The 71,479-nt window shown below is 44.6% G+C and overlaps 3 protein-coding genes across 6 annotated transcripts; 1 reads left to right on the top strand and 2 right to left on the bottom strand.

Moving 5' to 3' along the window:
- Positions 1–38,964: 38,964 nt before the first annotated feature.
- On the top strand, positions 38,965–42,722 carry LOC123072114 (wall-associated receptor kinase-like 20). Of its 4 annotated transcripts, none has more exons than XM_044495673.1 (9): positions 38,965–39,128; positions 39,392–39,506; positions 40,654–40,785; positions 40,890–41,071; positions 41,184–41,313; positions 41,412–41,483; positions 41,631–41,814; positions 41,892–42,006; positions 42,127–42,722. In XM_044495673.1, exons 4-9 carry the CDS (start codon positions 40,910–40,912, stop codon positions 42,388–42,390), a joined length of 927 nt encoding a protein of 308 aa, XP_044351608.1. In that variant the 5' UTR covers positions 38,965–39,128; positions 39,392–39,506; positions 40,654–40,785; positions 40,890–40,909; the 3' UTR covers positions 42,391–42,722. The 4 variants fall into 4 exon arrangements, with proteins under 4 accessions (XP_044351608.1, XP_044351605.1, XP_044351606.1 ...); XM_044495670.1 differs by having other exon boundaries at positions 40,568–40,785; XM_044495671.1 differs by having other exon boundaries at positions 39,028–39,128; positions 39,204–39,506; positions 40,568–40,785.
- Positions 42,669–44,183, bottom strand: LOC123072115 (photosynthetic NDH subunit of subcomplex B 5, chloroplastic). The gene is made up of 5 exons (XM_044495674.1): positions 43,724–44,183; positions 43,580–43,634; positions 43,396–43,464; positions 43,247–43,305; positions 42,669–43,140 (listed from the first exon to the last, which is right to left on the bottom strand). Exons 1-5 carry the CDS (start codon positions 43,967–43,969, stop codon positions 42,910–42,912), a joined length of 660 nt encoding a protein of 219 aa, XP_044351609.1. The 5' UTR covers positions 43,970–44,183; the 3' UTR covers positions 42,669–42,909.
- Positions 44,184–44,302: 119 nt separating this feature from the next.
- LOC123072113 (uncharacterized) lies at positions 44,303–48,675 on the bottom strand. Its single transcript, XM_044495669.1, has 16 exons — positions 48,291–48,675; positions 47,728–47,822; positions 47,452–47,565; positions 47,270–47,374; positions 47,110–47,181; positions 46,722–46,834; positions 46,502–46,636; positions 46,337–46,405; positions 46,114–46,201; positions 45,911–45,982; positions 45,725–45,825; positions 45,379–45,496; positions 45,227–45,286; positions 44,953–45,063; positions 44,643–44,760; positions 44,303–44,541 (listed from the first exon to the last, which is right to left on the bottom strand). Exons 1-15 carry the CDS (start codon positions 48,427–48,429, stop codon positions 44,662–44,664), a joined length of 1,491 nt encoding a protein of 496 aa, XP_044351604.1. The 5' UTR covers positions 48,430–48,675; the 3' UTR covers positions 44,303–44,541; positions 44,643–44,661.
- Between the last annotated feature and the right edge of the window lie 22,804 nt (positions 48,676–71,479).

Genomic DNA, 71,479 nt, shown 5'->3' with positions numbered 1-71,479 from the left:
TAATTCAGACTTGTGTTTCATCAAGTAAATATACTCAGCATCTACTCAAATCATCTGTGAAGTAAGAACATAATGATATCCACTGCGTGCCTCGGCACTCATTGGACTGCACACATCAAAATGCATTACTTCCAACAAGTTTCTTTCTTGTTCCATCTTACTGAAAACGAGGCTTTTCAGTCATCTTGCCCATGTGGTATGATTTGCATGTCTCAAGTGATTCAAAATCAAGTGAGTCCAAATGATCCATCTGCATGGAGTTTCTCCATGCGTACATACCAATAGACACGGTTTGCATGTCTCAAACTTTTCAAAAACGAGTGAGTCCAAAGATTCATCACCATGGAGCTTCTTCATGTGTTTTATACCAATATGACTTACATGGTAGTGCCACAAGCAGGTGGTACTATCATTACTATCTTAAATCTTTTGGCATGAACATGTGTATCACTACGGTCGAGATTCAATAAACCATTCATTTTAGGTGCAAGACCATTGAAGGTATTATTCAAATAAATAGAGTAACCATTATTCTTCTTAAATGAATAACCGTATTGCGGTAGACATAATCCAATCATGTCTATGCTCAACGCAAACACCAAATAACAATTATTTAGGTTTAACACCAATCTTGATGGTAGAGGGAGCAGGCGATGCCTGATCACATCAACCTTTGGAAACACTTCCAACACACATCGTTATCTCACCTTTAGCTAGTCTCCGTTTATTCCATAGCTCTTTTATTTCGAGTTACTAACACTTAGCAACCGAACCGGTATCTTAATACCCTGGTGCTACTAGGAGTACTAGTAAAGTACACATTTAATACAATGTATATCCAATATACTTCTGTCAAACTTGCCAGCCTTCTCATCTACCAAGTATCTAGGGTAGTTCTGGTTCAGTGACCGTTCCCTCATTATAGAAGCACTTAGTCTCGGATTTGGGTTCAACCCTGGGTTTCTTCACTGGAGCAGCAATTGATTTGCCGTTTCATGAAGTATTCCTTCTTGCCCTTCCCTTTCTTGAAACTAGTGGTTTCACTAACCATCAACAATTGATGCTCCTTCTCGATTTCTACTTTCGCGGCGTCAAACATCGTGAATATTTCAAGGATCATCATATCTATCCCTGATATGTTATAGTTCATCACGAAGCTCTAGCAGCTTGGTGGCAACGACTTTGGAGAAACATCACTATCTCATCTGGAAGATTAACTCCCACTCGATTCAAGTGATTGTTGTACTCAGACAATCTGAGCACAAGCTCAACGATTGAGCTTTTCTCCCTTAGTTTGCAGGCTAAGAAACTCGTCGGAGGTCTTATACCTCTTGACGTGGGCACGAGCCTGAAATCCCAATTTCAGCCCTCGAAACATCTCATATGTTCCGCGGCATTTCGAAATTGTCTTCGGTGCCTCAATTCTAAACCGTTTAACATTACTGAACTATCATGTAGTTATCAAAACGTGTATGTCAGATGTTCGCAACATCCACAGACGACGTTTGAGGTTCAGCACACCCAGCTGTGCATTAAGGACATAAGCCTTCTATGCAACAATGAGGACAATCCTCAGTTTACGGACCCAGCCCGCATAATTGCTACTATCAACTTTCAACTAAATTTTCTCTAGGAACATATCTGAAACAATAGATCTAAAGCACGAGCTACGACATAATTTGCAAAAACCTTTTGACTATGTTCAGGATAATTAAGTTCATCTAATGAACTCCCACTCAGATAGACATCCCTCTAGTCATCTTAAGTGATACATGATCCGAGTCAACTAGGCCGTGTTCGATCATCACGTGAGACGGACTAGTCATCATCGGTGAACATATCCATGTTGATCGTATCCACTATATGACTCATGTTCGACCTCTTGGTCTCTTGTGTTCCAAGGCCATGTCTGTACATGCTAGGCTCGTCAAGTCAACCTAAGTGTTTCGCGTGTGTAAATCTGGCTTACACCCATTGTATGTGAACGTTAGAATCTATCACACCCAATCATCACGTGGTGCTTCGAAACAACGAACTTTCGCAACGGTGCACAGTTAGGGGGAACACTTTCTTGAAATTATTATGAGGGATCATCTTATTTACTACCGTCGTTCTAAGCAAATAAGATGCATAAACATGATAAACATCACATGCAATCAAAAAGTGACATGATATGGCAAATATCATTTTGCTCCTTTTGATCTCCATCTTCGGGGCTCCATGATCATCATCGTCACCGGCATGACACCGTGATCTCCATCATCATGATCTCCATCATCGTGTCTCCATGAAGTTGTCTCGCCAAATATTACTTCTACTACTATGGCTAACAGTTTAGCAATGAAGTAAAGTAATTACATGGCATTATTCAGTGACACGCAGGTCATACAATAAATAAAGACAACTCCTATGGCTCCTGCCGGTTGTCATACTCATCGACATGCAAGTCGTGATTCCTATTACAAGAAAATGATCAATCTCATACATCACATATCATTCATCACATTCTTTTGGCCATATCACATCACATAGCATACCCTGCAAAAACAAGTTAGACGTCCTCTAATTGTTGTTTGCATGTTTTATGTCGCTGCTATGGGTTTCTAGCAAGAATGTTTCTTACCTACGCAAAAGCCACAACGTGATATGCCAATTGCTATTTACCCTTCATAAGGACCCTTCTCGTCGAATCCGATCTGACTAAAGTGGGAGAGACAGGCACCCGCTAGCCACCTTATGCAACAAGTGCATGTCAGTCGGTGGAACCTGTCTCACGTAAGCGTACGTGTAAGGTCGGTCTGGGCCGCTTCATCCCACAATACCGTCGAAACAAGATAGGACTAGTAACGGTAAGCATACTGAACAAAATCAACGCCCACAACAACTTGTCTTCTACTCGTGTATAGAATCTACGCAATAGAACTAGCTCATGATGCCACTGTTGGGGAACGTAGCAGAAATTCAAAATTTTCTACGCATCACCAAGATCAATCTATGGAGATTCTAGCAACGATGGGAAGGGGAGTGCATCTACATACCCTTGTAGATCGCTAAGCGGAAGCGTTACAAGAACGCGGATGAAGGAGTCATACTCGTAGCGATTCAGATCGCGGTTGATTCCGATCTAAGCGCCAGACAACGGCGCCTCCGTGTTCAACACACGTGCAGCCCGATGACGTCTCCCATGCCTTGATCCAGCAAGGGGAGAGGGAGAGGTTGAGGAAGACTCCGTCCAACAGCAGCACGACGGCGTGGTGGTGGTGGAGGAGCATGGCACTCCAACAGGGCTTCGCCAAGCACCGCAAGAGACGAGGAGGGAGAGGGGTAGGGCTGCGCCAAGAGGGGGGTGTTCTCATGTGTTGGGCAGCCCCAAAACCTCCACTATATATAGGGGGAAGGGAGAGGGGGAGGCACCCTAGGGTTTCCCCTAGGGGGGGCGGCGGCCAAGGCAGATGGGATCTCCCCTTTGGGTGACTTGGCCCACAAGCCAGGAGGTGGGAACCCTAGATGGGGCGCCCCAAACCCCCTGGTCACGTGGGAATAGGTGAGGGGGCGCACAGCCCCTTAGTGGGCTGGTTTGCCCCCTCCCCTTGGCCCATGAAGCCCCCCCAACACTTGCCGGGGCTCCCGAAACACCTTTCGGTCATGCTGGTCATCACCCGGTACCTCCGAAACACTTTCGGACTCCAAAACCCTTCGTCCAATATATTAATCTTCACCTCCGGACCATTCCAGGACTCCTTGTGACGTCCGGGATCTCATCCGGGACTCCAAACAACATTCGGTAACCGCGTACATACCTCCCTATAACCCTAGCGTCATCGAACCTTAAGTGTGTAGACCCTATGGGTTCGGGAACCATGCAGACATGACCGAGACAACTCTCTGGCCAATAACCAACAGCGGGATCTGGATACCCATGTTGACTCCCACATGTTCCACGATGATCTCATCGGATGAACCACGATGTCAAGGATTCAATCAATCTCGTATACAATTCCCTTGGTCTACCGGTATAGTACTTGCCCGAGATTCGATCGTCGGTATGCCGATACCTTGTTCAATCTCGTTACCGGCAAGTCTCTTTACTCGTTCCATAACACGTCATCCCATGATCAACTCCTTGATCACATTGTGCACATTATGATGATGTCCTACCAAGTGGGCCCAGAGATACCTCTCCGTCACACGGAGTGACAAATCCCAGTCTTGATTCATGCCAACCCAAAAGACACTTTCGAAGATACCCGTAGTGCACCTTTATAGCCACCCAGTTACATTGTGACGTTTGGTACACCCAAAGCATTCCTACGGTATCCGGGAGTTGCACAATCTCATGGTCTAAGGAAAATATACTTGACATTTAGAAAAGCTTTAGCATACGAACTACACGATCTTGTGCTAGGCTTAGTATTGGGTCTTGTCCATCACATCATTCTCCTAATGATGTGATCCCGTTATCAATGAGATCCAATGTCCATGGTCAGGAAACCATGACCATCTATTGATCAACGAGCTAGTCAACTAGAGGCTCACTAGGGACATGTTGTGGTCTATGTATTCACACATGTATTGCGGTTTCCGGTCAATACAATTATAGCATGAATAATAGACAATTATCATGAACAAGGAAATACAATAATAACCATTTTATTATTGCCTCTAGGGAATATTTCCAACAATATACTTCATTAGTGAAGAATATGACATCAATATCATCAGATCAATTTCGTCAAGCAATGGAACCGATAGAACAGTATGAGGACGTGAGAAATGAAGGTTCATTTCTTCATGATTAGCCCGCGTCCTTTCAGGAAATGTTCAGGTCTCTAGTAAATTCTTCAGATGTTTTGAGCACGTCTGGAGACCTGACCCTGCATAAGAGATTAGTTCTTTTTCTTCACCACCCACATCTGAAGGGGTGGTGTAGGACCTTGAAGTATGTCTAGAGGGGGTGATTAGACTACTTGACCAATTAAAAACTTAACCTTTTCCCAATTTTAGAGTTTCGCAGATTTTAGCAACCTTTGGACAAGTCAAGCAATCATCACACAAATCAAGCAAGCATGCAAAGAGTATATAGGCAGCGGAAATTAAAGCATGCAACTTGCAAGAAAGTAAAGGGAAGGGTTTGGAGGATTCAAACGCAATTGGAGACACGGATGTTTTTGTCATGGTTCCGATAGGTGGTGCTATCATACATCCACGTTGACGGAGACTTCAACCCATGGAGGGTAACGGTTGTGCGAGTCCACAGAGGGCTCCACCCACGAAGGGTCCACAAAGAAGCAACCTTGTCTATCCCACCATGGCCGTCGCCCACGAAGGACTTGCCTCACTAGCGGTAGATCTTCACGAAGTAGGCGATCTCCTTGCCCTTACAAACTCCTTGGTTCAACTCCACAATCTTGTGGGAGGCTCCCAAGTGACACCTAGCCAATCTAGGAGACACCACTCTCCAAGAAGTAACAAATGGTGCGTTGATGATGAACTCCTTGCTCTTGTGCTTCAAATGATAGTCTCCCCAACACTCAACTCTCTCTCATAGGATTGGGATTTGGTGGAAAGAAGATTTGAGTGGAAAGCAACTTGGGGAAGGCTAAAGATCAAGATTCATATGGTAGGAATGGAATATCTTGGCCTCAACACATGAGTAGGTGGTTCTCTCTGATAAATGGTAAGTTGGAAGTGTAGGTTTGTTCTGATGGCTCTCTCCACGAATGAAGAGGAGGTGGAGGGGTATATATAGCCTCCACACAAAATCTAACCGTTGCACACAATTTACCAATCTCGGTGGGACCGAATCAACAAACTCGGTTGGACCGATTCAGTAAACCTAGTGACTGTTAGGGTTTTCGGTGGGACCGAAATGCAACTTGGTAGGACCGATATGGTTAGGATTAGGGCATAACATAATCTCGGTGAGACCGATTACACAAACTCGGTGAGACCGATTTTGGTAATTAGCTAACCAGAGAGTTGGTCAGGTAAACTCGGTGGGACTGAGTTGCTCTTTTCGGTGAGACCGAAATGTTACAAAAGGGAAACAGAGACTTTACATTGCAATCTCGGTGGGACCGATAGCTCACTTTGGTTAGACCGAAACGTTACGAAGGGAAACAGAGAGATTACAATCCCATCTCGGTGAGACCGAGATCCCTATCGGTAAGACCGATTTGCCTAGGGTTTGTGGCAGTGGCTATGACATATGAACTCGGTGGCGCCGGATAGAAAGAATCGGTGTGACCGATTTTGGCTTTAGGTTTAGGTCATATGAGGATGTGAGAAAGTAGTTGAGGGTATTTGGAGCATATCACTAAGCACTTGAAGCAAGAGGCTCATTAAGCAATAGCTCATCCCTCCTTTATAGTATTGGCTTTTCCTATAGACTCAATGTGATCTTGGATCACTAAAATATAAAATGAAGAGTCTTGAGCTTTTGAGCTTGAGCCAATCCTTTGTCCTTGATATTTTGAGGGATCCACTTTCATCATCCATGCCATGCCATTCATTGAGCTTTCCTGAAATAATAGTCTTGGAATAGCATTAGCTCAATGAGCTATATGTTGTTATGAATTACCAAAACCACCTAGGGATAGTTGCACTTTCAATCTCCCCCTTTTTGGTAATTGGTGACAACATATAGATCAAAGCTTCGACAAACGATAATAAGATTGAAAAACATCGTCACTTTGAGAAGTATGTGATAAGCAAGAGCTCCCCCTAAATTTGTGCATAATTTAGGATTTGCTTTGGACTACAAATGCACAAGGAATTAGGCTCATGGGTTACTCTTCCATGTCACATACATCTTGGTGGAGCGCTCAAAATAATAAAGATTGAATACATGCACTCATCACCAAGCAAAGTGAATGATCATATAAGGATAGGTAAGATAATATCATCAAACAGGCATAAGTGTAGCTTATGATAAAACACATGATCATCAATGTCTCACAGATAATAGCATAGTATCTCAAGCAATCAAAAGCAAACAAAGTTTAACCACCAAAGCAAGAGAGAACAAAAGCAACACTCTCTCTCTCTCTCGAAGCCTATGATCTATACATTTTTCTCCCCCTTTGGCAACAAGTTACCAAAAAGTTCATAGAAAATGCATAGTGCTAGATCGACTCTCAGGCTTGATCTTTAGGTGGTGGTGCCCGGAGAACTCCAAGAACGAAGGCTTCATTTGATGTAGAGTGAGCTGGAGGAGTTGGTGCTGGAGCTGGTTGCCCTAGAGCTATAGGAGTTGTAGCTGGTGCAGATGATGTGGCTCTGGTGTCAGTCACAGGCACGGCAGCTGACCTCTGAGCTCTAGGCACTCTGGCAAATGCATCAGTGGTTTTATTGCCCTTCCTCTCCTGCATGTCTTCCTGAAGCTGCTCCACAACTGACTGAATCTCAGTTACTTTGAGATCTAGATCATAGAATTTTTGTTCCATGATTCTTTCCAAGCTCTCCTAGTTTTGAGTTAGGGTGGCCAATCCCTTCTCAATCCTCAGTGTTGATGCTATCAAGTAACCAAGCTGCTCCTGCTTGTTCTTCAAAAAGTACTCAGATGCCTCCTCTTGAGTTGGCATCTTGGCAGCATTCTCTCTCTTTGCTTTCTCCTTCTGCTCTTGAGCTTGCACTGATGATGGTTCATCCTCATTCATGACAACCTGATTGTCCTCAAAGTCTGGATAAAGAGCAAAACGTTCCTTATCCAACAGATATTTCCCTGTGCCCATCTTTGAGTTAATCAACTCCTGAATCTGTGGGGCATATCCACAACTTCTCTTCTGGTCTGCTGCAGTCCTCTTAATGGTCTCAACCATAAGGCTCATGACCTTGAATTTCTGTGGCACATCAAACAAGTGCAGCAAGTTGATAGCATGCCCTCTAATCATGTTGTGGTCACCTGACTTGGGCAAAAGAGTGTGCCTTAGAATCCAGTTGATCGTAGGCAGCCCTGACAAAAGAAAGTGGACAGATCCAAACTAGAAAGTCTCAAGAGCTTTGTTTGGGATCTCCTTGTACATATGTGACATAGTATTGTGTCCCATTTTCTTCTTGGCATAGACATCCAAGTCATCTTCACTCTCCTTGGGGGCATTGATCAGACTAGCCCATTCTTCTATGGTTGACTGGTACCTTGTACCTTCTGACATCCACACTATCCTGCCATCTAGATAGAAGTGTGCTGTGGAGTAGAATTGCATAATGAGTTCATCATTCCAGTTGGTGAGCTTCTGCCCAACAAAATCTGCAACTCCACAAGCTTCAAAACTGTCATACACTCTAGGATAGTGTTCTTCATTCTCCTTCATGTAGGTCTAGTCGACCCACCTCATATCACACACTATGGGCTTCTTGTCCAACAAGATTGTCTCATAGAAGTCCTGTTGTTCCTTTGTATGGAACCTGTAATCAATAGTAGTCCTTCTCCTGGTGGCATATGGATCTGTCATTCTCCATAGGCTCAACCCTGAGTCTCTCCTGATATTCATGTCCTCAGCCACAGGATGAGTATCATTGTGGTCTGGAATCTTGGGCTTTAACTTCCTCAGGACTTGTCCTTCATCCTCTTCCTCATCAGCAACTTCAGGCACTGGGGCCTTATTCCTCTAAGCAGCTGGAATACTCCTGGTATTCCTCTTTGGTGCATTCTTGGGCTTGGGGGCAGCTTTGGTTGCTTCTTTGGGCTTTGATGTTGCAGCCCCTGATCTTATAGCATCACCCATCAGCTTTTGTGCCTTGGGTGCTGGTGCAGCAACCTCTTCTTCCTCTTCCATCATGGAAGGTTGCCCAACAACTCTGGCTATGGTCTTTTTGACCCTTTCCTTCCTTTTCTTTCCTTCAGCAGCAGGCTCTTTGGAATCAGGCTTTTCGGGTATTTGAGTTGAAACTCTGACCTTCAGCATAGGTGTCCTCTTGGTAGGGACCTTCCTATTAAGTCCAGGCTTAGTGGTCTTTGCAGAGCCATACTCCTTTTTGAGCACTACCTTCTTGGAAGTAGCCTCATCTTCTTCTGCCATATAATCCTCATCCTCAGATTCTGAGGTTCTCTTCTTCCTTGACCTGGTGGCAGCTTTAGGCAGATTGCTTGGGGTGCTTCTGCTCCCTTCATCTGAGCTGCTAGAGGGACTAGTGCCCTCACTCATGTGCATCTGGTCTTCTGACTTGTCCTGACTATCACTTTGGTCTGACATGCTGCAAATCACTGACTGCTGACCCTGTGAATAGTTATAGATGAGATAGAATGGATGAGCATCACAAAATGCAGAGATTTTTGCAAAAGAATGATTCAAAAACTCAGTTTTAGTTTTCCACAGAAAGCATTTCGGATCAACCGATTTTCAAACTCGGTGATACCAAAGCAGTTTTGGAACCTAAACTGGTGAACTCGGTGGGACCGAGTCACAGTTCGGTGGCACCGATACTGCTAGGGTTTCACAAAGTTCTAAAATCGGCCACACCGATTTGTAATTCTCGGTCAGACCGAGAGTTACTAGTGCAATGGCGTTAGCCAAATCGGTGGGACCGAGTTTTTCAAATCGGTGGGTCCAAGATGGTTTCGGCGGAAACCTAACCCTAAACTCTCAAATCACACCTATTCTAAGGATTGTTCTGATTGGATAGGAGTGTTTCAATTGTGGCAAGATACATGATGAACACAATGTGCTAGGAATCATACGAGGATAGCACTATGATCGAGTCCATACCCTAGCTCGGCGATGAACTCGCTACGGTGGCAACGGCGGGGGTGAAATCCGTTGACGGCGGCGGAGACCAGCGACAGGAGGCGGCTGGCGACGAGGAGACGATCCAGAGATCCTAGAGGCAGAGTGAGCAATGCGCAGGCGAAGGGGTTTGGAGGAATTTCCAAATTTTTGCCCGTGACTATATATAGCCCGACCCTATCGGTGTGACCGAGTGGAACTACTCGGTAGCACCGAGATGCATAACTTTAAGAGTTACAGCAACTCGGTGTGACCGAAAAGTTCAAATCGGTTGCACCCAGATTGAAAACCTAGATCGACTTGGTGATCTCGGTGTGACCGAAATGGAGGAATCGGTCAGACCGAGAATCACAAAGAAGTTTTGGAAGTTTAAGTCTCTGACGAATCGGGGACTCCGAGTGCTCCTCACACAGAGTGGTTCAAATCTGACTTGATCAAATTTTGTGATGTAGCATGAATAGAGTTTTGAGACGAGAAAAGCATAGATAGCTAGAGAAGGTTCTTAGGCATTCTTGTTCATCCACTTGGCAAAAGAAAAAGAACCCAAACAATCAAAGCAACAAGTGGATGTCCTCGAATGAGTAAAGTATGCAACCAACATGCTCACACAATAGAATGGCAAATGAAATATGTGGCAAAGCATGCACAACAAATTCTAGCATCTATCAAAGAATTGGTGATGACTAGGTCATCTATATATGAGTATATTGACTTAGGAGTCAAATGAGAACATTTGGTCATAGGTCATACTCATCGTTTAAGCTCAAGTGGGGTTACCACTTTTACATAATGCATTGATGTGTTCACACCATTAGAGTTGCTTTGACTCATTTCTTAGAGTTAAGCTCCCCCTAGATGTGAGATCCCCTTTTAGAGGGATGAACTAACCTTGGGTTTTGTCGATGATGACTTCATGTAGGTGTTGAAGATGTGGATGCTCAATGTTGATGTAGATCATTTGGAGCAATCCTTTGGAGTGAGTTGCACTTTCAACATACTTACATGGGTTAGTCCCACAAGGAACAAACAAGAATATCCATAGACATAGAGTGATTTACTCACAAGATGATGTCCATGAAATCATTAGGTTACCTTGTCCCTTGCCTTACCAACATGAGGGTTTGTGACTCCTTGAACTAGTGCAAGATGTGGAAGTTGATTGCACTTGTCCTCGCCATAATGATATGAGTGAAGAATGTTGGCGGAGTCACCCTCAAGAACTCTCTAGTTCTTCTTCTTCGAGATCCACATCATCTTGATGGGAACCCTGGGAGTTGTAGTTGTACTTGATAAAGTAGAACTTGACGTAGTCTTGGGAACCCACTTGACCAAGGCCTTGGGTGCTTCTTCAAATGCATCAATCTCCTCTTGAAGCTTGTCCTTGCTTTTGTTCTTGTGGTCTTGTGGTGGAAGATCATCTTGAGCTTGTGTCCCCTTTAAGGAAGTGGGATCATACTTCTCTTGTTGAGGAACAAACTTTGTCTTGGGGTATTGATCTTCTTCCCACTCAACTCCATTGGCATTGAACTTTCATTCAAAACCAACACCTTGATTCTTCCGGTGCCTTCCTTGCTTGCGTACAATTTCTCGAGTTACTTACTCCCGGCAAGGCTCTTGTATACACCTTTCTCTATAATTCCCTTCAATAAGCTATTTTCTTGCTCAAGTGTAACTTGGATAAGAGAATCATTAGTGGAATCAAGAGAATTACTAGAAGCAACAATATTTGATTTAGCATAATTATTGTTACTACTAGAGGAAGAATCTTTCTTGTTCTTGTTACTAGACTTGACTTGAGGCATGTAAGTGGATAAGAGTAAACGCTTGTCAATGTAAGAAGAACTTTTCTTACAGAGATCATCATTGATTGCTTTCAAGAACTCGTGTTCTTGCTCAAGATTGAGCTTTTCAAAGCGTAACTTCTCATGAGCCCTTAAAAGTTCTCGATGGTCTTCGAAGATAGTTTCATGAGCTAACTTAAGAGTGTTTAGTTCTTTAGTTAGAAGCTCAATCTTCTCCTTATCATTGTCATTCGTTTTATCTTGTTTAGCATGATTAATTGACGTTTCATCATAGTATTCATCACTAGAGTTGTCAACAAGTAAATCATCATCACCTAGCAAGCCATCTTCATCACTATTGAAATCAACATACTCGGGATGTGTTACCTTTGGACCTTTGGCCATGAAGCATCTTCCAATTCCTTCATTTGGTGAGTCAAATATGTCGTAGGAGTTGGTTGACACAAGTGCTAGACCGGCAACACCTTCATCTTGAGTATATTCGGAGTCGGAATGATAGCTTCTCTCGGAGTGATGGTCGGAGTCGGAGCCGGATACCGATTCACCAACATGAGCTTGATGTCTTCGTTTTGTGTAGCTCCTTGATGACTTGTCCTTCCTTTCTGAATCCTTGCTTCTCCGTGAGGGTCTTCGTTCGTAACGATCATCTCTACTCCTCCTCTCTCTTGGTGGTGATTCTTATTTTTTGCTTCTTCTTTTTGGAGAATCTTCTCTTCTTTTGTAGGATGTCATACACTCATTGGAGTAGTGTCCGGGTCTCCCACAATTGTAGCAATTGCGCTCTCGACTAGAAGATCTTTTGTCATTGTATGACCTTGACTTGGAGCTTCTTTCTTTGCTCCTACTCTTGTAGAATTTGTTGAAGCTCTTCACCATTAAGCTTAATTCTTCATTGAAGGTTTGTCTCTCACTTGATGATGTAGGGGCTTGACATGAGGCTTTGTAAGCACCACTTGACTTGTTGTGAAGTTCTTCCTTATCCTTGAGTGACATCTCATGAGCAAGAATTCTTCCAATGACTTCCGTTGGCTTGAGATCTTTGTAGTTTGGCATCATTTGGATCAGTGTGCACACGGTATCATACTTTCCATCCAATGCTCTTAGGATCTTCTTGATGATGAATCTGTCGGTCATCTCTTCACTCCCTAAGACGGCAATCTCATTTGTGATAAGAGCAAGCCTAGAGTACATTTCAGCGACACCTTCACCATCCTTCATCTTGAACTTGTCAAGCTGACTTTGGAGCACATCCAGCTTGGATTCCTTGATGGAGTCAGTACCTTCGTGCATATCAATCAAAGTATCCCAAATTTCCTTCGCATTCTCAAGACGGCTGATTTTGTTGAATTCTTCGGGGCACAATCCGTTGAAGATGATATCACAAGCTTGAGCGTTGTATTGCAGCATCTTCAATTCTTCTGCATTAGCTTCACGGTTCGGCTCTCTCCCATCAAAGAATTCACTTTGCAAGCCAATACAAATAATAGCCCAAACGGCGGCGTTATGTCCGAGAATATGCGTTTTCATCTTATGTTTCCAACTAGCAAAATTAGTGCCATCAAAGTAAGGACCTCTACGGTGATAATTTCCCTCACTAGACGCCATACTCTCCTAGGTTGTGCAACCAAGGCTATGACCACCAAAAGCTATGTGAATCAAAGCAAATGGAGACCAAAGCTCTGATACCACTTGTAGGACCTTGAAGTATGTCTAGAGGGGGGTGATTAGACTACTTGACCAATTAAAAACTTAACCTTTTCCCAATTTTAGAGTTTGGCAGATTTTAGCAACCTTTGGACAAGTCAAGCAATCATCACACAAATCAAGCAAGCATGCAAAGAGTATATAGCCAGCGGAAATTAAAGCATGCAACTTGCAAGAAAGTAAAGGGAAGGGTTTGGAGAATTCAAACGCAATTGGAGACACGGATGTTTTTGTCTTGGTTCCGATAGGTGGTGCTATCGTACATCCACATTGACGGAGACTTCAACCCACGGAGGGTAACGGTTGCGCGAGTCCACGGAGGGCTCCACCCACGAAGGGTCCACAAAGAAGCAACCTTGTCTATCCCACCATGGCCTTCGCCCACGAAGGACTTGCCTCACTAGCGGTAGATCTTCACAAAGTAGGCAATCTCCTTGCCCTTACAAACTCCTTGGTTCAACTCCACAATCTTGTCGGAGGCTCCCAAGTGACACCTAGCCAATCTAGGAGACACCACTCTCCAAGAAGTAAAAAATGGTGCATTGATGATGAACTCCTTGCTCTTGTGCTTCAAATGATAGTCTCCCCAACACTCAACTCTCTCTCATAGGATTTGGATTTGGTGGAAAGAAGATTTGAGTGGAAAGCAACTTGGGGAAGGCTAGAGATCAAGATTCATATGGTAGGAATGGAATATCTTGGCCTCAACACATGAGTAGGTGGTTCTCTCTCAGAAATGGTAAGTTGGAAGTGTAGGTTTGTTCTATTGGCTCTCTCCACGAATGAAGAGGAGATGGAGGGGTATATATAGCCTCCACACAAAATCTAACCGTTACACATAATTTACCAATCTTGCTGGGACCGAATCAACAAACTCGGTCGGACTGATTCAGTAAACCTAGTGACCGTTAGGGTTTTCGGTGGGACCGAAATGCAACTCGGTAGGACCGATATGGTTAGGGTTAGGGCATAATGTAATCTCGGTGAGACCGATTACACAAACTCGGTGAGACCGATTTTGGTAATTAGCTAACCAGAGAGTTGGTCAGGTAAACTCGGTGGGACCGATTTGCTCTTTTCGGTGAGACCGAAATGTTACAAAAGGGAAACAGAGAGTTTACATTGCAATCCAGTGGGACCGATCGCTCACTTCGGTTAGACCGAAACGTTGCGAAGGGAAACAGAGAGATTACAATCCCATCTGGGTGAGACCGAGGTCCCTATAGGTAAGACCGATTTGCCTAGGGTTTGTGGCAGTGGCTATGACATATGAACTCGGTGGCGCCGGATAAAAAGAATCGGTGTGACCGATTTTGGCTTTAGGTTCAGGTCATATGAGGATGTGAGAAAGTAGTTGAGGGTATTTGGAGCATATCACTAAGCACTTGAAGCAAGAGGCTCATTAAGCAACACCTCATCCCTCCTTGATAGTATTGGCTTTTCCTATAGACTCAATGTGATCTTGGATCACTAAAATGTAAAATGAAGAGTCTTGAGCTTTTGAGCTTGAGCCAATCCTTTGTCCTTGATATTTTGAGGGATCCACTTTCATCATCCATGCCACGCCATTCATTGAGCTTTCCTGAAATAATAGTCTTGGAATAGCATTAGCTCAATGAGCTATATGTTGTTATGAATTACCAAAACCACCTAGGGATAGTTGCACTTTCAGGTGGCAAAGAATTCATCACTCAGCGAGCACCATATGAGAAAGGTGTCATAGAAGCCAGTCCACTTGTTTCACATAAGAGGGGTTAGGATAAGCATATGAATAAGCAGAGAAATTCTTCGAGGACTTATGAACATAATGATTAGAAGAATAATGCTCATATTCATAGCCCTTAGCTCTACCCTACGAAACAGAAGGGTTAGCACGATGATGATCATATGAGGACTTTGATCCTTTTGAGGAATTTGATCCATGTGAGGAATTTGGTCTTTATGAGGACTTGGATCCATATGAAGAATTTGATCTGGAGTTCCTATTCTTCACAGGTGGTGTCATGAGGACATTCACCTGAAGACTTTCAAGGCAACTTTTGGGAACCCAACTTTTCTTCATAGGGGAACCATTCCTGCAGTTAGTGCCAACATATCTAGGAAATACTTCACCATTCTGATTTTTGAACAGTTTGTAGTTGGAGTCAAATGACTCATCAAAAGAATGAGGAGAATCACATGTAAAGCCAGATAAATTGGATGGATCAACTGGAGGTCCCTTTGCAGCAACCCATGAGGTTTTGGGGTACTGCTCTGGCTTCCAATATGTTTCATCAGCATTGAGTTTCCTCTCAAAGGCAATACCCTCTTTCCTAGGGTTCCTGTTGAGGATCTGCTTTTTAAGCACATCACAAAGAGTCTGATGTCCTTTGAGGCTTTTGTACATGCCTGTCATGTACAATTCCTTCAGCCCTGCATCATTAGTGATACTAGCAATGTCCTTAGATGAGGAATTAGTGATAGCAGAGACAGATGAAGAATTTGTAGCATTAGAAGCATTTGAACATTCAGGTGAAGAATTAGCAGTTTCATGTTCAATGCACTTCAGACATGGAGGAACAAATTCTTCGTGAGTAGCACTGATTTGTTGAGCAAGTAATGAATCGCGCTCCTTCTGAGGATCTTCATAACTCACTCTTAGCTTCTCAAGATCTTGATTTCTTTGAAGAAATTTATAAGAAAGCTTCTCATGATCAGACAAGAGAGTGTTATGATGACCTTGAAGGTTGTCAAACTTGGACTAAAGTCTCTGAAGATTTTCAGTCAAGGTTTTAGTGTGATCCATTTCTTCACCCAACATATCATCACTTTTGTCCAGCATGTTTTGAATCTTTTCAATAGGCTTTTGTTGTTTCACAACAATATTAGCAAGTTTAGAGTAGCTGGGCTTGAGGTTTTCATCAAATTCATCCTCACTAGATTCAGAGGAGGGGTATTTAATTACCTTGGCACCCTTTTCCATCAAGCAATAGGTAGGAGCGTAGTCATCATTGCCTTCATCAGCCTTGTTGGTGAAGCCATTTTCTTCAGAGTTGAAGATAGACTTGCTGACGAATCCAGTAGAGAGAGCTAGGCTTGCCACACCAGACTCAGACTCCTCAGATGCCTCCTTGTCCTCATGTTCCTCAGATTCAGCCTCAGAGTCCATTTCCTTGCCAATGAATGCCCGAGCCTTCTTGGAGCTGCTCTTCTTGTGAGATGAAAACTTCGAGGATTTTGATGATGAAGACTTTGAAGATTTCTTCTTCTTCTTTGTGTCATCAGAACTGTAGTCCTTGTATTTCTTCTTCTTTGATTCCTTATCCCACTAAGGACAATCTTGAATGTAGTGACCAGGTTTCTTGCATTTGTGGCATAGCCTCTTCTTGTAGTCACTGGATGAGGAATCATTGCTCCTTGAGGATTTTCCAAAGCGACCACGTCTTGAGAACTTTTGAAATTTCTTCAGGAGCAGTGCTAGTTCCTGGCTCAGTTCTTCAGGATCACCAAGGCTGCTAGCAGAGTCTTCATCTTCAGACTCAGAGACTGCCTTGCCCTTCAGAGCACGTGGTCTGCCATAGCTCGAACCATAGAGATCTCTCTTCTCAGCAAGCTGGAACTCATGAGTATTTAGCCTCTCGAGGATATCAGCGGGATCAAGTGACTTGTAATCAGCACATTCTTGAATCATCAGTGCCAGAGTATCAAATCAAGAATCGAGTGATCTCGGCAATTTCTTCACCACCTCATGGTCGGTGATGTCAGTGGTGCCAAGCGCTTGAAGCTCATTTGAGATGTCAGTGAGGCAACCGAAGGTTTGCTGAACATTTTCATTGTCGAGTCTTTTGAAGCGGTTGAAGAGATTGCAAAGAACGTCAACACGAGAGTTACGTTGAGTTGAGACTCCTTCATTCACTTTGGACAGCCTATCCCAGATAAGCTTAGCAGTTTCCAAAGCACTCACTCTTCCATATTGCCCTTTGCTCAGATGGCCACATATGATATTCTTCGCTTGAGAATCGAGTTGCTTGAATCTCTTCACATCAGTAGCGTTCAGAGAAGCTGTGACTGAGGGAACACCATTTTCCACAACATACCAGAGATCGTTATCAATTGCCTGAAGATGCATTCGCATCTTATTCTTCCAGTAGGGGTAGTCCGTTCCATCGAAGGTAGGACACCCAGCAGAGACCTTGATCATACCTGCAGTTGACATAACTAAAACTCCAGACGGTTAAACCAAAATCACACATAACAAGGGAGTACCTTGCTCTGATACCAATCGAAAGTGTGTTATGTCGACTAGAGGGGGGTGAATAGGCGATTTTTATGAATTCTTCACTAAGGAATTTGCTGGTGAGGAAATTCCTAAATGAAGAACTACTTGCAGCGGAATAAGTACTCAAAAGTAAACATAGCAGAACACAAGAATAGTCATCATGATGAAATGAAGACAAGCACAGAGTACAAAAAGCGTAAGCACGGGATAACACAGGATGAAGACGGACAGACTGAAGAAATTGAACTAAGGAAATTGAGAAAGTCTTCAGTCAAAGTCTTCACACAGATATGAACAAGTGCACAACAACAGAAATGAGGAAATGAAAGAGTTGAGGAAATAGAACCAGTAAGCTTGGTGAAGACAATGATTTGGTAGACCAGTTCCAACTACTATCTCAGTTGTACGTCTGGTTGGAGAGGCTAGGTATTTAAACCTGAGGACACACAGTCTCGGACACACAGTCCTCACCGTATTCTCCTTGAGCTAAGGTCACACAGACCTCGCCCAATCACTCATGATAAGTCTTCAGGTGACTTCCAAACCTTCACAGACTAGGTCACTCGGCGATCCACAATTCCTCTTGGATGCTCTAGAACATGACGCCTAATCGTCTGGAAGAAGCACAGTCTTCAAAGGTAACAAGCATCGGATCCGCGCAGGATCAATCTCTTCAGTGATGCTCAATCACTTTGGGTTTGAAGGTGTTTGGGTTTGGGTTTTCCTCACTTGATGATTTTCGCTCAAAGTCCTCGGAGGATGGGATGCTCTCAAATGACAGGTGTCAGTTTCTCTCAGAGCAGCCAACCAGCTAGTGGTTGTAGGGGGCGGCTATTTATAGCCTAGGGAGCAGCCCGACATGATAAGACATAAATGCCCTTCAATGATATGACCGTTAGGTGGGTAGATATTTTGGGACAGCTGGCGCATAGCACAGCAACGGTCGGAATTTAGACTCTCAAATTTCCTCAGGGCTATCATGTTCCTCACTGTGTAGGCAATCCGGACTGGTGAATTCCTAACTCCTCAGAGACCAGAAGAACTTCGTCACAGAAGAACTCAAAGGGATTGGTAGGTCTATGATTTTGAGGTGATCATCACATGGAAATTTTTCCTTAGTATTTCCTCGACCCCCTTTAACAGTACGGTGTTTCCTATGACTCAAGAAAGACAAAATGAAACTATGGAAACAAAAGTCTTCATGCTTCATGTTCCTTGAATGATTGCCAAGTCTTCAAGGTCACACCAATTTCTTCACTTTCAAAGTCTTCAGAAATTCTTCAGAAATCCAAAGTCTTCAGTTGAAGAACTTCATTTTTAGGGGCCGACTTTCTCTGTAAATATCAAACTCCTCATAGACTTATAGACATGTGTACACTCACAAACGCATCAGTCCCTTAACCTATAAGTCTTCAATACACCAGAATCACTAAGGGGCACTAGATGCACTCACAATTCTTGGCGAGGAATGGGGGTACTGACGGGACGTGTACCCAACTGCGACGCCCTATCGACAGCAGGCAAGCACCGATGGATCGGCTCTTGCTGTGCGGCGCGCCGCGCCTCTTTCTTTGCGGTGCTTCAACGGTCTCGCTCTGTAGCGAGCCCCATCCTATCGGTGCGGACGCGCCTAGCTTGCTCTACGGCGCGCCATCAATCATGTTGTGTGGCGAGCTGCAACCTCTTGGCGCTGACATGCCTATCTTGATCCGTGGTACTGAAGAGCCATGCGCCGAAGGTCTGCTCAACCCTGGCGGTGACGCGCATCAGGTGTCGTCCATCGCGTTGCCGGGGAGCGCCGCGGCCTCGACAGGCCGTGGTGTCTTCTGGTTTTCCTCATCGACGAGGTTGATGGTAGAGGCAGCGCTTTGGTGGGTTGGCATGCTTCGAAAAGGTGGATGTTCTACAGGCTGCGCTTGTTGCCTCCGTGCATCGCGCCGCGCCTACGTTTATGCGCAATATTGCTGGGTGGCGGGAAACATGTGAGGAAATGGCGGGAAATGGTGGCGTGTTCACAAAACGCCATCAATTAACGGAAACTTAGCATATAAGAAACATCGAGCTAGCACAAGAAGTAGATGATGATGAAATGAACACAGACTACACCAGGGAACCCGTCGATGATGAATTCATCAATCGCAAATGGTTGTACACTAGCAAGCGTTTGCCCATAACACACACGGCTTATTCCAGCACAAACAGGTTGGATGGATCAACTGTATGCCACGTATACACATTGTCAAAAAGTAATGCGGTAGACCTCCTTTAACACATGTTAAAAAATAAAATAAAAAATAAAAAATAAGGACCTTGAGGTTAAATTAACTCATGGGATGGGTCATATCGGTCACTTAATTTGACCGATATGACCTATCCTATCAGTTAAGTTAACATCAACACAACTTCCCATCCAGTCACCCATCTGATGGCTGCTCCAGCCTGAGCACGCTTAACTTGAGAGTTCTCTTACATGAGCTACTGGTAGAACAGCCAGTCCTTCCTGATATAGGATGCCTCTACGCATCCTTATGGCCTATTCGGATGACTGCCCGTCCCCCAATGGCTAATAGATGTTGTGTAGACAGAGCATATCACATACGTCTTATTAGAAGCAATCGTCTGTGTTATTATCGGTCTTCATGCACATTTCTGATTACAGACTTGTTTGTCGCGTATCACACACATCTTGTTATATTGAACTATTTTTGTTCTCTTGTCTCAATGCAAACAGTTCATCCGAGTGAACCGCATGCCGTATATCGCACACACCTTGATCTGGCCGACCGTTTCTTTTGTGTTGCCTAATCACAATCAGTTCATCCGAGTGAAGTGTATGTTGTATATCGCACACACCTTCATCTGGCAGCCCGTTTATTTTGTTCCTCCTCATCACAAACTATTAATTTAACTGAACCGTATGCCCTGCATCGCACAAGCAACCAAAATCTGAACCGTGTTTGATGCATCCGTCATCACAAACATTTTGCACCTTTTTTGACGGTTTTTTACACCACCGTTTGTGATTATTGCATCGCACACAGTTTCGTCGAAGGGTCTCTGATCATAGTGTCGCGTTAGCAGCATCCTGCAGTAGTGTAATCATGTAGTTGACATCGTATTTGTGGCAAAGCCACCTTTCATAATTCTTTCATACATGTCACTCTTGAGTCATTGCACATCCCGATACACCGCCGGATGCATTCATACAGAGTCATAGTTTGTTCTAGGTATCGAGTTATAATTCTTGAGTTGTAAGTAAATAAAAGTGTGATGATCTTCATTATTAGAGCATTCTCCCATGTGAGGAAAAAAAGAGGACGCCGAAGAAGCCAAACAAAAAAAGAGAAAGAAAAAAAGAGAAAAGAGAGAGAGAGAGAGAGAGAGAGAGAGAAGGGGCAATGTTACTATCCTTTTTCCACACTTGTGCTTCAAAGTAGCACCATGATCTTCATGATAGAGAGTATCCTATGTTGTCACTTTCATATGCTAGTGGGAATTTTTCATTGTAGAACTTGGCTTGTATATTCCAATGATGGGCTTCCTCAAATCGCCCTAGGTCTTCATGAGCAAGCAAGTTGGATGTACACCAACTTAGTTTTCTTTTTGAGCTTTCATAAACTTATAGCTCTAGTGCATTCGTTGCATGTCAATCCCTACTCACTCACATTGATATCTATTGATGGGCATATCCATAGCTCGTTAATACGCCTAGTTGATGTGAGACTATCTCCCTCTTTTTGTCTTCTCCACAACCACCATATTCTATTCCACATATAGTGCTATGTCCATGGCTCACGCTCATGTATTGCGTGAAAGTTGAAAAGGTTTGAGAACACCAAAAGTATGAAACAATTGCTTGGCTTGTCATCGGGGTTGTGCATGATTTGAATATTTTGTGTGGTGAAGATGGAGCATGGCCAGACTATATGATTTTGTAAGGATAAGTTTTCTTTGGCCATGTTATTTTGAGAAGACATAATTACCTTGTTAGTATGCTTGAAGTATCATTGTTTTTATTTCATTATTAAACTTTTGTTTTGAATCTTATGGATCTGAACATTCATGCCACAATAAAGAAAATTACATGGATAAATATGTTAGGTAGCATTCCACACCAAAAATTCTGTTTTTATCATTTACCTAGTCGATGACAAGCAGGAATTAAGCTTGGGGATGCTTGATGCGTCTCCAATGTATCTATAATTTTTTTATTGTTCCATGCTATTATATTATCTGTTTTGGATGTTTTATATGCATTAATATGCTATTTTATATTATTTTTGGGACTAGCCTATTAGCCTAGAGCCTAGTGCCAGTTTCTGTTTTTTCCTTCTTTTTGAGCTTCGCAAAGAAGGAATACCAAACGGGGTCCAAACGGAATAAAACCTTCGCGATGATTTTTCTTGGACCAGAAGACACCAACGAGACTTGGAGATCAAGTCGGATGAGCCACGAAGCAGCCACAAGGGGGGAGGGCGTGCCCAGGGGGTAGGGTGCGCCCCCTGCCTTGTGGTCCCTCCGTGACTCCCCTGAACTAATTCTTTCGCCTATATATTCACATATGTTCACAAACCACCAGAAGAATCCACGAAAACACTTTTCCACCGCCGCAACCTTCTGTATCCATGAGATCCCATCTAGGGGCCTTTTCCGGCATCCTGCCAGAGGGGGATTCGATCACGGAGGGCTTCTACATCAACTCTATTGCCCTTCCGATGAAGCATGAGTAGTTTACCTCAGACCTACGGGTCCATAACTAGTAGCTAGATGGCTTCTTCTCTCTCTTTGATTCTCAATACCATGTTCTCCTCGATGTTCTTAGAGATATATCTGATGTAATCTTCTTTTGCGGTGTGTTTGTCGAGATCCGATGAATTGTGGATTTATGATCAGCTTATCTAAGAACGTTATTTGAATCTTCTGTGAATTCTTATATGCATGATTTGATATCTTTGTAGTTCTCTTCGAACTATCGGTTTAGTTTGGCCAACAAGATTGGTTTCTCTTGCAATGGGAGAAGTGCTTAGCTTTGGGTTCAATCTTGTGGTGTCCTTTCCCTGTGACAGTAGGGGCAGCAAGGCATGTATTGTATTGTTGTCATCGAGGATAAAAAGATGGGGTATTCATCATATTGCTTGAGTTAATTCCTCTACATCATGTCATCTTACTTAATGTGTTACTCTGTTCTTCATGAACTTAATACTCTAGATGCAGGCAGGATTCGGTCGATGTGTGGAGTAATAGTAGTAGATGTAGAATTGTTTCGGTCTACTTGACACGGACGTGATGCCTATATTTCATAATCATTGCCTTAGATATCGTCATAACTTTGCGCTTTTCTATCAATTGATCGACAGTAATTTGTTCACCCATCGTATTATTTGCTATCAAGAGAGAAGCCACTAGTGAAACCTATGGCCCCCGGGTCTATTTTCTATCATATAAGTTTCCGATCGACTATTTTGCAATCTTTTACTTTCCAATCTATAAACCAACAATACGAATAATATTTACTTTATCTTTTGTTTAGTTTCATCTATCTTTATTAGATCTCACTTTTGCAAGTAACCGTGAAGGGATTGATAACCCCTTTATCACGTTGGGTGCAAGTTATTTGATTGTTTGTGCAGGTATTAGGTGATTTGTGCATTGTCTCCTACTGGATTGATACCTTGGTTCTCTAACTGAGGGAAATACTTATCTCTACTTTGCTGCATCACCCTTTCCTCTTCAAGGGGAAAACCAACGCAGGCTCAAGAAGTAGCAATTACCTAGAAACAAAACCATGCATCAAATCCCTAAGCATGTACCATGCATGCTAGACTACAAACAGATCAGACGAAGAAACGATGAAGCACACATAAAAATGAATGGTGTGTAACAGAAAACCTAGCCCCATAATTCAAAAAACAAAATTCCAATGCACCAAAAGGACCACGAAAGGAACAAACAAATATAAAACACCAAATGCACTACAAAACAATTTTCGATATCCAGCCAGTAAGTCCCATAAAAATAACATGAGAATAACAACAAATCCCACCCACGTCCTCTCCTCAATTTGTCCCGCTAGAAGAAACCATCAAGAAAGATTCCTCTTCCTCAAAGAACTGGCCCTCGTATGCACGAACAATCGAACCAATTGCATGTTGTTCAACTGCGTGTGTGTGTTGTCGAGATGCATTAACTCCCCACCAGCATGTCTCCCCTTAGGCTCCAAATGACCAAACATAAATCAACCTCTCAATCACTTGATCCGCCACTCGCTCGCGAAAAATCTGGCAAAAACCCAACATCGTGCAAACCATAGCCTTCCTCGAATGACCCTAACCCTACAAGCATAGCATCAATATCCCTTGTGGAGCAATCTCATCTCCAAAACACAAGTGCGCCCCATGTCCTGAAATCTGCATATACACAATCGAGTCTATACGCACAACACCACACAACCCCTCCCCCACCCCCACCACCAGATTGTCTATAATAGGAAGGAAAGCATATATTCATGTTGAGTTGAGTAGAGGTAAGTTGGTATTTTCAAGACTAGTAGGGAAGATAGGAAGTGTGCTCAACATACTAGACACATTTGGTAAAAACATAACATATTGTCTAGTAAGAAAAAAAAATCATCACCAATAAAAAAAGGTGAAACATAATGGGATACACCATGCAATTTGTAGGGTCAACAAGCATTGAAGAGAAAAAAATGGATGAACATTACAGGCACATGGCTAAAACTATAAGGATAGATGTTAAAGTACTAAAGGAGTAATTGATATATGGCCATTCAATCCATAACATGACAATGTCGTCCATTATCAATGTGGCAACTTCATAATAATAATCGTGGCAATTATAATACAATCTACAGTAGCACGGGCATTAAAGAAAAGTACATGGTGAATGATAACAAGCTATCAACACAAATGGTGAAATGATCACAACAACCGGCAATCACATCGCCTTGAGATGGAAAAGTGTATTATCTACAAACAAAATCGTGCATCAAATCCCTAAGCATGTATGCATGCTAGACTACAAACAGATCAGATAAAAAACGATGAAGGACACATAGACATGAAAGATCTGTAATCAACTAGGAAACCTAGCCCCATAATTGAAAAAACAAAATTCAAATGCGTGAAAAAGGCCACCAAAGGCAGAGACCAATATCAAACACCAAGTGCACTGCAAAAAAATCTCGCCATCCAGCCAGTAACTCCCATAACAACAATAAGAAGAATAACACCAAATCCCACCCACCTCTTATCCTCGATTCGCACTGCTAGAAGAAACCATCTAGGAAGATTCCACTTCCTCCAAGAAGTGAACCTCATATCCACAAACGGTTGAACCAACTCCATGTTATTCAAATGTGTGTGTGTGTGTTCTCTAGATGCATTAACTCCCCACCACTCTACCCACATTAGGGTCCAAATGACCAAACATAAATCCAACCTCTCTATCACTTGATCCCGCACTTGCATGCAAAAAATCTGCCACAAACCCAACGTCGTGCAAACCATAGCCTTCTTTGAATGGCCCTACCTCCCACAAGCCTAGCGTCCTCAGCCTCATCCCTTGAGGAGTAATCTCTGCTCCAAAACACAAGTACACCCCATGTCCTAAATTTGCATCTACACATTCGAGTCTATACATGACAAACCACCCCCCCCCCCCGACCCACACACACAAAAATTGTATAATAGGAAGGAAAGCATATTATCATGTTGAGTTGACTACACATAGTTGGTATTATCAAGACCAGCACAGAAGATAGAAGGTGTCCTTAACATAATAAGCGCATTTGGTAAAAACATAATATATTGTCTAGTAAGTAAAAATATCATCACCCATAAGAAAAATAGGTATTAAATTTTTCAGCATAACATCACAATGTTGGTGAGTGAAACAAACCATTTTTTTGTTGCGGCAACATAATGGGATACAACATGCTATTTTTAGGAACCAACAAGAATTGATGAGAAAAGAAAAAGAAAAACGGATGAACATGACAAGCACATGGCAAAAACTATAAGCATAGATGGTAAAATACTAAAGGAGTAAGTTATATGTAGCTACACAATCCATAACATGACAATTTCAACAAGTTAGAAAACTTATAATGTGGAAACTTCATAATCATAATAATGACAATTACAATGCAGTCTATAGCGACACCAGTGTTAAAGAAAAGCACATAGTGACCGATAACAAGCTATCAACACAAATGGTGAAATCATCACAATGACTAGCAATCACATCACCTCGAGATGGAAAAGTGTATTATGTAAAAATAAAACCATGCATCGAATCCCTAAGCATGCTATACTCACTAGTAGAAAAAGGACCTATAGTCCCGGTTCATAAGGGCCATTAGTCCCGGTTTTTGAACCGGGATTAAAGTGTCGGTACTAATGCCCTATACCTTTAGTCCCTGTTCTTGCATAAACCGGGACAGATGGGCCTCCACGTGGCCGGTGCGGCGAGCCCAGGCAGGAGGCCCTTTGGTCCCACTTGGTGGCACCAACCGGGACCAAAAGGCATCCACGCGTCAGCATTTCAGGGGCTGGGGTTTTTGTTTTTTTTCTAAAAGGGGGGTTGGGGGTTAATTTAGGTGTTTCATATATTGTGTTAGCTAGCTAGATAATTAATAGAGAGAAGTGTCCTCTCTTATGTCCGTGCTTGGTCGACGCTACGTACTGTACATAGAGAGGCCCTCGACACGCTAGCTAGTAAGAAAATGAAGGAAACCATTAAGTATAGAAGTTCGGCATGCATACCGAGAGAAGTGATCGATCGACCTCTCCTTCTCCGAGAGATTGGTCGAACAACAAGTTTTCGTATTATCTATCCGACGCTACTGGCTACATACATATATACAATATGTAAGATCTCTTACAATCCCCTAGCATTTGAAATCAACTTCCACATGGTATTCTCCGGCTTTATGATGACATGGCAAGAAAGAATCCCGCCAATTCCTCTTGAATTGCTTTCATGCGATCTTGTGGTAGGAGTTCATTCCGCATCTGCCACGTCTAATTTGAAGAAGGGGGTTAATACATATATATGAATGAAACTCAACAGAAATGATGGTGTAATAAAATGAAATTATGAATATTATTGCTTACGCACTTCATATTGTCTTTTAGAGTAGCCCCGCTTATTTTTCAAAGTCGCGTTGTAGATGAACTCGCACATGTAGTATCCACAGAAATCATTCCCGGGTTCCTGCCTCAAGCACTTTACGAGAAATAGAGGTCAATCAAACTGATAATGAAGCATTATAAATGGCATTGATGAAAGTATAGCTACAGAATCAACGGGAGATGCGCGCAACTAGCTAGCTAGTAGTACTTACTTTCGGGTATGTATATCGCAGCTCCTTCGGCAGTCCCGGAGCTTCTGCGGTGAACTGTTTCCAAACCCTGCAAGACAAAGAAAATAATTATTATTACTTGAGACAACAGGAAATGAACAAAAAGTTGCGGATATGGTGCGATAATGATCGATTGAACTTACTTGTTGAGCATTTTAGTCATGTCCGCATAGGTTTCGGGATCTTTTCGTCTCGAGTCTAAGACGGTTACTAGTACCCGCTCAAGCTTAATCTCCAGAAGAACATAGTGGAAGCTGCGCACGCATGCATAACTCATCAATTACATTACTATAACCTCGCTCGAGTAATAAGGGAAACCGAATATGCACACGACAGTAACACTCACTCGAAGTTGTAAGGAAAGAGTATTAAATCTTTGTTTTGATTTTTGATCAACGATTGTAGCAAGTTGTCCTCGGCCTCTGCGGCCTTCTTTTTAACCTGAAATTCATCTATGATATTTGTGTTAATGAACCCAATATCATACATTTCTTGTTTTTTTCCCTCGACGATCTTCAATCTGCATAATATAGTGAGGATAATTAATTATAAATACATGCAATGAAAGAGCCGAGCTATATATAGAGACTTAATGACAGAAATAGTACTTACAGACAGTAGAAAAAGACTGTTAATTTATCGAGGGCCTTTTGATTGAAGAACTCAAAGAACTCCTCAAATGGAACAGGCACCAGATTAGTTCCAACGAGGTCGTGCTCCTCTGAAATTCTCAGATACAAAGTATTCGTCCCCCAGACTCTCTGCAGGTTTTCATGTACCAATTATGGAATCTTCGCATCATCATTGTTAGAGATTTTTCATCTTTGACGAGAGGCTTCCCGTACTCGTATCTGTGTTCGTTCACCTCCAAGAAATCAAAATGTACATCGTCAGGCAGGTAATCTCTAAGATTGTTATAACCGGGCACCGTCCCCGGAGCATTAGCGACGATGTCGCTAGACACATTGAGCGGGGGGCACGATTGCTTTGCTTGTTCGCCGAGCTGGGCAATTTTTTTCCCAGCTGCTCGTTCTTTTAACCTTTGATCACTGACAGTACTTCCCGACCGCTCCGCTTGGAGATATGCCTATTCAGTAATGCGCTCATAGTTGGTTCTCGGCGGAGACTTTGGTGGTTTCCTCAGGGCATCGATAGTGTGCTTTGCTTTCACCGGATCTACCTTCTCCTCCGGAGGTGGATGTCTCTTTGCTTTCAACCCTTCAAAGAAGTCCTTCACTTTGGTCCGCACGATCTTCGCGTTTTCCTCCTCGGTCCTCTCATACGGTAACTTCTCTAGAGGCTTGAGAGATGGACCGTATCTGTATTGCCTCCCGCCTCTGGCTGTACTGCTAGACGCCGGAGCAGCTGCGGCTGTCTTCTTTCGTGCTTGCTTACGAGGCGGAGGAGAAGGACTACGACGCGCCGGAGTAGCCGGGCGGCGGCGGGTCTCTTCTACCCTTGCTGGCGAGGCGGAGAAGGAGGAGGCAGCTGGCTGCTCGGGTGCGCCGGCGCAGGCGGAGAAGGAGGCGGAGTGCCGCCACGCGCCGGAGAAGGAGGTTGAGTGCCCTGATCACTCGCCGGAGGAGGCGGAGGAGGAGGCGGAGTGCCCTGACTCTCCGGAGGAGGAGGAGGAGGAGGCGGAGGCGTCCAGTTCGGAAGGTTGATGAGCTCCTTCCGCCATAGGCATGGAGTCTTCAGAGAAGAACCCAGCCGAATCTCCCCTTCACCCGTAGGGTGGTCAAGCTCAAGGTCCTCAAATCCGTCCGTTATTTGATCCACCATCACCCTAGCATATCCTTCTGGAATCGGTTGGCCGTGGTAGGTTGAGCCAGGTGCATTAGGTATAACAGAGACAACAGCCGCCTTGACTTTCAATGTCATCCATCGCGTCATAAGGTGGCAATGTTGAGACTCTGTGATAGCATACACGGGGTAGCCCGTGAAGACAGGCTCTAGCTGCTGAGTCTGCTCGGTGGAAGCCACGCTGCTTCTCTGCTGAGATGGTGGGGTAGCTTCAGGGGAAGCTTCAGCAGGTCGTTTGCTGCGATCTGCTTCTCGTTCCTCTAGCCCTTGTACCCTTTCGTGCAGCGCCTGCAGTTGGCTATGCTCCACTTTCTTCCTCCTCTCCTGGGTTTTGTAACCCCCTGCGTCCGGAAACCCAGCCTTCCACGGAAGGGAGCCTGACGTGCCTCGTGTCCGTCCAGGGTGCTCAGGATTCCCGAGGGCCATTGTGAGCTCGTCCTTCTCTCTGTCTGGAACGAACGTCCCTTCCTGCGCTTTCTCGATATACTCCCGAAGCTTCCTGACGGGTATTCGCAGTTGCTCTTCCGTCCAAACGCACTTCCCTGATACAGGGTCCAAGGTTCCGCCAACCCCGAAGAACGAAGTCCGGCAACGGTCTGGCCATCTCAATGTCTCTGGTTCGACCCCTTTAGCAATCAGGTCATTCTCAGCCTTGTCCCACAAAGGTCGGGCTTTGAGGTAACCACCTGACCCCGTGCGATGGTGATGCTTCTTCTTCACAGCATTAATCTTGTTTGTCGCTAACATCTTCTTACTCTTTTCCGATGTCTTGTGGGCCACAATGCGGGCCATTGATCTCTGATCTTCTCATACTTTCCGGTGAATTCTGGTGTCTCTTTTTTTCGACAAACATTTTCAGCTCATTCTTTCACCTCCTGAATAGTTCTGCCATCTTCTTAAGAGGACGAGACTTGATCAATTCCTCTTTAACTGGCTTCTCTGGATCCTCCTCTGGCGGTAGGGTGAAATTTGCCTTAAGCGTTGTCCAAAGATCTTCTTTCTGCATATCGGAGACATAAGACGTCGGCACCTCAGGGTCTTCCTTCTTTGGCTTTAACCATTGCTGGATACTGATCGGGATCTTGTCCCTAACAAGAACCCCGCACTGAGCACGAAATGCATCCCTTGTCCGGATGGGTTCAATCGGCTTGCCATCGCGCGCGATTGCTGTGATCTCAAACCTTTCATCCGAGCGCAACTTTTTCTTTGGGCCTCGTTTCTTTACCGAAGTTGAGCTCGATTCGGAGGGCTAGAGAAAAAAGAAGAAAGACGAGAGTTAATTAATATGTGTACATATGAAAACAATGAATGCATCAATTAACTAGTCAGCATGGGCTTAACTAATATATATATACCTGGCTGGACTCGGTTCGGTCACCGGAGCAGTCAGCACGGTCTCCTTCTTGTACCTCCATTGGGTCACCGGAGCCATCATGAACATAGCCCTCTTCTTGTACCGGCATTAATGGGCCGGAGCCATCATGAACATAGCCCTCTTCTTCACCCAGTCCTTCTTGACCATCGGTGTCATTGAGAAATGACGCAACGACATCACTTCCTTGTGCGATTATGTCCCCCAACATCGCTTCTGTTGCTTCGTCTCGGGAGTGCTCCATAGTTTCTGCAAATATTTACAACATGTCAATTATTATTCAAACATGGTACAGATGGATATATATTAGTGGCAAACGTAGAACTAGCTAGCTAATCACAATAAGGAATCATGTTAGTGGCCTCGACGCTGCTTCTCTAGGGTTTGGGGTGGCCTACACAACGCTTCAAGGGTTTGGGGTGGCCTCGACGATAACGCTCTTTTAACTTGATAAATTTGGGTGGCCTCGAGAGAGTTTGTCGGGTAGGGGCGCGGCGGGAGGGGGTAGGAGACCAACATCGTTTTTTCGCTAGGGTTTGGGTGTCCTCGAGAGTTTTGGTCGAGCGAGAGGGCCGAGGGGGGTGCTGTCGTGGTATAAGTTATCACGATCAAGAGGGGGTATATATATCGACCGGCCCTCATGTCGAAGTTATCCGGGAGGGGTTTATATCGACAACGACGCGACATACATATACATGGGAAAATAATGTTATCAGGGAGGGGGTATATCGGTACCCCCCCCCCTCGTGTTGAAGTTCTCGGGAGGGGGTATATCAACAATGACATACCCGATAAAAAATAAGAAGACAAAAGAAGAAATAAAAAGAGGAGAAGAAGAAAGGAATAGAAGAGAAGCAATCGAAGAAAAAAAGAAGAAAAAAAGGAGAAGAAGAAAGCAATAGAGGAGAAAGAAGAAAAAAAATAGAAAATTTCTAAATTTTTTCTTCTTTCTCCTCAATTCCTTTCTTCTTCTCCTCTTCTTTTTTTCTCTTCTTATTTATTTCTCCTCTTCTTCTTTCTTCCTCTTCTTATTTTCTTTTTTCCTATCCCGTGGTCTAAAATCGGTCTATGCACGATAGAAAATTCTGAAAAAATTACATCATATCTATGATCCCTCGACGTCCCGGCCTCTCTCATGAACAAAAAAAACTATGAATAAAAAAACATCATGTTCTATGAACAAAAAAATATCATATATTTCATCCACATCCATGCATACATCATATATACATATGTGATCTATGAAAAAAAACATCATATTCTATAAAAAATCATCATATATATATGAAAAAAACAATTATGATAACAAGCATATATATCATCATATATATGAAAAAACAAGCATATACATATATATTAAAAAATAAGCATGTATATATATATATGAAAAAAAATGTTGCGCCGGCCGGACCGCAAGTGAGGAGGACGGCGACGGCGACGACGGAGGCGGGGTAGGGGGCGACGGCGATGGAGACGACGGGGGTGGGCCGGGTGGCGCGCTTTGGGGCAGGGGAGCGGGCGACGGCGATCGAGGGCGCGGGCGATGGCGATCGAGGGCGCGGGCAACGACGAGGGCGCGGGCGATGGCGACGGCGACGGCGGGCGGCGTCGGGGCAGCCTGGCGGCGTCGATGTTGTCGGTGTCGTCGGGGGTGGTCGGGGACGGCAACTGCGAGATGAGAGTGAAAAAATCCTAAGTGTGAACTTATATAGCGAAGCCTTTAGTCCCGGTTGGTGGCACGAACCAGGACTAAAGGGTGCATTAGTCTAGGTTGGTGCCACTAACCGGGACCTAAGGTCTCTTTTCAGCAGCCCAAAGGGCGGGAAGCGGCGGCCTTTGGTCCGGGTTGGTGGTACCAACCGGGACTAAATGGTGGTCATTGGTACCGGTTGGTGCCACGAACCGGGTACCAATGCACACCCTTTAGTCTCGGTTGGTACCACCAATCGGGACCAAAGGCCCCTGTGCTGCCCGCGTCGCGGCCAAAGTTTAGTCCCACCTCGCTAGTTGAGAGGGGCGCGCAGTGGTTTATAAGCCCCACTGCCGCACCCCTCTCGAGCTCCTCTCCACTGCAGGCTTACGGGCCTACTTGCTACTGCTTTGCCTGATGGGCCTTCTGGGCCTACTGCGGGCCTGAATCCTGGCCCATGGATGGGTTTCTAGTCGTATTCAGGCCGTGGTGGCCTAGTTGGTGGCAATTTTTTTATTTTTTCCCAGTTTTTTTTGTTTTCTTTTTTGCTTTATTTATTTTGTTTTGTTTCTACTTACAACAAAATACTTATTTATTTTATTTTATTTTGTTTATAATTACTTATTTATTTTATTTTATGATAATTCTTTTTGCTATTAAAGTTTCTAACAAAAAAAGTTCTTTATGAATATTCTTTTTGCTTTTAATGATTTTGAACAGAAAATACTTTGATAATTTTAGTTGCATCAATTTTATATAATTTTAGTTTCAATAATACTAGAAGTTGCTTATAATCTTTTGAATAGAAATTTTAGTTTCATAAATTTTATTTATGTTATTAAAGTTTTTTTTGTTTCTACTTATAACAAAATACTTATTTATTTTATTTTATTTTGTTTATAATTACTTATTTATTTTATTTTATGATAATTCTTTTTGCTATTAAAGTTTCTAACAAAAAAAGTTCTTTATGAATATTCTTTTTGCTTTTAATGATTTTGAACAGAAAATACTTTGATAATTTTAGTTGCATCAATTTTATATAATTTTAGTTTCAATAATACAGAAGTTGCTTATGATGTTTTGAACAGAAAATACTTTGATAATTTTAGTTTCATAAATTTTATTTATGTTATTAAAGTTTTTTTTCTACTTATCTATTTTATTAAAGTTTATATCATTTTGTTTCAAATTACTTATTTATTTTATTTTGTTTTGTTTCTGACTTCATTTGTTATTTTTCATGCATTTACTGATTATTTTGAGCTATAAGACCATGAAATTAAAAAGCATTTGAAATGAACTCTGAAAAGATTCCAAGTTGGCATGGTATCATCATTTCACGCACATAGCATGTGCAAGAAAGTAGAGAGGCTTACGGCAAAAACTGGATGCACTTCGTGTACAAAACAGACAATCTCCTTCGAAGTATCAGGGTTTCATACAGAAACTCGTCCGTTACAAAGGGATTTCATTTTTTTTAACTTATTTGAACCCCCTTGTTTTTTTTTGTGTTCAAAATACACCATTCAAAGCCACATCATCAATTTACAACCCTTTCTGACTTTATTTGTTATTTTTCATGCATTTACTGATTATTTTGAGCTATAAGACCATGAAGTTGGAAAGCATTTGAAATGAACTCTGAAACCAAAGTACATACATAGTTCTCTAGAGCATTAAAACCAAAGTACATGCATAGTTCTCATTGAACAACATATAGCTCTCCAGAGCATCTAATTAAACCATATATTGAAATTATGTAAAACATTTCAATGCAAAAACAAATGTGATCATAAGCGCAACCAAGGTAACAACTGATCCAACTGCATAATGATACCAAGCCTCGGTATGAATGGCATATTTTCTAATCTTTTTAATCTTCAACCGCATTGCATCCATCTTGATCATGTGATCATCAACGACATCCGCAACATGCAACTCCAATATCATCTTCTCCTCCTCAATTTTTCTTATTTTTTCCTTCAAGTAATTGTTTTCTTATTCAACTAAATTTAACCTCTCGACAATAGGGTCGTTTGGAATTTCTGGTTCAACAACGTCCTAGATAAATAAAATCTATGTCACATTGGTCGGCATAATTGCCATAAACAATAAATGAACCAAATAGTTATGAAAAGATAATATATACCACATCTAAATCATAGACAGGACGAGGGCCGGCGGGGGCGGATACCAAAACCATCGCACAATATAATAACAAGGAATAATAAAAGTAAGAAAATTAGACAAGTATCTATCTGAAGTCAGAATTTTTTTCTTTCAGAAAGAAGATAAGAACAAGAGGCTCACCACGGTGGTGTCGGCGACGAGATCGGCGCGGGCGGTCGACGGCGGTGAAGACGGGGCCGGGACGGGGCGTGACGGACCACTAAATCTAGACAAATCTCGTTGAAAATGGAGCTCGGAAGTCGAGTTTTGAGAGGAGAAAGCTTAACTAGTGTGGCTCGGGCATTTCATCGAACACCTCATATGCATAGGAGGTGAACTAGAGCACCCAAATGCCCTCCCCTCGCCGGCTTGACAAAACAGAGCACTGTGGAGTGCTCTGCCACGGCGATGGGGTATATATAGGCAAGTTATTGGTCCCGGTTCGTGGCATGAACCGGGACTAAAGCCACCCCTTCTGTCCCGGTTCAAGCCACGAATCGGGACCAATGGTTGTGGGCCAGCAGCGAGGACCATTGGTCCCGGTTCGTGGCTCGAACTAGGACAAATGGTTCCACACGAACCGGGATCAATGCCCACGAGGCCCCGTCCGGCCCCCTGGGCTCACGAACCGGGTCTAATACCCTCCATTGGTCCCAGTTCTTGAAGAACCGGGACTAATGGGCTGGTCAGGGCCGAACGGTAGCTCTGTTTTCTACTAGTGACTACAAATAGATCAGATAAAGAAACAATAAGGCACACATGAAAATGAATGGTATGTTATCAACAAGGAAACCTAGCTCTATAATTCACAAAACAAAATTCCAATGCGCCAAAAGGACCACCAAAGGCACAAACCAATATAAAATACTACAAAAAAATCTCCAATTCCAGCCAGTAACTCCTATGATGACAACAATAAGAATAAAAACACCATCCCAAAAATTTTGCGTTCCTAAAATAAAAGTTTACACAAAAATAAGGTGGCCCACAAATCAACGACAGCAACTTGACCCCGCCGCTCGCAGTCGCCCGCCGCCACGAGCAAATGCGCCTGCGTCGTCGCCCTCCCGATACCGGCCCGCGCCCGCCGCCATCATCCTCCTGCCCCGCACCCACCGCCGTCCTCCTCCTAAGCCGCGCCTCGCCTCGCCTCGCCGGAGCCAGCGCTTGCAGGGAGGCGGGGGAACCCATCCCTCCCACGCGCCACGCCGAGGCCGCGTCGGTCGCCCACCGCCATCCTCCTCCTCCCCGCGCCTCGCCTCCTGTTCCTCTCCTCGCCGAAGGCTGCGCTCGCATCGCGGGCGCCTGCAGGGAGGCGGAGGATACCATCCCACGCTCCTCGTCGAGGTTGCGCCAATCGCCCACCGTTGTCCTCCTCCTCCTCGCGCCTCGCCTCACCGGAGCCGGCGGCTGCAGGGAGGCGGAGGAACCCGTCCCTCCCACCTGCCACCCGAGGCCGCGTCGGTCGCCCACCGCCATCCTCCTCCTCCACGCGCCTTGCCTCCTGTTCCTCTCCTCACCGAAGGCTAAGCTCGCATCGCTGGCGCCTGCAGGGAGGCGGAGGATCCCGTCCCTCCCACGCGCAGGCACAGACGGCGCGCCACCGCCGAGCCCAGCTGGCGCTGCTAGTGGGGTCCCTCGCTTCGGCACTACTGGTGGAGTCCGGAGCGATGTTGCGGCGGCCGTGGACGAGGCACGGCGTCTGCCGGATGGAGTTCATGTGTGTTTGGGGGTTGGGTCCTCTCCTGCGCGTTGGGCGCAGATGCGTCGCCCGACCGTCCGCCCCCCGGTCGCCGCCTATTTCGCACCCCAAACCAACAAATGTCGGCGTCCGTTTAGGGTCGTACGGTGAAGTTGGCTTAAGCTACGTGCCTGCCTACGTAGTACTAACCCGGACACACGGGCCACGTACCCAACGCATACAGACACGCATATACATCTGGCATCCATCCGTCCGCGAAGATAAACTCCACTCTATCTATCACTCTCGAAAGAAAAGTTTAGCTAGCTAGCTGTGTTGCACTCGCACCCAACACTGCACGCATGCATGACGACGTAGGGTAGGTACGGTAGGAACAAGCTGCTGATGCAGTGCAGATAAACTTCTGACCGGCCGGCCCGGAGCTAAGCTAGCAGGGTCATGCATGCATGAACCGTCCAAAGAAGTAGTACTACAGCACGTACGTGAGAGAAATGTCGTGTCGTGCACGGGAGCGCCAACAGCCGACCGACCCCTTCGAGCAAGACTGTCCATTTTTCGGACAAGGCCGGGTGACTATCCTGAGACGTGGTCGGTCGACGGTGCGCGTATACGATTCACGAACCTTCCCCACCACTACGTCTACGTGGTCGGACAAGGCTTTCAAAGATTTTGTTTCTGGCCATTAATTCATTAGTGCTATATATAGATTTTGTGATACAAAATCAATGCCACCAAATATTGTGTTTAATAGCAACGTATCCACCGATGTTAATACGCATCTTGTACTAACTCACATATAACCCAAATAAATGCTCGGTAAATGATAAATCTTGGAAATCTCTTATGACTCTTCAGTACTAGCTTCGAGACGAAGGGAATCCGGTCGAAAGTCGAAAGCACAAAGAAATAGTCAAGTGTACCTACAAAAAAAAGTCAAGTGTATAAGTGTATCAACACAAAATCTTTTGAATATGCAACATCGTGTTGGTATATTGTTTTCGAATAGTAATAACGCACCCAGCGATATTAATACGCATCTTGTAACTCACGTATATATCGAGTGAATTCTTCTTAAGCGATAAATCTTGGAAATCTCTTGCGCCTTTTACTAGCTTGCAGGCGAAGGGGAGCGATAAAGCACAAAGAAATAGTAAGTGTATCAACACAAAATCTTTTGGATATGCAACATCTTGTTGGTATATTGTTTCCGAATAGTAATAACGCGTCCAGCAATATTAATGTGTACGTATCTTGTAACCGACGTACTCCCTCCGTCCGGAAATACTTGTCGAAGAAATGCATAAAAATGGATGTATCTAGAACTAAAATACGTCTAGATACATCCATTCCTCCGACAAGTATTTCCGGACGGAGGGAGTATTATATTTTCGACTGGATTCTTGGTGAAAGACAAGTCTTGAAAATCTTTGATGATTTACACTAGCTTCCAAATGAAGGGAGTCCGGCCGATCCACCGAACCTCGAGAGCACGAAGAAATAGTCAGGTGACTCAACACAAAATCGTTTAGCTCAGCTTGATATCTTTCTGCGGGTCGAAGACGGCGACAAATTTATCCATAATTTTTTTACCTTTACCAGGGGTGTTCATGCAAGGCGTGGACAGAATAATATTCCCTCCGTCTTATAATATAAAAGCGTTTTTTTACGCTGGGACGGAGGGAGTATATGGCATACTGCACTTTTTTTTAAGAACATTCTAAATTAAGGCTAAGAAGCAAAATCAAGTGCAAGTTATATGCATGGAAATGGAAGAGAGGAACAAGGATGGGACAGCGCAAGGGAGGCTGTCATGCATGCAATCCAATCGCCCTTCCCTCCCTCCATCTGTCCAGAGAAATCTGGGTCCCGTTCCCCTCTGCCCTTGGCATCTTCCATTCGCTTCAGGCTTTTCAGCTGTCCATCATGTACAGCTCACAAGGATGGGCAGGCATTCCATTCCATGAGAGAGACAGAGAACCCGGCTCCATCGATCTCAGCCATCCATCCATTTGCCAAAACCCCACTTGAAGCGACTCACAAAAGCCCCTCTTCTTTCCAAATTGTATTACTACAAAAATGAATGTGGTGCCCCGGCCTTATCAGCACGATGAATTTAGCATAGTTTTCCCGTCATTTGGTAGCACTAGGCAGTAGGCAATGGCGCAATTAATCAGCACAGTTATTTGGAGGAATGTAATTAGCAGAAACTCGGTCAAAAAATAATTTGGCAGGAACAAAGTGGCATCTAGGGACTGCGAAATAATCCTCTGCATGCATGCGTGCATGCTTGTGAGCGGTGCAGTAGCAGCAGTACGTATACCGGTATACGTATAGTGATAAAAAATTTAAAGTGAAAAAAAAATACATTTCCATGAGATGGCAGTGAGGGGTAAAAAAGTTGGTAGGGAGTGGTAGGGATGGAGGCGAGAGAAACGCATGGTGACGGCGATGGCCGCGTACAGTTCACTGGTCACAGCGGCGGCCCACTCCACTGCCGTCCACTCCGGAGGGAGGAGCCTGCAGCAAGACGCCATGGATGGATGCAAGTGTCACAGCGGCGATCCGTATCGCTTGGATCTTACTTGGATCGACGCGAGCTAGGCAGGCTGTACCACTGTAGTTCATGCATGCACGCACGTAGTATATCTGGGCGGATCAACAAGTTAATTTAGAAAAGATTTAGCAATATTTGCTCATTCATTCCGAGTCCGAAGCGTATGCTTTCTGGTCTGGGGCTGGGGCTGGGGCTGGGGCTAGCTACTGGTACCACTAGGTGACAAGTGACAAGGCCTCCGTGCGTCCGTCAGGCCAGGAAAGAAGAAGGGCGTGTGCAGCTTTTCTGCTCTGGTGTGCCTGTGAGTGTGAGGAGGTGTGCATGCAGCTGCTGTCCGCCTGTCCTCCAGCTCGCCCCGCTCATACTACTCTGCTCCGCGCCGTTCCAGCAATCATTGACGCCTTCGTCTTCGCACGCCGTTTCTTGTTTTTTCGTTCGACAGAAAGATTCATGAATTCATCGGATGATAGTATAATAATTTAACAATACGATACGATCGAATTGCCGCGGAGTAAAATATGCTTGCTGCGAAAAGAACAAAACAACGAATCGGGAGGATGGGTGGCAATCATTGGGCCTGGGCTGGGAGATGCCTCCATCCCTCTCATTCCAAACGATCTTGCTAATTAAGGAGGAATTAAGACCAGCTTATGCGACGTCAGCATGGACCATGGCTGGCGGACCTGCTCAGCCGCGCTTCCTTTTTAGGCAGTAAGTGATTTTCTCACTGCCTGCAATGCGAATACAAGCGGCGGGCGGGCGGCTCACGTTTTTCCTAGGCACATTTTGATGCGGCGCCTCCTAAGCTCCACCATTATATATACTTGGCCTGCCTGCTGGTTCCCTTCCGCTGGTGTTGGCTGGCTGGCTGTGCTGGCTCTCCTGTCCCCTCTCCCCTCCCCCAAACCCCTCCCCAATCATCGGCACCTGAGCAGGAGGAGGAGGGAGAAGCCGCAGCCCACAGGTTTCCTGCCTCCCCTGCTTTTCGCTGCTTCTCCACCTCCCCTGTTTTCCTCATGCATGGATTCTTGCCGCCCAGCTCTCCCTGCATAAGTTTCTTCTCTTCTTCCAAGATGATGTTTCTGCTAATCAAACATGCTTCTTCTCATCTTCCGTCATAGTAATCTGGATGTTCCTTGCACACTTTTCATGCTTGATTTTGGTTTTTTCCTCTCTTGATTCATCGCCCTGAACCAAGCAGGAATTTTGTCCTTGTTGTTGTGGCAGGATAGGGACGAGGAGGGAGAAGAAGGGGATAAAAGTCTTGTGACATGGCTTCGCCGTTTGATCCTGCTCTTGTGCCTGGAGGGAGATGACGACACGAGGCCTCGTCAATCTTCAGGTATGTATGCCATGGATTCTTCGGACATTCTCTCTACTCTGGGTGATTGATAGTCTTTGCATGCTCCTGGTCCTTTCTCTGACCAGGATCAGATGGATTCGATGTGTGCTCTGGGGATTAGATAGATATTATCTGCATGATTGCTGTGGAATTTGTTGATATAGCTTATTTGCTATAGATCATACTGCGTGCTTTTTATTCTTATTATGTACTGTAGCACGTATACATGGAGCAACAGTTATACTTTTTTTTTTTTTGCGCATAGAGCAACAGTTAATACTTCTAAAGGCATTGCTGGTTTGCAAGCACTACTGCAGAGGAAGCTTTCGCATACCCCTTTTGTATGAGCGACGAAGCGTTCCTGTTATATATAGTGCTGTAGTGGACAGTTTTTGTGTGTGTGTGTGTGTGTATATGATCATGCATTGTCAACCAAATAGAAGAATATGCAGCGCAGATTATTGTATTTGGGAGGCTCTTTGCATACCATGGGAATTTTATTAGTGCTAGTCATGGTGCGAAATATTTGAATATTGCAACGGCCGAGGAAATAAAAGGCAAAAGGCGCAAGCCGCAACGCCACGTAATTGTATGAGAATTCACGAGGCTCTTTAAATTACATGAGAATTTAGTACGTGTCATAGCGCGAATTTTTTTGAATTATCGCAATGGTTGTGCGCGTTATCTGTTCAATAAAAAGGAAACCGATAAAAGGCAAAAGGCGCGAACTGCCAGGCCACTTAATACTCAGTTCTGAATGTCAACATGTTTGCATTGTTCCATCTGATATTTTGTTTTCCTTTCGCTGATTTATGTGCTAATAATTGCTTGGTCTGTGCTGCTTACGTCGTTGTCGGAATGCACTTTTCTATTTCACAACTGCTCATATTCATCTCTCATCTAACCGGTCCATCCATACATGACACATATGTTCCATTTTGTATTCTGCAATTGTTTTGTTCACTTTGTATTGTTGCGCTGCCGATTCAGCAATATGTCGGTTATTGTTATTGCTTGTTCAAAGTTAAGTTCAGATAAATTAAAAGCACTACACTATTTAGGTTGCATCTGCATCGCCGCTGCTACAAAAATTACTAGCCTGTTCTGAAGGAGGAGATTTCATACTAGATGTCAGACATTCTTGCAGTAGCTCTAGGAGGAGCTGCAGGAGGTTTGGCATTAGTTGGTGCCATCACACTCATTGTAGTGCTATGCCTACGGCACCGCAGAAGGAATTCAGATTCTTCAGAGAGTAATTCGTCGGGTCAAGCTCTTTCAGGTACCGCTCAAGTTAGTTTTTGAGGGGCTTTTAATTTCGGTGTTTTTCAGCTGGTGTCAAATTAGCATTTTACCTTAAAAGACTACTTTTGTTGTGTACTCTAGACGTGCAAGGAGCAAGATGTATGACACTGGAGGAACTAAGGTCTGCTACAAATAACTTCAGCAGCTCGAATCTCGTCGGACATGGAATGTTTGGAGAAGTATACAACGGTTTGCTACAGGATGGCACAATTATAGCGGTTAAAAGGCGGCATTCTCCTCCTAGCCAGGAGTTTCTTCATGAGGTGCCAAAATTTTCTCCTAGAGTAGTGGCATGTTGTAAGAAATCAAAACCTTGCTTCCTGAGATCAAAACCAATACATGAACTCATGGTTGTTGGTGGCCTTTTCTCCCTAGGTTAATTACCTGTCGTCGATCCGTCGTCACCCCAACCTTGTAAATCTCTTGGGGTATTGCCAGGACAATGGCATGCAGATGCTTGTTTATCAGTATGTCCCCAATGGCAGCATTTCTACGCATTTGCATGGTGATTTTTTCATTGTGTGTTTCCTATTTTTAGGTCTGATGTACAAGAAGAGCATCAGAAGTGCTAATTTTTCCTTTCTTTCTGCCATCCCTCTACAGGCAACGGCAATTCTCCAACGGTGAGGCTAGAATTCAAGCAGAGACTTGCTATTGCTCATGGAACCGCTAAGGGTAAGTTTACATCGGCACCAACTCCACATTTCCATTGTTGGCAGAGGCATGTTTTCATAACTACATTATGAATTGCCTCATTTTCAGTCACAAAGTTATACAAGGAATCTTAATAGTATAATGACCTTTCCTGTTACTGTTACTCAGGGTTGAGTCACCTGCATTCCATGACCCCTCCTGCTGTTCACATGAACTTCAAAACTGCTAATGTCCTGGTGGATGCGGATTTCGTACCAAAAGTTGCTGATACTGGCATCCGAGGCCTACTTGATCGACTAGGCAATGCTGGGCCGCCTTCAATGATATTCAATGATCCATTCGTCGACCCCCGGTAATGACTGATCTTGATAGTAGCAAATTTACCGGCATCCATTGCTTGATTTTAATGGGGATTTGTTGCATGACCAGGGGGAAGGAGTCCATGATTTTTTCCATACAGAGTGATGTCTACAGTTTTGGTGTGTTCCTTGTGGAGTTGATCAGTGGAAGGACGGCTGCGTCTGATCAAGGCATTATTGAATGGGTAAATTCTACTGATTCCTGATGATTGTTCAATTTTTCTTTTCCATATCATTCTCATAATATCTATCATCATACCAGAGCCAAGGTTTCAGTTTGCTTACTATCCATCTCTGATATGCAGGTTCAAAACTTTCAAGAATCAAGTGATATCTCTACAATAGCAGATAGGAGAATGACCAGTGGCTTTACCCCACAAGGCATGAAGGAATTGTTGCGCTTGGCATTGCGGTGCGTGAACCCGACAAGCGAGAATCGTCCGTCGATGAGCCTGGTGGAAGCTGAGATACACCGGATACGCAAGCAGGAGATCAGGAGGACGACAGGCATGCCAGTGGGCGACACAACTGTGACCCTAGGCAGCCAGCTCTTCACATCACCAAGATGAAGAAGCATGGAAAGTTATAGCATTTCAAAGGCTAAGCTAGGTTTCCTCTTTCAGGGTTATAGATTAGCTATTCTAGCTCCAATTTTGCCCCATTAGTTTCTTCTCATATTGAGCCAGCTCATCACCAGCTGTGCAACTCAAGTGTACAAAAAAGGAGGAGCTGTTAGGCTTCCCTTTTCACCCCTGGTTTATTTTCTTCGTTATTCGACATAGGGTTTCAACTTGTACAAAAAAGAATGACAATTCTTTTTTGCTAGACTTTTGTAACACCGAGAGAGTAGCGCCAAACTGGTAACTTTATATATCTCTACAATTTTAGACATTTGCCATTAGTAGCATAGTGTTTCCTGACAATCTGCTCTGCATTTTTTACAAGGTTGCTTTGTTTGAAGATCCTTTTCTTGGAGCTATGCCATACCTGATTTCCTTAGAGAGTGCTTATATCACTATCATACATGTCATCTGAACTGACCTCCATTTCTGAATCTAGCCAATGCGACCATCGTTTCTGAATGGCACCTATGGTTGGATGAGGTCATCTCTGTTGACGGTGAAGTCCCAGAGCTCGCCGTACTTCTCGTTGAAGTCCCAGATGTCCATGGAGTTGTAGTCTGCGATGAGCTTGTCGCGCTTGGACCTCTCCATCATGTAGATCTCCGGCTCAAAGTTGTGCGGTTTGTCCGGCTTGTCCATCTCGATGACGCAGAACATGACGATGAAGATAGCTGCCCCAATGTAAAGGTACTCCCCCTGGTGGCACGGATAGACCATGAGTCTTCCTCCGTTCAGTGAGCCCAAGACAGATGATGCATGTAAATAGGAGTATTAGAGGTTAATGGAACTACTCAATCCGTACCGGCACATCGAAAGCCATTCCGAGGATGACTGCGGGAGGGAATGCCCAGGAGATGAGTGCTGCAAGAGATTTCCACTGATGCTAATGAGAAAGGTTCAAGGACATGTATACTGTTTCCAGATAGCAAGAGGCACCATGAGTGAGTGTACCTTGGAAGCCCTGAGGAGGCTCAGCTTCTTGGTACCACTCAGAGACATCCTCCCAGAAGCCCTTCTTTTCTTCAGTTGGATGATTGGTTTCACCACATCACACCAGAATCAGCGCAGCTTTTAGCTAGAGAAACGCATACATATAGTTTATTCTGTATACAAGATAATACACAAGATAAGAGACCTTGGCCTTCATCATAGGTGTGGTGGCCGTCATACACTCCATACACAAAGTCTTCCTGCAAAACAATTTCACTCCAGTGTCATCCCAATTCTTCAGACAACACACAGCAGCAAGAACAAGAAAACCAAGGAAACCGCTCCAGACCGGGAGGACGCCGTTGGTGCGCCACTTGTCGATGGGGTCCTCCTGCAGGTCCGGCTCGATCTCCGTCAGCGGCCCGGGCCCGGCCCTCGCCACCACCGCCCTGCCGCTGCCACTGCTCTCCCAGCAGCCTGCAGCATGCTTCAGGTGTGGCTTCACCCTTGTGCTCAGCTGCTGCTTCGCCGCGCCATGGCGGGGACAAGCAGCAGTGGCTGCTGCAGAAATGGCGGACGCCAAGCTGCTGCTCATTATCTCACCCCCAAATGCTGTGCCTCCCCTCTTCTCCACACCCTTCGCTTGTTTCTCCTGCACATGTACCTCCCTGCAAACAGACAAGGGCAAGTGGATATGGTTTGGACATGTACCGTCCAGAAAATTTTGCTGCTTTTCTTTCTCCTTTTCCTTGATATCTGTAAACTCGCCAGTAATCAACTCACAGAAACTGTTACATGGCTGGACAAATGATTATATTGTGATTAGTAAACCACCCTGTTAAGTTACTGTATGCTCACAGAACTTTATGTTCACACATAAGGGGAAGGAAAATACCCCAGCAACATGTGGAGCAGAACAGATCCAGCAAAACCAATGCAGGGAATTTCTTTTCTTTATTAACTTAAATCAATGTGCAAACACAGCACTTCCTTGAACATCTCCACATTTGCTCCAGTAGGAGATATTTAATTCTTACACCACACATCTACGACACCGCACTTCAAATACTACATAATACAGAAGAATCTACGACCAAATCACAGCCGCGTCTCTCCTCAACCTCTGTAGCAGAACTATTCCGCTTCCAGCCAGGATGTACCTGCCCCCTTAAAATGAAAAGACCTAGTGTCAGCATGTCAGCACTTCTTGGAGAAATTCAGAAACCTTAGAATGCCAACAGCTGGTCAGGAGTTTACAAGAAGATTACCTGGTTCAAATTGAGTTTACTAGCTTTGTCTGAATTTCATAACCAGCTCCTCGGTAGTAGCACCAATGATCTCATTGGATCGCTTTAGAGGAACGCAAACAATTCTTCCTATAGAATCCTGAATACACCATCGAGTTTATTAATATGAAAAGAGATAAAAGGGATAACAATACGATGGGTAATGCCATAAAAAACTTTTGGATTCTGTTATTGTTTTAGTGCAAAATCTGCAAATTATGATTGTAAGAACCTTTCATATGACGGCCAATGCAAGTATGAAGCAATACAAGAAAAGGCTGTAAGAACTCACTCTTGTAACAATACCAAATCTCTCTAACTTTTGAAGAGCATCCATCACCTCAAAATTACATTGCAAACCAAACTCTTCCTGGATTAGCTCCTCGCATTGCAAATCAAGATCCTAACATGTTGGGAAACAAAGAACATTCTAACTTAACAAAGCATAATATAACTTAAGAAGAAAAATAGTGGTTTGAAGTAGCAAAAGATCTTTTTCTTTTCGAGAAAACGCAAAAAGCCTTTGCGTTTCATTTCATTGAAAAGTAGCAAAATATCTGACATACCTCAATAGTAGCCTTTCCATTTTCCATCAATATATAGTATGCGATTATGACCTCCTTGATCTGAACATAAGAAATCGCAAATATGTAAATAAATTGTGATTTGAAAATTCCTATGAACACAAGCCTCTATTTTGCTGATTCTTAGGACCTACTTCCTGTTGAATCACATCATCACAGAGGTGCAGAAGTGTGCCTTTCCCACTATCTAGTTGTTTGTCATACATTGACTGAGTGATTAGGTTTTGATAGGTTGCCATGTTCTTTTGGAACCTGCAGCAAAGGTAAATTCCATCAACCCCGAAAGCAATACATGAGTGTCCTAATTAAGAAGGGCTAAAAGAATTAAGGAAGCAAAATCACATTCTGTGACTGTTCTACAGTAATCCTAGCAGGTCAAAAGAACCAAAAAAAAAGGTCTCCTGGTTAGGTCATACACAAATAATCCAAATTACTGACAGCATGAATACTCTGCCAAATAATACATCGAGTGGGACTCACGAGAAATATATCTTAGCACAATATCCAGCCAGAGCAGAAAGGATGGCAATCACAACCCAGAAATCAGCTTTAGGTATTTCGAGTGAACCGACGAGTGTAACCTGGGTAATGTGATAGAGGCAATCATCAACTGATGAAACACAACAAAATCAATGGATCAAGTCAAACCAATTTCACTCGACTTACAAGCCCAATAACAACAGAAACAATGAACTGAACCCAGTCCATTGGCGTGAGGCTCGGGTTTTTCTTCTCAGGCTACAAATACCATGATTTATCTTCAGCATAAGTCCAGATGAATAAATGAGTATAAATGTGTTCTCAAAGAAAAAACTTTTGGACATAACCACATCTTTTTTTTTAGAAAACGTAGAGCGTCCAGCACTAACCAGAACCAACTCCATATCTGCCATCGGAATATTTTTGAAGTGTTTAACCTGAATTGCTCTATCATCCTGGCCCTTCGGGCTTTTCTTCCTGAAATCAAACATGTGCCATCAGAACTTAGTCTGGGCATGGTGGTTTGTAGGAATCATGCAAGTGACCGTTTCACAACTAAGGCACCAGAAACTGTTGTCTACAACCTCAAACCAAAATCATTATGAGTTCTACCTGTACAAGACAATCACCTCTTCAAATGTAGGCTCCTGAATTGTAACCTTGCCAATTAAATTGCGCAGGCTACAATGAAAGTAGGAAAGTATGAGAGCATAGAAGACGAAAAGATGGCAGCTTATTGGGATTGTGATAGTGTAACAGGATAAGAACAGCACAAACCTCAAGTTCATTGTTTCAAGTCGTATACGTTCAATGTATAGCTCCTTGTCGTCCCCTTCACCAACTAGATCATCATTTTTCTTGGAATCTATCACTGGCTTGACCTTTTTCTTTCTCAAGAAGAGCCTTTGCAGTCTGAAATTACAGTATGAAAATAATGAACTTATGGAATGAGCAAGATAAACTTCGAAGGAAAATAAATGAGTGGTGGATAGCATACCTCGTCTTCTGTAACAGCCATCGCCATGTACGAGTTATGACCATATCCACTTTCTCCATGAAGAAAAAATCGCTAGTGCGGTCCAGTCCTATGCCCCTCCGGAATATGACGTACTGGAACATAGAAGATTATATAAGGTTTGCACGCAGAACAATGAGTTGTATATGAATAATACGAGGAAAACCGAGCCACGGCTACTAAGAGAGGAAAAGGTCTAGGGTACCACATCAATAATACATGAAAACCTATCCTTCAATTATCTCTTAAAACTAAAATTTGATGAAACAACAGTGAGTGGATGCAGCCAGAATATAAGAACAGACAGCTGCATATGTTTCAAAATGAGGGTGCATCAGTATTGCATATAACTCAGCCAGAGCATTCTCACCTTATCACAGAACTCAGGTAGGTTGTCATGATGGTGCTCCTTGAAATACGTCGACAAAAGTTTGTTGTCTAACTGCACCAGCAAACAACAAAAATGTAATGGCACTGAAATCAAGTAGTTTTGGATAAGGAGGTGCATTCTGGAGTGAGTGGACATTAACCTTTGCTTCGTCAACTTTAATTGGAAGATTCAATAGGTATTGTCCAGAATGAGCAAGCTCAACCTCATCATCAGATAATATGTTGAAATTGCTTTTTTCCATCATCTGCACCGAATTGGGCACTTAAATCTACAACGCTACATAACATATTAGTAAAGCTTTCTCCCAAACAAGTCCTATACCAGAAATAAATAGGTCAGGAAGTTCTGCTCGAGTGTATCGATTTCCTCGGACGAAAAGTTCTGCTGCTGCAGTTTTTTGGCACCCTGCACAGGGTCGAAGAGAGCATACAGCTCCTGTGCAAAAAATTAACATACTGAATACATCAAATCTGCTTCAATTTTAAGCACTGCCAGAAATGAGCAGCTCTTTAAGATGGTTGTACAAATCAGTCTGAACCAGCAAATGCATGAAAATGTATGAAGAATAAATCTTCAGAAAGGCATCCAAGTTCTCACCATCATATCATCAAACTGGAGATGATACCAGGCTCTGATGGTGTACTCCATCCTCTTGCAGAGCTTCACGAATTCCTCCCTGTCGTTTTCGCGCTCTTCATGAAACAGGCAACAGAGTTTGCTTTCAGTTGTGCAGTCCCATAAACCCAAAAAAACGATATCTTTGCTTCGGAATGTAGAAACTAAGACAGGTGAACACATAGCATGGTGGACTACTTGATAGCCACATTAGGAAAGACCCCGCTAGTATGTGTGTTAGGTAGGTGGTATGAAATGTACAAGCACACATGCCTACAGTTATTAGGATTTCTTTGAGCACAATCTTTCTACTTTATTACAGGTAAAGCATGGATCAGTCAATCAAACCAATATGCGTGCTTTCCTTCAGAACAGGCAAAGAACCCAATCTTCGCAGTCAGGAATAAGTTCAAGTACTAAACAAACGCCGTACGGTGAAATCCGTTCTGTGGCGAAAGGGAATCAAGAAACGCGCAGCGCCCATGGCGAACGCCGGACCGGAATAACAGAACAGGTAAAGAAAGAGGGGGGAGTCAGAGACAGACCAATGAGGTAGGCGAGCTTCATGATGAGCTTGGGCTTCATGACGGGGATCACCGACTCGCGCTCCAGCCGCACCACGTCCCTGTCCTTCCCCATCTGGGCCTCCGCCCCCGGCCCCGGCCCCGCCCCCGCCGCCGACATTGCCTACTCGCCTAGCGAGCAAACACAAACGGCAACACCGCCGCCGCCGCCGCGTCGTCCCTGTGCTGGCCACTTCTTGGGGAGGAGGAGGGAGAGGGGATTGGCGGGGAAGACGAGGACGCGAATTGGAACGGCTCGATGCTCCCTTCCCTCGATTAGTTATGGCGAGCGGTGAAGGAGTGGAAACGCAGTACGGTTACAGATCCAAGCACACCAAGCTGTTATGTTGTCTTCTTCCTCCTCGAGCCGGCGAGGGAAACGCGAAACTTGGGAATACGTCTTCCATACTAGGAAGGCGTAGGGTTAAAATGTGAACGCAACCCCGCCTCGCCCTAGGCTTCGATACCGTGTCCCCGACCCCTGCCACGGTCTCCTCTTTCTTTTTTCTGTTCATTACCGTCCACACCTTTCAGTACGTTACCGCGTTGACAATGATATCTGCTACCATAGTGATGGCATCGAGTTGATTCGCTGGTAAGACAGACACCGAGCATGACCATGGTTGCCGAGGTCCGCCCCTTCACTCATCCTCTTCCTTTTTATCCCCTTCTCATTAACCCTTCTCTCCTTCTCCTCCTCTTCCTCTATCCCTTTCTCTTTCTTTTTTCTGAAATACACATAAGAGTGTGAATCATGCATTAAAGAAGAGGGGGGAGAACCCCAAATCCACCAATACAAAGTTATTTACATGCGGACACGACCGACACTACCTAGGCTAAGCTAACAGTCTATAGGACTACTCATTACCGGCCCACCGCGTCTCCTCCACACCGAATCCACTATCATCACCCTTGAACAGATTGGCCTTTGCCCAGAGCCTCCCCTCGTCCCATATATGTTGAATGATCCGGGGTGTTGACGGAGATTCGCCATCGAACAAAATGGCGTTTCAGTGCTTCCATATCATCCACATGTCGAGTAGGATTTAGCGCGCAAAGACTTGCGGTTGTTGCCTACACTATTGTCCTGCCTATCGCAGCACTGACCCAAGGTCTCATCTTGCCGGGGTACCAACTCCATCGTCCCAATGAGTGATCCTAGCACGTGCCAAACTTGCTTAGTGAACACATAGTCAATGAGTAAGTGTTGCATAGTCTCTTCTTGTTGGCTGCACAAGGGGCATGAATCCTGGTGGGGTAGTTCACGTCGAGCAAGCCTGTCGGACGTTCAACATCGATTTTTAAGTGCTAGCCAAGCAATGACAGGCATTGGAGGGGTACCTTAGACTGCCAAGTGTACTAGGCCGTAGGGGATAACTCGTGTCCCATGAACCTAGCCGCATAAGTCGAGCGGGCCGAGAAGTTGCCATTCACTTCCCAAGCCCACACGACCGAATCTTCCACTCCATCTGTTAGTTGCCAAGCAGTGATCAGTGGCCACAATTGCAGGAACTGGCCCAGAGCCTCTTGGGTAATGTCGGGGTCGATATTGCTTGCTAAGTTGTCCTCCGCGAGTGCGTCTGCGACAAGTCTGCCTTTTCTTATTCTCCTCAGGATCCTTTCATAAACATCTGGTGCAATCTCGCAAATCTGAAGTCCGTTGATCCATTGATCCTCCCAAAATAGTGTGGATCTCATGTCCTTGATCGTCGTGCGTGCAGTCGCCTGGACTAGGGCACGAGCTTCCAGTGGGACATTGATCTGAAACTCCGCCCATGGTATGTCCTTATCCACCTTTCGCAACCATGGCCACCGCGCTTGCAGCGCCTTGTTCGGCCAGTGTAGATTAGGGATTCCTAAGCCACCGGCCCACTTTGGCGCGCAGACCACCTCCCAAGCTACCGCACAACTTCCACCTCATGCTTCTTTTTTGCCACACCACAAGAATCCTCGGCAGATCTTTACTAGGGCCAACAGGGTTTTTGAAGGCAGCTCCAATGCTAGCATAGAGTGAACGGGAATAGCGCATAGCACAGTTCGTATAAGTAGGAGTCAGCCACTTTTTGGTAGCATGGCTGCCTTCTAAAGCGGGAGACAGTCGGCAACCCGATCCACCAGTCCTTGCAATTGCACCGCTGATGGTTTTCTGATTGTCAAAGGCATACCCAGATATTTGCACGAAAACAGTGAGGTAGCGCAGCCCAAGGATGTCGAGACAGCCTCCATCTCATCCTGCGAGCATCTGATGGACATGGATGCACTTTTACTCATGTTCACCACCAGGCCCGAGGCTTGCCCAAACAACCTCAAGATCGCTCCACAAGTACTCGTCTCAGTTTCATTTGGCTTGAAGAACACCACTACATCATCCGCGAACATGGACAGTCTTTGTTTCAAGAAACTGTTAGTGTAAGTTTCCGGGATGTATCTCATGAGTTTAATTTCTCTAATTTTTGTAGACAACCCCATGATAAAGAATTTCCTGGTAAAGATGAAATTATTGGTCTTGCTTCTATTGTCGTGCCTCCTACTAGTCCTTTAGAACAATATTTGCTAGACCATGAAAATGATATGTTCATGAATGAAAGAAGGGAATTAGATGAAATATTCTTTAAACAAATGCCTGTTTTGAAACACAATTTGCTTGTTGAGACTCTTGGAGATCCTCTTCCACCCAAGAGTGATCCTGTGTTCGATCTTAAACAATTACCTGATACTTTGAAATATGCTTATCTTGATGAAAAGAAGATATATCATATTATTATTAGTGCTAACCTTTCAGAGCATCAAGAAAAGCAATTATTGAAAACTCTGAAGAAGCACTGTGCCGCTATTGGATATACTCTTGACGATCTTAAGGGCATTAGTCCCCACTCTATGTCAGCACAAAATTAATATGGAGCTCGATGCTAAACCGGTTGTTGATCATTAGTGATGGTTAAATCCCAAGATGAAAGAAGTGTTAAGAAATGAAATATTAAAGCTTCTGGAAGCAGGTATAATTTATCCTATTGCTGATAGTAGATGGGTAAGTCATGTTCATTGTATCCCTAAGAAGAGAGGTATTACCGTTGTTCCTAATGATAAGAATGAATTGATCCCACAAAGAATTGTTACAGGTTATAGGATGGTAATTGATTTTAGAAAATTAAACAAAGCTACTAGGAAAGATCCTTATACTCTACCTTTTATTGATCAAATGCTAGAAAGACTATCAAAACATACACACTTCTGCTTTCTATATGGTTATTCTGGTTTTTCCCAAATACTTGTGTCACAAGAGGATCAAGAAAAAACTATTTTTACTTGCCCTTTTGGTACCTTTGCTTATAGACATATGCCTTTTGGTTTATGCAATGCACCTGCTACTTTTCGAAGATGTATGACTGCTATATTCTCTGACTTTTGTGAAAAGATTGTTGAGGTTTTCATGGATGATTTCTCCATTTACAGAACTTCTTTTGATGATTGCTTAAGAAACCTTGATCGAGTTTTGCAGAGATGTGAAGAAACTAATCTGGTCTTGAATTGGGAGAAGTGCCAGTTTATGGTTAATGAAGGTATTGTCTTGGGGCATAAAATATTCAAAAGAGGTATTGAAGTTGACAAAGCTAAAGTTCATGTTATTGAAAAAATATTGTGTCCTAAAGATATCAAAGGTATAAGAAGTTTCCTTGGCCATGCTAGTTTCTATAGGAGGTTTATTAAAGACTTCTCTAAAATTTCTAGGCCTCTTACTAATCTCTTGCTAAAAGAATGTTCCATTTGTTTTCAATGATGATTGTGTAGAAGCCTTTGAAATACTTAAGAAAGCCTTAATTTCTGCACCTATTGTTCAACTACCTGATTGGAACCTACCCTTTGAAATTATATGTGATGCTAGTGATTATGTTGTTGGTGCTGTTCTAGGACAAACAGTTGATAAGAAATTAAATGTTATCCTTTATGCTAGTAAAACTCTAGACAGTGTTCAAAGAAATTATGCTACCACTAAAAAAGAAATTTTAACCGTTTGTGTTTGCTTGTGATAAGTTCATATTTTTTTGATGGAAAGACAGTAGGAGAGGCTCCTATTGTGTGTATATATTTATATATATATATAATGGGTTACAGGGTTACATTTTTGTTACAAGGTGGTGTCTCTCTTTCAGCCCTCTCAATCAGAGAGGGGTGGTGGAGGGAAGCACCCTACCAGCTAATACACAACAATAACAGGGAGGTGTGATCAGGCTAGGGAGTTATAAAAAGTAGTTACATTGGTCTTATGGACCTCTTTCGCCCTGTATTGAAGAAGGCTAAAATCTTCTCTGAATCTTGCCGGCCAAGATGCAGTGCTAGGCCAGATCCCTCTAAAGTGCTTGTTGTTTCGTTCTTTCCACAAACTCTAGGCCGCCATGAGGAAAATTTCCATGAAGAGAGGGGTATGCCCAGCCTCATGCGTTTGATTGATCAGATCAAGTCTTGAGTTGAAAGTAGGCCAACTGACAGCAAGTTTCTCCCAGCAAGAATGACTGAACGGGCAAGTGAAGATCATATGGTCAACTGTCTCTTCAATGTTCTGCCCACAGAGAAGGCAATCAAAGACCTCACCAATGTTGTAATGTCGGTGTTTCAGCATGTTTCTCGTGTTCAATCGGTCGTGTAGGAGCAGCCAACCGAAAACTTTGATCTTCATGGTGCATTTGGACCGCCAAAGGAGCTCGAATGTTGGGTGGGATTGGACATATCTAAAACAGAATTTGTAATAATCGGCTGCCTTGAAGTCCGTTTTCCCCCAAGCATAGTGCCAGATGTCAGTGGATGTCGAGGAGGGGTTAAGGTGCGACGCAAGAGATTGTAGGTCCCAAACTTCCACGAGGGCTTCAGGTGAGAGCGGCAGATGAAAGAGCTCATGCAAATACGTGCTCTCCAAGAAATCCTTGACGGACGCGTCTTCATGCATGGCATACAAAAAAGCCCGTGGATGCGAGATCTCCCATCACTACAAAAAATACACTTCCATGATGATACGTGTTTGTCACAGTAGGCCACGTTTTTTGTCATGCATGTACATCCATGACGATTTTATGCCAGAATCAAGATAGTCATACATGTGCTGTCGTAGAAGTGTTCCATGACATTACCAAAATTATCATCACCAAAGTGTCCACTTCCATGATGATAAATCGCACGTCATGGAAGTGCTTTCATCAAGGGTGACCGACACGTGTCATCCACCGTAACGGGACGCCTTTAAGCTACCGGGTCCAATTTTGGATCCGATAACCTGCTAACAGACACGACCAATGGGGATTTCCACGTGTAAATTTCTCATTGGCCAGAGGAACCACGTGTCGGCTCACCGTTGGGATAGATGCCATCCACTCATTGGACTGAAGGCGCCTATGATACGTCGACACTTGGCATGGCCCAACAGAGGCCCATATAGGTTAAAAAGGTTGGCCCAGTCAAAGGCCCATAGTATTTACTCAGGTACTAGTGGGCCAGCCCAATAACGGCCTATTTAAACATGGCCCATTTATGGCCCATAGCCAGATCTGACCCGTTAATTGTTCACCGAATATTTGGGACAATTACGGCACAGTGACATTACGGCCTGTTAGAGGCATGTCAGTGTCAAAACCGGCAGATCTCGGGTAGGGGGTCCCGGAGTGTGCGTATAAGGATCGAAGGTAATAAGGAGGCAGGGGACACGATGTTTACCCAGGTTCGGGCCCTCTTAATGGAGGTAATACCCTACTTCCTGCTTGATTGACTTTGATGAGTATAGGGGTTACAAGAGTTGATCAACCTCGAGATCGTAATAGCTAAACCCTAGATGTCTAGCTTGTATGATTGTTGTTCTGCCTATGGACTAAGCCCTCCAGTTTATATAGACACTGGAGGGATCTAGGGTTGTACAAAGTCGGTTTACAGAGAAATGAAGGTGCATGATCCGAACGCCAAGCTGGCCATCCACGCAAAGGAGAGTCCCATCCGGACACGGGGAAAGGTCTTTAATCTCATATCTTCACGACCCATTAGTCCGGCCCGTATCACATAGTCCGGATGTCTGAGGACCCCTTAGTCCAGGACTCCCTTAGCAGCCCTTGAACCAGGCTTCAATGACGATGTATTCGACGCGTAGATTGTCTTCGGCATTGCAAGGCGGGTTCCTTCTCCGAATACTTCAAAGCAGTCCTTTGCACATGATAGCTGTATCCGGCTCTGTTTAATAATTACAACTTCAAGCTGTAAGGGCAACAAACACCCGAAAAGAAAGTCACGTCCATAGGTGATTTTTTTGGTGAGGCGTTATGTCCTGGCCTTGTTAGTATTCTGAACCGTTTTATGGCCATTGCTTCGTGTTTCAAGGCACAGTCATAGGAATGTCTTGTCAAAGCAGGGATCGTGCCCCCTTATTATGGGATTCTCATTAACAGGGGTTTGGGTAATCCAACCGTGCCATTCACACATCCCCTTGGGAATAGGCGAGATTTAAGGCTCCAGAGGGGACACTTGATATCCACTGCCTTTATAAGAAGACAAAGATCCACCTTTTTACCCCACACCTTCTTCCTCCTCAACCTATCTGCCATTCGAGCTCCAGCGCACAAGTCTCAATCCTTTCCATCACCACCAAACACTCATTTCCATGTTTGGATCTGGAGCGCAGGGCAAGTGGATGGCTTCCTCTATTACAGTGGAGAACATCAAGGAGCTCCGGGAAGCTAGGTACTTGGCCACGGACATAGTCCACTGACTCCCTGACAAAAAGCAGATCACTCCCACTCCGGAGCCTAATGAAAGGGTAGTGTTCATCCCCCATTTCCTTTGCGGACTACGGTTTCCCCTTCATCCTTTCGTCTGCGGTCTCATGTTTTACTATGAGTTAGATTTTCATGATCTGGCCCCAAATTCCTTCCTCAACCTTTCGGCGTTTATCGTTGTATGCGAGGCATTCCTCCGCGTCCCTCCCCACTTCGGCCTATGGCTCAAGGTCTTCAATGTGAAGCCGAAGGTGGTCGAAGGCCAACACGCGGAGTGCAGCGGTGCCATGGTGAGAAAACTCCCTAATGTCACCTAGCCAAAGGGGACCTTTGTGGAATCCGTCAAGGGGTGGCCGCAGGGGTGGTTCTACATCAGGGAACACCGCGATACTACATGGGCCGCTGCTCCTGAGTTCAAGTCCGGGCCCTCGATGCGGCTTACATCCTGGCTCAATAAGGGCCTAGATTGGGAGTCGCCTGACAAGGTGACAACGCTGGAGAGCCGTGTCAAGGGCATGATAAACAAGAATACCAGCCTTGCCAGCGTGATCCAGGTGATGCTTTTTCGCGGATTCTCCCTTGTCAACGCCGAACCCAACATATGTGGGAATTCGACCCGGCCGGTCCTCGGACCATGCAATGGTTCTTCGGCACGACGCACAAAGACATATGGAAGCTGCTCTTCAAGGCCCAAAAGTCGTGGTCGGAAATGACCGAAGACCGCGGCCTCGACTGCGCTCGTCTTGCTACTCCCATAAGTTTTATGATAACTTTTATTTGTAAATCCAAGGAGTATATTGAACTTTCTTACTCCCACATGGCTAGACAAAGAAGGCGGAGCAGATCGAATGTCTGGCTCCGCTGCCCGAGGACCAGGCCACCCCCTTGCTGATGAAGATGCTGGTTCCGGTGTCGTATCAGGCGCCGGAGAAGAAGGCCAAGAAGAAGGGCAAGGACGCTAGAAGTGGCCTCTGCCGTAAGGGTGCTTCGGACGTCGTGTCCGAAGACACTGAGTCCTCCTCCTCTCATGACAAAGATGTAGAGGAGGAAGAGAAGAATTCTCCCCTTAAGGGGGGAAAGAAGAAAAGGGTGGCTTTAATGGATCTAGAGGTGGAAGCGTCCAAGAAGGGGAAACCCTCCCTTTCGGATGACTCAGAAGAGGATGCCGAAGCCATCCCCGAGTGGCACCCCAGGCCAAAGCTCCTGGGCACATTGTAAGTATCCAAAGACACCGTTCATATATCCGGTTTCATGCCTTGTAGTTCTAATATATTGAATTGTGTGTTGCAGCCTGGCCCGTGATCTCCCTCAACGATCATCGTCAATATGGAACTCGCTAGGGCCGAACGCGATGGAGAGTGAATCTCCTCCGTAGGTTTCTCCTCCCATTGCTACGGACAACACTGAAGTGTTGTCCCGAAGAACCTCTCCAGGACATGGGGAGGTGTAGGAGGCCGTGAAGGTGGCAACGGAGGGTAATGTCTCTTTTGCCGAAGAGAGGGGAAATCAACCCCCATGAAGACCGACGACAGGGGCCATGCTCAATTCGACCCCCAACCGAATATTATTCCAGAGACCTAGCCTTCTTGGATGTTCTGCATAACCCTTCTGTCAAGTTACCTACAGAGAAAGATCTGGCTGTCCCTGACCCGGAGGCACAATTGGTGGCGGCTCTTCACGTTATCCCAGATTGGACAGTACCATATTTGGCTTACATGACCCGGGGCGAGTTACCTGAGGATGAAACTTTGGCCAGGCAGATAACTCGGTGGTCTAAGTCAATGACAATTACCAATGGCGAGTTACACCATCGCAGTGTCACTGGGGTGTCTCAGCGTTGCGTATCTCCTGAGGAAGGTCATGAGATTCTTCGTGAGATCCATGAGGGAGATTGTGGTCATCATGCCGGCTCAAAATCCCTTGTGGCCAAAGCTTTTCCTCACGGATTTTATTGGCCGACGGCTCATGTTGATGCATAGGATTTGGTCAGTAAATATGATGGTTGTCGGAAATTTTCACGGCGAGCTCATGTGTCGGCTCAAGAATTGAGGATGATTCCAATTACTTGGCCGTTGCAGTCTGGGGGCTTGATATGGTTGGGCCTTTCAAAAGGTCCAAATATAAGAAGACCCACCTCTTGATGGCGGTTGACAAATTCACAAAATGGGTTGAAGCAGAGCCGGTCAGTAAGTGTGACGCAGCAACAGCGGTTCAATTCATTAAAAAGGTGATTTTTCAGTTTGGCTTTCCCCACAGCATCATAACTGATAATGACACTAATCTATCCAAGGGTGCTATGAAAGATTTTTGTCAACGTGAGCATATTCGACTTGATGTTTCATCCGTAGCTCACCCTCAGTCCAATGGTCAAGCCGAAAGAGGCAATCAAGAAATTCTGAGAGGCATCAAGCCCCGGCTTATGGTTTAGCTGCAGAGAACGCCGGGTTTTTGGGTGGAAGAATTACCTTATGTGATATGGAGTATTAATACTACTCCCAACATATCTACAGGTTACACGCCTTTCTTCATGGTTTACGGAGTAGAGGCGGTTCTCCCTAGTGACGTACCCCGCGTGGCGGCTTACGTTGAAGCTGATAACGAACAAGCACGTCAGGATGCACTTGACCTGTTAGACGAGGAGCGTGACCTTGCGGCGGCTTGCTCGGCGATTTACCAGCAAGATCTGCGCCATTACCAGAGCCGCCGGGTCAAGTCCAGAACCTTTCAGGAAGGTGACTTGGTGCTCCGGCTCATCCAGGATCAAACAGATATGCATAAGTTATCCCCACCTTGGGAAGGACCCTTTGTGGTCAGCAAGAACTTGAACAACGGGTCATACTACCTTATCAATATTCGAGAGCACAAAGACTCACGTAAGTCGAAGGAGGAGACCCGCCAGCCGTGGAATATTGCTCATCTTCTGCCTTACTACACTTGAGCCGCCGGCTCTTATGATGTACATATTTTTGACAATGTATATATTATGATGATTATAATAAAGCAGGGTTTCCCCTTCAACAATCATGCGTCTTCGTCATCATAACTTCAAAGACCAAATGGGGGTTGGATCGTATTCGAATCATGGCTTAACCCCTTTCGGTCGGCTTCTTGGTCGTATTCGAACCATAGCCGTAAACATTTTGATCATTTGGGGGATGGATCGTATTCGAATCACAGCTATTAACCCTCTTGGTTCGGCTCATGATCGTATTCGAATCATAGACGTTAAACACTTTGATCATTGGGGGCTTGATCATATTCGAATCATGACTTAACCCCTTTGGTCCGGCTTCCTGGTCATATTCGAACCATAGCCGTAAACATTTAGATCACTTGGGGGTTGGATCGTATTCGAATCACAGCTATTAACCCCTCTTGGTCCGGCTCATGATCGTATTCGAATCATAGCCGTTAAATACTTTCGTCACTGGGGGGCTTCCTGATCGTATTCGAATCATAGCTGTCGATACCCCTTTGATTGGTGCAATGCCAAAAACCATTTGGGGGCTTCCTGATCGTATTCGAATCATAGCTGTTAACCCTTATGGTCCGGCTTCCTGCTCATATTCGAAGCATAGCCTCGCTTTTGACATTTGGCTTAGTTTTTTGAAGTTTTTCCGGTTCTTCTTGATACTATCTTGCCTTTTGGTTTAAAGTAATTCCGGCCATGCAGCCTTTACTTTCACAGATCATATTTGAAGCTTACCGTGGTTTCAATTACCCGGTTTAATGAGGAGCGACAGCTCGCCCTTACATGATGATATCCAGTCCTTGGAAATATTGGCTTCTGAAGCTTTGGGTCCTCACCCTTACTGCACAAAGTATCGTAAACCGGCAGTACAATTCAATATCACAGGTATGATATTGTTATTATTATATTTCAATTCGGGTTCAGTCAGTCTTATCTATAACTGTGTTAAAACACCATTAGTTATATGCGAGGTACTATGACCCGCACTATGGTAAACCGCCAAGGGATCTTGTGATCAATTTTGTGTGCAGGATAATTCAGAATTTTCATCCGCACAAGTCAAACAATATGATAAGTATAAAGAGGATAATTATAAAGCGGCGGCTTAATAGTGTTGAGCATAACACAAAACATGCACGATGGCACGACAGAGCAAAGTTATTGCTACCCTATTACATGACTCCCAGAGTCCAAATGATTAACTGTTTTTTCAGAAGATCACAAATATGAACCGCCCAGCGGATCAATCTTCTTGATGGTCTGAAGCTTCCGGATCATCCCTCTTCGATTCTTCGTCCTATTCTACTTCCTAGAAGGTTGGTGATGACCAGTCAATGCCACTCAAAGCTTGGAATTCAGCTTCATCATCAATAAGCTTGGACGGGTCAACTTCAGGAGCAAAAGTGTGCTTACGGATTGGGGGACCAGGTCTTGCACTTTGTAAGACGGTGTTGGTATCTTCTGATTTCCCAAGTGATAAGCCGGTTGATACTTGGTGAGGTCTGTCTCATTGGCAATCAGACTGGCCAGAGGACGTATATCCTTCACACAAGAAGCAAAGTTCTTCTGGCTAAATGGAGTGTCGTCTTCTTTGAAATTTGGATACTCGATAGAGATATCGACCGAGTCTAGCTCCGGTAGCCATGCTTTGGCCCGGCTTAGAGCAGTCACAGCTCCGGCTCTCGCAGATGATCGCTTCATTTCACTAAACCTCTGGGGTAGCACGGAAAGCTTCCTTAGCACATCAATAAAGAGTGCGGGGGCTTCATTGGATGGAGAAATTGTGGCCAATGCCCTGAGCACCAGTGTAAAGCTGCTCCACCAATGTGTAAACTGCCTTTAGCTTCACAAGCATGTCTTGGTTGAGGTTGCTACTCCTGGGGCCTGCATCATAATCATGGATGGGTTAAAAGCAGATCATGTCATCAAGGAAGATACTCAAATTTGATAGTCATAAGGCGGCTTACGAAAGATGGTAGAAACCATCTGAGACACCTAGCGTTTTAAGTCGGTGAGTTCAGTGGTCGCTTCCTGGAGACCCGCCTCCGCCTTCTCAGCCTGTTGGATCAAAGCAATTTTCTCTTGAGCCCAGGCATTTTTCTCAACCTCAACGCCGGCTTTCAACTTTTCTGCCTCAGACACACTGAATTCAAACTTTGAGTTCGCCTTCTGGGTTTTAGCCTCTTGCAGCTCTAGATGAGTCTTCAAGTCAGACAACTCTGATTGAAGTTGAGTAGTGGTGGTCTGTTCATACACCGGATCAAAATCATAATTCAACTTAGTTCAAAACATTAAGTCCCAAGCCTTTTGCAAGCAACAACACTTGGCACTTGGGGGCTAATGTCTACCGAAAGCTCTATTTATGTGGCGGTTTATGTGAAATAAGTCCCAAGCACTTTGCGAGCAAGAGTACTTGGCACTTGGGGGCTAATGCATATTGCTTGTCCTATGGCAATTTTACAACGACCCTTTGATGCTACAACCGGCCATAGCCGGCTCATGAGAAATACACAAGCTTTAAGCCGGATTTTGAAAGGATTCTTTCATAGGTTATTATTCATGTTCATGGTGATCAAGTCTACATCATATTCAAAATTCATCATAAGCAGTAGACTTGGGGGTGATACATCTCCGTCGTATCTATAATTTTTGATTGTTCCATGCCAATATTCTCCAACTTTTATATACTTTTGGCAACTTTTTATACTATTTTTTGGGACTAACATATTGATCCAGTGCCCAGTGCCAGTTCCTGTCTGTTGCATGTTTTTTGTTTCGCAGAAACCCAATATCAAACGGAGTCCAAACGGGATAAAACGGACGGAGATTTTTTTTGGAATATTTATGATTTTTGGGAAGTGAAAATCAACGCGAAATGGTGTCCGGGGTGGTCACGAGGTAGGGGGCGCGCCCTACCCCCCTAGGCGCGCCCCTGACGGAAGATCTGGGCGAAAGATTCACCCCAATCGAAGTTACGGATCTCCGGATATTTAAGAAACGAGGAAGGGGTAGAATCAGAGACCGCAGAAACAGAGAGATAGATCCAATCTCGGAGGGGCTCTCGCCCCTCCCACGCCATGGGAGCCAAGGAACAGAGGGGAAACCCTTCTCCCATCTAGGGAGGAGGTCAAGTAATAATAAAAAGAAGGGGGGCCCTCTCCCCCTTGCTTCCGGTGGCGCCGGAGCGCTGCCGGGGGCCATCATCATCACCGCGATCTTCACCAACACCGCCGCCATCTTCACCAACATCTCCACCAACTCTTCCTCCCTCTATGCAGCGGTGTAACCTCTCTCTTACCCGCTGTAATCTCTACTTAAACATGGTGCTCAATGCTATATATTATTTCCCAATGATGTATGGCTATCTTATGATGTTTGAGTAGATCCGTTTTGTCCTATGGGTTAATTGATGATCGTGATTGGCTTGAGTTGCATGTTTTATTATTGGTGTTGTCCTATTGTGCCCTCCGTGTCGCGCAAGCGTGAGGGATTCCTGCTGTAGGGTTTGCAATATGTTTATGATTTGCTTATGGTGGGTTGCGTGAGTGACTGAAACACAAACCCGAGTAAGTAGGTTGTTTGCGTATGGGATAAAGGGGACTTGATACTTTAATGCTATGGTTGGGTTTTACCTTAATGATCTTTAGTAGTTGCGGATGCTTGCTAGAGTTCCAACCATAAGTGCATATGATCCAAGTAGAGAAAGTATGTTAGTTTATGCCTCTCCCTCAAATAAAATTGCAATAGTGATTACCGGTCTAGTTATCGATTGCCTAGGGACAAATAACTTTCTCATAACAAAAAGCTCTCTACTTATATTTACTTTCTTGCATCTTTATTTAAACAGCCCCTAGCTTTTATTTACGTGTTCTTTATTATCTTGCAAACCTTTCCAACAACACCTACAAAGTACTTCTAGTTTCATACTTGTTCTAGGTAAAGCAAACGTCAAGCGTGCGTAGAGTTGTATCGGTGGTCGATAGAACTTGAGGGAATATTTATTCTACCTTTAGCTCCTCATTGGGTTCGACACTCTTACTTATCGAAAACTGTTGTGATCCCGTATACTTGCGGGTTATCAAGACCTTTTTCTGGCGCCGTTGCCGGGGAGTCATAGCGTGGGGTGAATATTCTCGTGTATGCTTGTTTGCTTTATCACTAAGTAATTTTTATTTGATGTTCTTAGTTGTTCTCTATCTTTAGTTATGGGTAGGAAACGCAAAATACCAAAAAAAATAGTTGTACCTACTGCTCCAATGGTTGAAAAACCACTCAAAATCTATCACACTACTGAAGCTTTTTACTTGGATCATCTTCGATCCCTATGTGCTCGTGCTGAAACCCCCACTAGTTTAGTTGAGGGCAAATCTTTAGATGAGCATGATTGTTATGTGCGACACCGTATATCTGAAAAAGGGAAACTATTATGGGATCAAATTCAACGTTTGCAATGCTATGCTTGGAATTTATGTTGGGAATATGATTTTACTTGTTGTTCTGAAAACCCTAAAAAACACCTTCCCTACCAATGTGAGTTTATTGATAATGGAATTGTATCTTCTTACGCTAAGGGTGTTTATAATTACTATGATGTTCAACAAATTGAAGAATTTGTTGCTTTTAAGGGTGCTTATGAAATTGCTTCTTTGATTGAAAAGTATGATGCTACTCTCCACAAATCTGAAAATTTTGCCATACTTGAATATTGTTATTATAATTATGCTTCTAATGCCTATGTTAAACCATATATTGAGAAATTCTCTGCTGTCCAAGAAGAGACTAATATTTTGCAGGAAGCTATGGAAGAAGAAATTGATGAAACTGTGAGCTCATTGGATGAAAAAGATGATGAGGAGAGCGAAGAACAAAAGGAGGAAGAGCGGATTGATCACCCATGCCCACCTTCTAATGAGAGTAACTCTTAAACTCATACATTGTTTAATTCCCCTTCGTGCTTACCGAAGGATGATTGCTATGATGACTGTTATGATCCCTACGATTCTTTTGAAATATCCCTTTTTGATGATGCTTGCTATGCTTGTGGCCAAGATGCCAATATGAATTATGCTTATGGAGATGAACTTGCTATAGTTCCTTATGTTAAACATGAAATTGTCGCTATTGCACCCACGCATGATAGTCCTATTATCTTTTTGAATTCTCCCGATTATACTGTATCGGAGAAGTTTGTGCTTATTAAGGATTATATTGATGGGTTGCCTTTTACCGTTGCACATGATGATTTTGATGAATATAATATGCATGTGCTTGCTGCTCCTACTTGCAATTATTATGAGAGAGGAACTATATCTCCACCTCTCTATGTTTCCCACACGATAAAATTGCAAGAAACTGTTTATACTATGCATTGGCCTTTACTATGTGTGCATGAATTGTTCTTTTATGACATGCCGATGCATATGAAGAGAGTTAGACTTCGTCATTACATGATTTATGTTACTTTGTGCTCACTACTAAATTACAAATCATTGTTAATTAAAATTGGCTTTGATATACCTTGGGATCCGGGTGGATTCACTACTTGAGCAATATATGCCTAGCTTAATGGCTTTAAAGAAAGCGCTGCCAGGGAGACAACCCAGAAGTTTTAGAGAGTCATTTATTCCTGTTGAGTGCTTTCATATAGTTTAAAAACAAAAAAAATGAAGAGGGGACCCTAAAAACTTTTCAAAAAGGAAAGTGAAAGTGAGAAAGACAAGCATTGTTGAAGTGGGAGCTAGCCTTGAACTTTGTTCATGCTCACAGAAACTTTGTGAATCTTGATTATGGAAACGTTTCATAAAAAATAATTATCCCCTTGTACAATTCCATTGTATTATAAAAATAATGTGCTAAGGTTTGTCTTTAGGATGTTTACAATGCTTGTTGGTTTGTACGGTGCAGGACAGAAACTTTGGCTGTAGTGAGCGATTTTACATTTTTAACTGGAACGTCAATTGATTCTGATTCGTTTTGAACTGTCTTTCTATACAACTTGTTTATGTTTCCTAATTAGTTTAGAATTTTTGGGGTAACATAAGTATGGTGGATGTTCATATTGCTACAGACTGTTCTGTTTTTGACAGATTCTGTTTTTGATGCATAGTTTGCTTGTTTTGATGAATCTATCAATTTATATCAGTGGATTAAGCCATGGAAAAGTTATATTACAGTAGACACAATGCAAAAACAAAATATGAATTGGTTTGCACCAGTACTTAGAGTGGTGATTTGCTTTATTATACTAACGGATCTTACCGAGTTTTCCGTTGAAGTTTTGTGTGGATGTAGTGTCTAATCGAGAATGTTTCGATGTGAGAAGAAGGAAGAGAGGCAAGAGCTCAAGCTTGGGGATGCCCAAGGCACCCCAAGTAAATATTCAAGGAGACTCAAGCGTCTAAGCTTGGGGATGCTGGGGAGGCATCCCCTCTTTCTTCAACAAGTATCAGTATGTTTCGGATTCGTTTCGTTCATGCATTATGTGCAAGTCTTGGAGCGTCTTTTGCAATTAGGTTTTTATTTTTCTTTTACGCACCATGCTGGTATGAGATAGTCCTTGGTTGATTTATAGAATGCTCATTGCACTTTACTTAAATCTTTTGAGTATGGCTTTATAGAATGCTTCATGTGCTTCACTTATATCATTTGAAGTTTGGATTGCCTGTTTCTCTTCATATAGACAACCGCCATTTGTAGAATGCTCTTTTACTCCACTTATATTTGTTAGAGCGTGGGCATATCTTTTGTAGAAAGAATTAAACTCTCTTGCTTCACTTATATCAATTTAGAGAGATGACAGGAATTGGTCATTCACATGGTTAGTCATAAAATCCTACATAAACTTGTAGATCGCTGAATATGATATGTTTGATTCCTTGCAATAGTTTTGCGATATAAAGATGGTGATATTAGAGTCGTGCTAGTGGGTGGTTGTGGATTGTAGAGACACTTGTGTTGAGGTTTGCAAGTCCCGTAGCATGCACGTATGGTAACCGTTGTGTGACAAATTTGAACCATGGGGTGTTTCTTTGATTGTCTTCCTTATGAGTGGCAGTCGGGGACGAGCGATGGTCTTTTCCTACCAATCTACCCCCCTAGGGGCATGCGTAGTAGTACTTTGCTTCGAGGGCTAATAAACTTTTGCAATAAGTATTAGTTCTTTATGACTAATGTGAGTCCATGGATTATACGCACTCTCACCATTCCATCATTGCTAGCCTCTTTGGTACCGTGCATTGCCCTTTCTCACCTTGAGAGTTGGTGCAAACTTCGGCGGTGCATCCAAACCCCGTGATACGATACGCTCTATCACACATAAGCCTCATTATATCTTCCTCAAAACAGCCACCATACCTACCTATCATGGCATTTCCATAGCCATTCCGAGATATATTGCCATGCAACTTCCATCATCATCATATTCATGACTTGAGCATTCATTGTCATATTCCTTTGCATGATCGTAAGATAGCTAGCATGATGTTTTCATGGCTTGTCCGTTTTTTATGTCATTGCTATGCTAGATCATTGCACATCCCAGTACACCGCCGGAAGCATTCATATAGAGTCATATCTTTGTTCTAGTATCGGGTTGTAATGTTGAGTTGTAAGTAAATAAAAGTGTTATGATCATCATTATAGAACATTGCCCCCCAAAAAGGGAAAGCCCAAAGAAGCCTAAATAAAAAAGGGGGGCCAAAGAAGCCCATTCAAAAAAGGGGCGATGTTACTATCTCTTTTTCCACGCTTGTGCTTCAAAGTAGCACCATGTTCTTCATGTAGCGAGTCTCATATCTTGTGCTTCAGAGTAGCACCATGTTCTTCATATAGAGAGTCTCTTATGTTGTTACTTTCATATACTAGTGGGAATTTTCATTATAGAACTTGGCTTGTATATTCCAACGATGGGCTTCCTCAAATGCCCTAGGTCTTCATGAGCAAGCAAGTTGGATGCACACCCACTTAGTTTCTTATGTTGAGCTTTCATACACTTATAGCTCTTAGTGCATCCGTTGCATGGCAATCCCTACTGCTCGCATTGACATCAATTGATGGGCATCTCCATAGCCCGTTGATTAGCCACGTCGATGTGAGACTTTCTCCTTTTTTGTCTTCTCCACATAACCTCCATCATTATATTCTATTCCACCTATAGTGCTATATCCATGGCTTGCGCTCATGTATTGCGTGAGGGTTGAAAAAGCTGAAGCGCGTTAAAAAGTATGAACCAATTGCTCGGCTTGTCATCGGGGTTGTGCATGATGGGGCATTTTGTGTGATGAAAATGAAGCATGGCCAAACTGTATGATTTTGTAGGGATAAGCTTGCTTCGGCCTTGTTGTTTTGAAACGACATGATTGCTTTATTGGTACACTCAAAGTATTATTTTTTTATGTCAAATGATAGACTATTGCTTTGAATCACTCGTGTCTTAATATTCATGCCATGATTAGACATATGATCAAGATTATGCTAGGTAGCATTCCACATCAAAAATTATCCTTTTATCATTTACCTACTCGAGGACGAGCAGGAATTAAGCTTGGGGATGCTGATACGTCTCTCGTATCTATAATTTTTGATTGTTCCATGCCAATATTCTCCAACTTTTATATACTTTTGGCAACTTTTTATACTTTTTTTTGGGACTAACATATTCATCCAGTGCCCAGTGCCAGTTCCTGTCTGTTGCATGTTTTTTGTTTCGCAGAAACCCAATGTCAAACGGAGTCCAAACGGGATAAAAACGGACGGAGATTTTTTTTGGAATATTTATGATTTTTGGGAAGTGAAATCAACGCGAAACGGTGTCCGGGGTGGTCACGAGGTAGAGGGGCGCGCCCTACCTGTCGTGGTTCTAAGTCTGATAGTAGAGTGGGGGTAGGTATGGAGAGGCAAGGTCCTAGCTATGGAGAGGTTGTAAACACAAGAGATGTACGAGTTTAGGCCCTTCTCGGAGGAAGTAAAAGCCCTACGTCTCGGAGCCCGGAGGCGGTCGAGTGGATTATGTGTATATGGATTACAAGGTGACGAACCCCTCTGCCTGTGGAGGGGGTGGCTTATATAGAGTGCGCCAGGACCCCAGCCAGCCCACGTAATGAAGGGTTTAAGGTGTATTAAGCCCGGGGCGTTACAGGTAACGCCCCACATAAAGTGTCTTTACTATCATAAAGTCTACTTAATTACAGGCCGTTGCAGTGCAGAGTGCTTCTTGACCTTCTGGTGGTCGAGTGAGTCTTCATGGTCGAGTCCTTCAAGTCAGTCGAGTGAGTCCTTCGTAGGTCGACTGGAAGGTGATCTCTTCTAAGGGTGTCCTCGGGCAGGGTACTTAGATCAGGTCCGTGACCCTACCCTAGGTACGTGACTCCATCATTAGCCCCCGAATGGATTGAGGCTTGAGTGATGAAGGAGTTGATGTTGTTTCCGATTAGCTTTTGCATACTGGTTGTGCGTTGTTTTTGAACCAAAAAATTCTCTCTGTTGATAGTGAACAACTTTTCTTCAGTCGACTCGATCCATTCTTCTTCTTCGTCGAGTGATCTTTTTGGACTTTGCTGATTTCCGATCGACAGATCGCAGGAAATCCCGCATCTGGCAGACTGATCTGCCGTCCGCGGATTCCGCGGGATACGGAATTTGGGGGAGCGCGCGAAGCGGAGCGGACTGCGGCGCTCGGATGGGATGGGGCATAGACGCCTCGATTCCCGCGCCGCTTTTTTCGCCACGTATCACGCTTGCGCAACTGTTACAGGATATTATTAGATCGACCGGGCCCACCTGTCATCCACTCGGAAGGGATCTTATAAATGCGCCCGACGAGGGTTTTTTGAACAGTGCCTCAGCATTCTCTCTCTGCTCCCTTCGTCTCCGCCCAAGGCGCACGCTCTCGCCTCCGCACAACTTCTCCTCACGCGCCTCGCCGGTAGCCATGGTCAAGGAGAAGATGGCGGCGCTGGAGCGCGCGAAGAAGGCGTCGGCGACGGAGAAGGCGAAGGGGAGATCCACCAGCCGCGGCGGGTCTTCGTCTAGATCTCGCCTGCCGAAAGGCTGGGTCCAGGGAGATTGGATCCAGTCGACCATCACGGAGAAGGATCTCCTCGACATGGCCAACGAGGGCCTGATCCCTCATGGAGCTGTGAGGCTTCCGGGGAAAGAGTGGCAGCCCCAGCCAGAAGAGGGTGAGTGCGTGCTTCTGGCTACCCATGTCGACCGCGGATTCTCTTTGCCGCCGAGCATTTTCTTCCGTGGTTTCTTGAACTTCTTTGGAGCGCAACTCCACCACTTCACTCCGAATTCTATCGCCTATCTTGCCGCGTTTGTGTCCATGTGTGAGAGTTTTCTGGGCTGTCGACCGCATTGGGGCTTGTTCAAGCACATATTCACGTGTCGCTCTCAAACCGTGAAGAAGGCGAGCCCAGGCGACGAAAGAACCCGAGTTGTCCAAATGTGTGGAGGTATGGGGATCCAGGTGAGGAACAAGAGCACCTTCCCAGCCATGACATTTCCCGAGTCAGTCAGAGGCTGGCAGTCGACCTGGTTCTACTGCCAGGATCAGTCGACGCCGGGGCAGTCGAGTGGACTCCCTCAATTTACCATGGACCGAGTGAACAAGCCCTCCTCTCTGAAGTTGATTCCGGAGGAGAAAGCTGACGTGAAGATGCTGATGGAGCGCGTAGTTCAGTTGGTTTGGGAGGGAGTGACGGGTATGGATCTCCTGGAGGTTTTCCTTAGGCATCGAATCCAGCCTCTTCAGTTCCGGAGCCATTGCATGTGGTTGTACTACGGGACTGAGGATGTGACTCGGGTCAATCCAGAAACAGTCAACGATACCACTCTGGAAAGGTGGATGGCCGCTGTTACTGGGAACAAAGATAACCCTCGCGGAGCCAGAAGGATTCCTCCACTCGACTGCCATGGTGATCCAAACAAGGTATGTCTGCTCCACTTCCCATTGTATTATCGTCACATTTATTTCTGTTTTCTCTGCTGATCGGTCGACTGATCTTTGTCTTGATGTCTATCAGGCCCTCACTGAGCTGTACTCGATTCCCAATGGAGCACAGGCTCCGACCGAGGAGGGAGAAGCGAGCGGGGGCGAGAGCCAGGAGGAGGAGTGGGACTCGGACGCCGCTGAGGCTGATGATGATGATGATGATGATGATGATGACGATGAGGACGAGGGAGAGGAGGAGGAGGAGGAGGAGGTCGCACCACCGCGCTCGGAAAGGCGGTCGAAACTTGTCCATGACCCTGCGACCGAACGCGGCGAGGGGGTTGCGACTGTTACACAGTCGACCAAGCGCCCTCGGACCACCTCTCCGGCGCCGACTGAAAAGGCGTCGAAGCAGCCCAGGGCGGCCCCGTCGAAGCCGACCAAGCACCTGCCGAAGATGAAGGTGTCCATCCCCACCATATCAGGGTAATCGTGTTGCTTAAGTCTTCTTGTTTTGTGTGAACTTTATCTCTGGTTGGCGCTGGAGTTAGTCGACTGACTCTTTGGAGTTGCAGTGCTGCTACTTCTGAGACCTCGGCCCGGGCTGACGACCATGAGATGGAGGACGCAGCAACCTCAAAACCTAGTACTATACTCTTAACACCGTCTTTAGTCGACTGACTCATGATCTAATCCTGATTCTTTTCTGTAGCTCCATCCAATGTTGTTATCACTCTCCCTGATGATGATGAAGATGAGGAACCGCTGAAGTACAGAAGGAGTAGGAAAGCGTCTGCCAGCAGGGTGACCCAGGATGTGACGGTGCCTGAGACTCTGGTCGCGGAGGAGGAGAACACCACTCGACACACCATGTCCTTCGCAGATCCACTGACGAGTGCTCCGCAGCCCTCCCTCTTCACGACACACCACGTCCCAGAGGACCAAGCTGGCGCAGCGAAGGAGGCGATACGACAGGCAGGGATCATGATGGAGCAGTTGAAGACCATCCGGGATGCGAGCCAGGCAGCTTACAACGCCAGTTCCGCCCTCCAAAGCAATGTTCAGGTCAGTCGACCACCGTTTGTTCTGTTAGGATATGCTATCAAAAACTTTTCTTTCCAGAATTTATAGTAGTCACCCAGTGGGTGTGTCGAGTTAAACTCCGTGTTAGCGGGGGCACGCTGAGTGCACCCGCTGGGTGTAGTCCCCAAGGCTAAGGTCGACTGCTGGCAGTCGGCCTTAGGCTTTATAATTTCAGTCTTTCCGTCATTCGACTATGGCGACTGGATTTCGCAAACCGGTCGACTGGTCGACTCTGTCTCCAAGGCTAAGGTCAACTGCTGGCAGTCGGTCTTAGGCTTCATAAGTTCAGTCTTTCCGTCATTCGACTATGTCGAATGGATTTCGCAAACCGGTGGGGGCACACTGAGTGCACCCACTGGGTGTAGTCCCCGAGACTGTGGTCGACTGCTGGCAGTCGATTACAGTCTGAAAGAATATATCTCTTTTTTGAGGTCGACTGGTCGACTTTATCTTCAATAGGATTAGTGGGGGCACGTTGAGTGCACCCACTGGGTGTAGTCCCCGAGACTACGGTCGAATGCTTGTATTCGGCTGTAGTCTTAGAAACACGTGATTTTTCCTTTTTCACTCGGAAGTGAATTATATTTGACATTTAGTCGATTGGTTCTTCGCAGAACTCCTGTGATCTTGTGGCTCGCTACTCTGAGCTGGAAAACAAGCACATTCAGCTCGAGCTGAATTTGAAACTAGTTCAGGAGAATCTGACGAAGGCAAAGGAGGAGACCGAAGGTATGTTTGGTGAGACCTTGACGACTGCTTTTTCCCTTCATTTGTTTCAAAATCTGATCTTGCTGTAACTTGCAGGTAAGGTGAGGGAGGCCCAACGGAAGAAATACCTTGAACTAGCTGAGAAGATCAAGCTTGTTGACGAGAAGTTAGCTTCAGTCGCAAAGCTTGAGCAAGAAAATACCAATCTGAAAGCTGCTCTTGGGAAGAAAAAAGATCTGGAGGCCTTCCTGAATGGTCTTGCCAAGAAGCTGTTTCTTATGCTTGAAGGTAAATCTCTATGCTCGGCAATCATTTCCAACCGTGGTTTTTCCATTCGACCATTGCCTTGACTCGGTGATCGTCCTTGCAGAATTTTGTCAAAACTTTGAAGAAGAAACTAGCCGGCTGGAACCAAACCTTGACCCTGTCAATTCTCCGGTGAACGACGAAGTTGCCATGAATGTTTTCTGACTGGAGTCCCGTGTTGCAGCTGTCGTGGACTATCTTGCAAGGCTGAAGGTCGCCACATCTCGCATCGACTCGACGCTCTGGCCTGGGGAGACACTCCAGAACGACCTCGAGTCGCTGATGGCTCGCTTGAACACAGTCCCTGGTCGAGTGCAGGAGTGGAAAAAGTCCTCGGCTCGATGCGGTGCAGATGTTGCTCTATGTCTGGCCCGAGTCCACTGCAAAGATGCGCGAGAAGACAAGCTGGCGGCCCTCCGGG

The sequence above is a fragment of the Triticum aestivum genome, chromosome 3B, assembly GCF_018294505.1.
Source record: "Triticum aestivum cultivar Chinese Spring chromosome 3B, IWGSC CS RefSeq v2.1, whole genome shotgun sequence".
Classification (NCBI taxonomy): Eukaryota; Viridiplantae; Streptophyta; class Magnoliopsida; order Poales; family Poaceae; genus Triticum; species Triticum aestivum.
The sequence above is the reverse complement of the archived record's forward strand: the minus strand, read 5'-3'. Positions and strand labels throughout refer to the sequence as shown.

Bases quoted from the DNA above. Each gene is read 5' to 3' on its own strand.
- LOC123072114 (XM_044495670.1), top strand. From the start codon at position 40,635: ATGTCAGACATTCTTGCAGTAGCTCTAGGAGGAGCTGCAGGAGGTTTG. The intron at 41,072-41,183 runs GTGCCAAAATTT...TTTTCTCCCTAG, and splicing joins GCCAGGAGTTTCTTCATGAG to GTTAATTACCTGTCGTCGAT. The intron at 41,815-41,891 runs GTAATGACTGAT...TTGCATGACCAG, and splicing joins GATCCATTCGTCGACCCCCG to GGGGAAGGAGTCCATGATTT.
- LOC123072115 (XM_044495674.1), bottom strand. From the start codon at position 43,969: ATGAGCAGCAGCTTGGCGTCCGCCATTTCTGCAGCAGCCACTGCTGCT. The intron at 43,635-43,723 runs GTCTGGAGCGGT...ATTGTTTTGCAG, and splicing joins GCACCAACGGCGTCCTCCCG to GAAGACTTTGTGTATGGAGT. The intron at 43,306-43,395 runs GTACACTCACTC...AATCTCTTGCAG, and splicing joins GCCTCCTCAGGGCTTCCAAG to CACTCATCTCCTGGGCATTC.
- LOC123072113 (XM_044495669.1), bottom strand. From the start codon at position 48,429: ATGTCGGCGGCGGGGGCGGGGCCGGGGCCGGGGGCGGAGGCCCAGATG. The intron at 47,823-48,290 runs GTCTGTCTCTGA...TGTTTCATGAAG, and splicing joins GAAGCTCGCCTACCTCATTG to AGCGCGAAAACGACAGGGAG. The intron at 47,182-47,269 runs GTTAATGTCCAC...TTGCTGGTGCAG, and splicing joins TTAAAGTTGACGAAGCAAAG to TTAGACAACAAACTTTTGTC.